This window comes from Rhinolophus sinicus, chromosome 17 (assembly GCF_057876585.1).
Source record: "Rhinolophus sinicus isolate RSI-liver-muscle chromosome 17, RSI-T2T, whole genome shotgun sequence".
NCBI lineage: Eukaryota > Metazoa > Chordata > Mammalia > Chiroptera > Rhinolophidae > Rhinolophus > Rhinolophus sinicus.
The window spans coordinates 86,257,302-86,329,390 of NC_142517.1; the positions used below are offsets into that span (position 1 = coordinate 86,257,302).

Sequence of the window (72,089 nt, forward strand, 5' to 3'; positions counted from 1 at the left end):
ATAGACTGTAGTAAAAGATATAGAAGGATATTAATAAAGATAAAGGAGTCGATCAGTGAAAAGATATAACATTTATAAGTATGTATGCACCCAAAACATGAGCACCAAAATATATAGAGCAAATATTAACAGACCTGAAAAGAGAAATTGAAAGCAACACAATAATAGTAGGGAATTTTAACACCCCACTTACATCAATGGATAGATTATCCCGACAGAAAATCAATAAGGAAACATCAGCCTTACAGGATATATTGGATCAGAAAGACTTAATAGATATATACAGAACATTCCATCCAAAAGCATCAGAAAATGCATTCTTCTCAAGTGTACATTAAACAATATCCAAGATAGATCACATCTTAGGCAGCAAAACAAGTTTCAATAAATTCAAGAAGACTGAAATCAAATTCAGCATCTTTTCAGACCACAATGTTATGAAAATAGAAAATAATAGTAATAATTAAACTGGGAAAAACACAAAAACATGGAGATTAAACAGCATGCAAATGAACAACCAGTGGGTCATTGAAGAAATAAAAAATAAAATAAAATAAAATAAAAGTACCCCAAGAAAAATAAAAACAGAAATACAGCATACCAAAACCTATGGCATACCTTAAAAATGGTTCTAAAAGGGAACTTCATAGCAATTTAGGCCTACCCTAAGGAACAAGAAAAATCCCAAATATGTACCTAATCTTACTTTACACCTAAAAGAACTAGAAAAAGATGTTAACCCACACTTTAATAGAAGGAAGTAAATAATAAAGATCAGAGCAGAAATAATTGAAAAAATAGAGACTAAAAAGACAATAGAAAAGAAATGAAACAAACAGCTGGTTCTTTGAAAAGATAAACAAAATCTACAAACCTTTAGACTAACCAAGAAATAAAGAGAAAGGACACAAATAAATAAAGTCAAAATAAAAGAGAAGAAGTTACAACTGATACCACAGAAATACAAAGGAAAATAGGAGACTACTACAAACAATTATAGATCAGCAAATTGGATGATCTAGAAGTGATGAATATTTTTCTAGAAACATACAGACAACGGCTGACACTCAATTAAAAATTTCCAGGAATCACTAAAGACAGAAATAAATTATTGATAACCACCAGAAAAAAATAAGCAATAGAAATAAGCCACTAGTGATCAAGATTTTGAAGGTATCAGAAACAAACTTTAATATAATTTTGATTAAAATGCTTAAAATCATGAAAAAAATAGATGAAATGATCAAAATATTTACTAGAGATATGACATCTAAAAATGAAGCAGGTGAATATTTTTGTATCAAAAAGCACAATTTCTGAAATTAATAATAATAGATATGTTTCACAGAAGAAAGAAAGAGTGACTAGAATATTGCTCATTAGAAAGAACACCATCTATTTCTCTTTTTAAGATCATTGCACTTGGTATTACTTTTCTTGTGAAAAAAACTTGAGTTTCTTATGACTAACTACTTACATTAAATCTCAATATATGCAAATGTCACAATTCTGAGAGGCTTTCTTCAACCACCCTATTTAGTAGATCTTCTCCCACTCTACCTACCTGTCCATCACACTTTCCTCTTTGTTTCCTTCAAAACACTTGTCAGTGCAAAAGACTATAGCTAATAAAAATTATAAGTATGAGGTCCTTTTTTTATGTGTGTAAGCTTAGGTAAGTTACTTACCTTCTTTGAGTCCATTATTTTCTTCAGATAATAATAATACTAACACACAAATTAAATATTGTTTAAAAAGTAACTGGGATAATATATGTAAACCACCGAGCTATGTATGAAGGCAGAGTTTTCATTTTATCAAAGAGTAAAGCAACAACATATTGAAGAGTATAGGCTATTTGGGAAATTAACTAAAAACCCATGGACTAGTTAATATGACTATAGCTGCATCACAGTGGAAATCATAATGGATATCTGATGTCAGATGCCTTGGTCCCAGCTCTCATTCAACAGCTTACCTGCGCAGCAGCATTGGTCTATCAATTTTCAGAATTATAAATTGGGGGTAAGTGTACACATCATGATCCTAACAATTACAGAAAAAAAGTTTCAGTATATAACTGGTCTTACTATTAAATCTGCCTACAACATAAACTTGTAATTCACTGACCATTCCCTGACATAGAAAACATTCCAGAGTTTCCATTGTCCAAAAACTGATCACAATTTTTCTTTTGAGATTTGGTAATGCATATTTTGATAATATTTCTCTGTTTTATAACATCTTGATCAAATGGAGAAAGATATAGAAATGAAGTTTCTGCCTGAGTGTTTGCCAAAATTATATCGATTTTATAATTAAATGCTAGTTCCTACATGAAACATTTAATTTTCCAATGTTCAAGTATTGAAAATGATGTTGTCAAGTTAAAAAGAAAGTAAATTATCATTTGCTTCCTGAAATAAAATATTATTGAGCGTGGCTTGCGATCAATGAAGAGATCATTTATGGAGAAAACAACATGTTTCATTCATTGTTCTAAGCAGATATATGCAAAGCTGATTTTGGATTCTCTAAATCAGGGTTCATTGTGCTTTTCTTAAAGTAAATATGTTAGGCTTCCAGGCAATAAGTCTCTGTTAGAACTGCTCAACACTGCTATTGTAGTTTGAAAGCCATCATAGACAATACGTAAACAAATGGGAATAGCTATGACCCAATAAAACTTTATTTATAAAAACAGGCAGTCTACCCATGGGATGTAATTTGCTGACCTCTGTCTTAAGTGATTAAGAAATTTCTGTGATGAAACATGAATGTATAGACAAGACAATACTTTGTCTTTTGAAGAAAAATAATTTATCACAAATCTATGACTTAAAATTTGTTTTTTCCAATAATCCAAACCTTAATAAGGAAAAATAAAGGTTGATTCTTACTTGCAACAGAGACTTACTAACTGTATGTGTAACGCATCCTTCATTCCCTGGACACATACCTTCCAGTGAGGTATGGCCTATATTTTAGCCAACAGAAGTGGACAAAAGTTGTAAAATATGTCATTTCTAGTCTTGAGTCATAAAAATCCCCTATGTATCATCTTTACCTACTTTCCCATCTGTCAGACTTATGAGAAGTACCCAGCAAAAGACTGAAACTTCAGGAGATGATGGAAGAGCCTGAGTCACTAAGTGACAAAGGGAAACAAAGCCCCTAACCTCTTCCTGCCATCAACTGAACTCCATACGCATCACATTTAACTTCTATTTTACCAATTCACTGAAATATCAGAGCTGACATTTTACCAGCTAGCATGAACTACCATAAAACATAAATTGGTATGAGGAAACCTAAATGTGTAGAATTGACTTAGTGGGTTGACTGCAGGGGGTGAAAACACAGATACAGTAGGCCTCATGACTGGACACCTTGTTCTGCCAGGTTAACCACCCATAAAATGGCGTCCCGAGATACCTTAAAAGTAAGACCATGTGACAACCGGACTCATGATTTTAGAGGAAATGGCTAGAGTCAGAATGTGTGTTGGTTACTCTTAACCCCCTCTGAGGTCATGTAGAGATGACCTCAACAGAGAGATGACCTCAGACATTAATTAGCTGGATTTTATGGGACGATCAAGGTCTTTTCAGTTTGGTAGAGATAATTGTTGGAAGTCAAGTAATAGATAAAACTGAAAAAAATAATTTGAGTGCCAAAAGCACAGTGAGATTTGTCAGTTGATCCAAGTACTGAATCTTGTGGCTAAAATCAGATGATCAGATTAAGGGTGTTACCTTCCCACCCAAGAGTACTTTATTCTAATAGCCTTAAATTGTCTGCTATTAAAAAGGAGGTATAAAAGGAATAGGGGAAGGGGATAAGGAGAGAAAGAGAGAAATGGAGATGAGAACAAAAGAAAGAAATCATGTTTGAAAATTATGTCTAGAAAAACCTTGGATGTGGTTACTGGCACATGAAACTGAATGGCAGGAAATAACTTCAAAGTCTCCTACTTTTGAGGAGGTTTTATTTCCAAAAAAACCATAAACCTGGACTAAAAAATATTTTAGTGTCCAAGCCTTAAAACAACCTTTGTGCCCAAACACAGGAAGGAGACTGCGAAAACTCTAAATCCCCAAAGAAGATAGTGATGGATAAAAGAAAACAACACAGAGGATGGAGCTAAAAGTCTTGGAGAACATCTCTCAGAAAGCAGAAACTAGGTTTGGACTTGAATCTCATTCCTTGCTTTTCCAAATGGAAAACCACCACATATTTATGAAACGAAATAGAAATGTTTCAAATAGATCCAATTTAAGCAAATAAAAAAACGTTTGATCATTACTACATATAACAACGATACAACTCACAAAATTGCATATCTATATATGTGGGCAGGCACAGATATGTGTACACAAGTATATACATATAACTTTTTTGTTTTTGAAACCACTATTTGATTATACTTTTTGTAGTCCAAGACTCTAATCTCAGTAAGTGTAACTAATATACTGGATGTATGACCTTGCCTTTGGCACATAACCAGGTGAAACCCCTTGGCCCATGCACCTTCCCTAAAAGTCCTCTCCAAAGGATCTTGTACACGTCTCCTGCTTCCACCAGTGTTCTGTAAGGTGAGCAAATGCTCAAAATTTATTAATCAAAATCGAGTAAACGTTGGTATCAGTTCTGCTTGGTCACTCCTACAAAAGTTTGTAGTTCCTACAAAACCACCTTCTGAGTGACCACTGAGTTATTTCAGTAATAGATTGCAATACTCAAAATCTATTCTTCATAAAAATAAAGTATTATCAATTTAATGTGACTGTAAACAGAAGCATAGCAATAATTTCAATATTTTCTTTCATTATGCATAACAGAAAATAATGTCCTTCCCTAGTGTATGAGAATATACCTCATCTGACCTTACTGTTAATGCAAAAGAGTGCTTTTTATATTTCCAGTTACTCAGATATAAAATATATTTTTAATTTCATTATAGAGACTGAACATCTTGGATAATTAAAAGTTAATGACCTGAAAAAATAGCAGAAACTGAAGTGTATTACTTTTTACCACTGTTTGATTGTTTAATCTAAGTGACATACAGCTCATTACCATTTATTGTAAAAAAATGTCCCTTCAGAATTCTCATGTTTGAATCCCAAAATACTGGAAAGCTAAGGATGCCATGTCATATATCATACTTTATAATGATGTGGATACAGAAAATAATTGCATAAAGCTGATGTAGTTCTACAACATTTTAGTATAAAATATACTTATATCTTGCATTACATTTGCAAATAGATATGCAAATAAAGCCTCTTTAAATCTGACGGTAAGACAGAAAAGCATAACTGATTCTGAGGTTTTTATAGCAGTGCTGTGTTTTATTTAGGTGTTTTCCCGAACAAATAAGCCAATCCAAAAGATTATTAAGTAGTATTGGAACAAGAGGTAAGATTAAATTCACAAAAGCATATACTTAATATTTACCAGTTGCATTGAGTCAGACTACTTCCAGGATGTGAGTCACAGCAGTGTCCCACATTGTCTCCTGGAGTTTTGGGCAGAAAACACTCTGGAACTAGTCCAGGATTCACTCTTTTTCTCATGTTTACTCTTTGTTTTGGTTGTGGTTTGATGTTCTTGAAAAGCAATACATGGCTAAGTGGCAGTGAAAATAAAGTAGACTCATTGTGTGGTTTCAAATTTTTAGGTGGCTTTTAGAAGGCATCATGTTTAGAAAAACAAATGAGGGGAAAAAAAGAACCATCACATGGACTTAAAGCTCATCTCATACAAGAGATGACAAAGGACAATAAAAAAAAAAAAAAAAAGCATTATGTATAGAGTGCGGTGAGAAAAGTAAAGGCAAGGATAAATGCACACTTACCTTAGATGCCACACGACAATGCACTGAGATCCTTGACAGGTGATAAAGACACAACTTGGCACAATCAGCAATTATTTTTGGCACCTACAAAAGAAGTAGTGAAGCAGAAAAATCTGTTCAAGAATTAATCTGCAGCTGCATCACACAGGGCTTCATCATCTCCAGGCTGTGATATGAAGCTCAGTCAGGTAAATGAAATCCTTAAAAATCAGACCATCAAAAAACGTTCTTTGTAACAATTGAGCAAAGAACAAATATTAATAATTAGATGTTGTATATAAACAGAGATACACATTTTTTTCATCTATTTTACTTTTACCTTTAATAGCCTCAAGAATAAAATTAAATTTACTAACGAAATATCATCAAAAAATCCTATTGCATGCACCACAGAATCATTTTATAGTTTTCAGCAGTACAGCTTTGGTTCCAACAGGATTCACTGTCAAATAAGAAATTCCATGCACCCGATTCAGGTGTTTGTGAAGTTTCTGCTTGAAACACAGGCATGGATGCCACGCCATGTCTATCAGTCACTATCAGTCACTCTTGTCATGACTAGATATTGCCTCCATTTTCCAGCTTTCACAAAAGCAAATATGTATATATTCGTACACATATGGGAGATCCTGCCCATAGTGCTGCCCTGCTTCCATTAAAATCTGCCATTATTTCAGGAGGAATAATCAAATTACTTCCTATTGACCATAACCCTTGGCCCAGTTTTAATCTAGCAGTTTGATACTTCAGCTTGATATCCTGTAGCACTTTTAAAGAAAATAAGAAGAAGGAGAATTACTTTTAGTAAGAATTTATAGAACCACAAATACACAGTAAATTGAGTTTTTTAAGTAAGTGAATAGGACATAGCATTGGTGTGGTATTTTTGTATTATAATTTAATCATGCTTCACTAAAAGTAATTTCCTTTTGCAAAAACTAATCAAATGTTATATCCTTTCTTTTTCCTCTCTTTTTCTCTTAGTGAATCATTATTTTTTAGGTGACCTGACAATATCCATTTCTCAGGATAAAATCCAATAACCAATTCATACAAAGTTGTCAACTCGTGCATTTAAATATACTGATGAATCCTGGGAGTTTTTTGTTTTTCTTAAAATCATGTAAAACAAATTGTTCAACAACTGATAGTCAAGAGATTAAATATTTAAACCTATTTCTTCATCTACATTTTTTTTTTGTTAGCACACTTCTATTATATTTTCTAATTCAGTTTTATTCGCTTTTTTCAACAAACCATCATTTAGAATTCATTAGAAATATAAAAAAACAACTCAAAAATATTTTATGAAATGTTATCTAATTCCTTGGACTTGTACTTTAATGGTTGTGTAAGGACAATAAATTGAGCCAAAAATGCAGAATAAAATCTCATATTTCCTCATATGTGAGCCTTACCCAAATCAATTGAAACTGCTCAAGGGTAATCAAGTGTACAACTGGAGTTAATAATTTCATTTAGCTATACTATCATTTTTTTGAATGCTGGCTTCTTGCCTTGTGCATTATGTATTTTTGTTATGCTTAGCTTGCTTAAAATCATAAATTTGAATTATTTGTAACTGAATATCATAACTAGAAAATATTCACTCTCATCTTGACCCCAATCTCTGACTTCTTATATTCAGGCTACATTTGTCTTTAAGTAACTAGGACCATATTTTAAGTAAAACTCACAACCATCCTAAAATACCTCATCTCTAAATTGACCATTTCTTCACCATATCCGTAAAAAGCACCTTCCCCAAAGTGAGCTGTTGAACATTGTTGAAGCAAATTTTTTCCATTTGGAACTTCCAGAAAGTCAATGCTGTATAACCAATGCTACTCTTTGACAATCTTAATGATGCTCTACAAAGGCAGAGTTCAAAGTTGACTTATCTGGTCTCTTCACTGTTGTAGCCCCATAGCCTGAAACAGAAAGTACTACTTGGTACATGCTCAGTTAATATTTGATAAATGAACACATTGCAGCTATTCAAGTCATCTCCAATTTTTTTCTACCTCCATACACTTCACTCTCAAGACCATTCAATACGTACTCTAATTTCTTTCTCTTTTTAAAAAATATTGCAAATATTTTGCTATAAGATAATTAATATTATTACTGTTGGATAGATTCCAATATCTCAGCAACTTTTTTCAACACAGCCTCACTACCTGTTCATATCTTTACGTTTCCTCTTCTCCCCCTCTCTTCTCTTAAGAAAGGCCAAAGTCTAAGACTGTTTTTCTATTTCATTCCTTGTTATCTTCACATTTATTTATTTTTTCCTCACTCCTAACTCATAGAAGTAGACAGCCATTAGAATTAGAATGTAATTTACAGGTCATCTGATCCATCTTTTTATTAATGATGTAACCAAGACAGAAAAGACGGGGTTGTATCTTGAAAATCCCCCAAACTTGTGACAGAATAGTCACAAAAACATTTGCCCTATGTTCTTTTTACTATGCCACTACAATTATCCCTTTTTATTCCTCTATTTTTAAATTTCTTTTTTGAAGGAGCATCTCATAACATTTATAACAGGCCAGAGAAGGATCTCTTAAAGAGGTATCGTGAGCACAGCCTCAAACAATAAAGAAATATTTATTTAGTTGGAGAAGGCACAAAACAGGTTATATGAAAATATGTAGTCCAGAAAGCCTGTAAACTACAAAGAAGTGGATCATGAAGGAAATAGTGGAAAATGAAACAGCCAAATTTTAAAGTCTTTTATGTCATGCTGAACAATTAATATTTTTGAGGACATTAGAAAGCTATTGAAGTATTTATAATAAGGTAGGAACAAGATAATATTTTCATTTAAATAGATGTTCCTGGAAATCCAAAACTCTAATTGAAAAAAAATTATGCATCCTTATGTTTATTGCAGCACTATACACAATAGCCAAGACATGGAAACAACCGAAATGCCCATCGGTAGACGACTGGATTAAGAAACTGTGGTACATTTATACAATGGAGTATTACACAGCCATAAAGAAGAATGAAATCTTACAATCTGCAACAATATGGGCGGACCTAGAGTACATTATGTTAAGTGAAATAAGTCCGACAAAGACAAATACCATATGATCTCACTTATATGTGGAATCTAAAGAAAAGAATAATTGAATTAACTAATCAGAAACAGTCTCTGAGACATAAAGGAAAAACTGAGGGTTGATAGATGGGATGGGGGGTGGGGATAAAGGGGTAGGTGAGGGGATTAGAAAGCACAGTTGGTAACCACAAGATTGCCATGGGGATACAAAAGTCAATTTGGGGAATGTAATCAATAATGTTGTAAAGATTTTGTAGGGTATCCGATAGACACTTGTCTCATTAGGGAGACCACCTCAGGGATGATGTAGATGCCTGATCATTGCACTGTCACCTGAAGCTGAAGCTGAACAATAATGAATGGCAACCACAATTTTATGTGTGTGTGTGTGTATGGTTACAAGAAGAGGAGTACAGCATTAGGAATAGAGACAGTGGAAATGTAATGGTTGTGTACGATGTCAGAGGGGTAGTGGATGGGGGGAGGGGGGTTCACACAGTGTGAGGGATATAAATGATAAATGTCTAACTATTACATTGTTTTGTGCACCTAAAACTAATAAAAAAAAAGTTTTTAAAAAATAGATGTTGCTGAGAGCTGTATGAAAGAATAACTGGAGTAGAGATTGGTAAATTTATATATTATATATATGTGTGTATATACATATATGTGTACAAGCATGTGAACAAGTCACTTGACATTATTTTAACAGGTTTATCACAATTTAAACCATTTTCAAATAAGTTTAAAACCTTAACAAATTGTTTTTTTTCTGTCAAAACATTCGAATATTTTAAATTATTTTTTTTTAATTACAAGATTATTTATCTACAGACAATGATGCTGAAATAATTAGAACAAAAGCGTGTGAAAAATTTCAATGTTTTGCTTCTTTGGTTACTTTGGAAATAATCTGGTTTCATACACATGTAATAATATGTAAATTTATCTTTGAACAGTTCAAATAAACAGACCCATCTGCCTCTTCCATGCTCTAGAGTAAAAGTTTCCTAACACTGCTCTCTTCTTGGCTATCTGCTGTTGTAAGGATGATATGGACTGCAATGTTCTTTTTAGCTTTCTCACTCCTCTGAAGAATCCAGGCCTCCTGATAGAGTTTTATAACAGAGACATACAGCCAGCAGTATTCTGTATTTTCTTAATATTTTCACAACTGAAATAATTATGAGAGACTAGTGTGCTGAAGGATATATATAGTATCATTCTAGTAGAGAAAAATACTTTAGTGGCAGCTAATCCTATAATGATTTATGTAAATTTTGTATTAAGGTAAAAAATAAAGTTTTTTTTTTTTTTTTTTTAATTCTATCTAGAATTTTTCAATATCGCCAAAGGGAAGGAGGGAATAAGTTTGTAGGAGAGAGTAATCTAATAATGGTACCATATTTGGTAAAGAGATAGCTTCCTGCTTGCTCTTACCTCTTGATAAGCTATGACCAGGCCACCTGCACTGACACCTGAAGTAGGAGAGCTTTCGACATGAGAAGTGAAAGGTAGCTGTTGTAATTTTGGCACAGCAAGAATTTCCCCTTGTTCTGGTAGAATGAACTTCTGGTTTGGGATTTCTCAGTCCTGATGGATTCCTTACAACAGGCAGAGCGCTGAGCCCCCAGGACTACTGGTGCATCTCTCCAGGATGAATAAGGGAGGCATGGGTGATTTTGCTCACTGTATTCTTGACCTTGTATTTGTCCTCTGCACAGCTTGTTTCAGGTTTGATGGTAAACTAAGGTGATGGCTACCTAAACCCAATCACTTACACTTGTTTTCAACATTGAAACAACCCAGCTCATGTGCATAACATATTTTGAAATATTTTTGTCACTGAATTTTAGTAGACTTTTGGGTACAATATCAATAAAAATGAAATACTGAGAGTTGCTTGATAAAATATTTTAAAATTCTAAATATATTTCCTTGCAATATTTGACTATCATAGCAATTTGATTTCCATTTTCTTTCTTTTCTACCTTTCTCAATACCTTAGCATAAATAAAATTCTTTCAAACTCCCTGTCTTCTATAATACCTGACAGGAACCAAAAAGAAAACAAAACTGAAAAATAAAAACATATATTAGCTATATTAAAATATATACACATGTAAACATATAATTAAATATATATAAACATTTATGTTTGATATAAGTATATTCATTTATCAAATGTGTTAGTTAATATATAATTAAAATATTTATATATTTAATACAATACATATATAATGTAAATATATAAAATATTAATGTATAAAGAAAGAACAAACACAGAGTTATATATTGACAAGTGCTTTGTGTAATTCCTGTATCTTTGTTTCTTTGGAAACAAGTCTACCTGTACTGAAAACACTCTTGATTATTCCACCCTACAGCACGTAAAGTGACCCAGAATCATATTCCAGCAAAGCTTTAAGAGCAGAAGTCTTTGTTGGGGGGTGAGGAGTTTGTGGTTTAGTTCTGCTTGTTGTCATCATCCAGAGCAATATTTGGGTACAATGAAGGAAGAGAAATGGCTACTTTCAAGACAAGTTCACATACTTTATTAAAATATTTATCATTTTGAGTGGTTTGCCAACATCATTTCTCTTTGTATACATTTATCTTTTCTCTCTGAGCCTTCAGATTTTAAAGAAATGATTACTCTGCACTCATTGTGAGCTTTTTCTTGCAGCTCAGATGGAAACACTAAATCCCTAGGTGGCATTCTGGGTTTTAATAGTGAAACTGAGTCATATGCACAACTCCAAGTTCCATATAAATAACAGAAACTTCTCTCCAAATTTGTTGAGTAGAAGCAGTTCTACTTATAACTCTGTTTCAGCACCCAATATAGTACACTGTAGTTTGTTTTGGCTTTCCAAATTAATATACTAACTTCTGAGCAGAGATTTTCAGGCAATTGTTTCTTGCTGTAATAAAGCCACAAATGGCTTTCCTCAGCTGGTATTCAAAGAAATTGTTTCTGTTGATTATGCCTTCAGCACAAGACTATGGAATGATCATTCATTCATCAAAGAATCATTCAAGTAGATATAAATTGCTACAATAAGTGCTAGGAAGAAAGTTGTGAAAGATAGCATTCAAAACAGAATGTCATCTACAAATGCATCTCCAACTTACTATTGAGTTACATCTCGATAAACCCACCATGAATAGAAAATATCATAAATTAAAAATGCATTTAATACTGCATTCACAGTATCAGTTGTTTACCATTGTGGTCACGTGGCTGACTGGGAGCTCGCTGCCCCTGCCCATCATGACAAGAGATATCGTAACTCATATCACTGACTGAGGAAAAGATTAAAAAATCAAAATTTGAAATAAGATTTCTACTGAATGCATATTGTTTTCCCACCATTCTAAAGTCGAAAAATCATAAGTCAAACCACCGTGAGTTCAGAACCATCTGTACTACATATGATATTTCATATATAGCTGTTTGAGTAGTTGATATGTGCTAGGCATTGATCTAGATGTAACAGTATCCATCGTGTACTTTTATCCTCACAAAATTCCTTCAAATAACTATTGGTTCCATTTTATGGCTGAGACATGTGAAACTTGGAGAGAGAAAACTGCTGAAGTCCACACAACTATTAATTGACATTACTGTAAGTTTATTCAGCTTCTCTAAGTCTGAGCCACAATCCTACGTGAGGTAATTTAAGGAAAGCTAGCACACCAGACAGAAAAATAAATGTGTCTTTAAGTCAAATTACACATGAAGTCTTATTTCTCTAGCTTTATTTTCATATATATTTTCATATAACCAAAATATTAATCGTGATATCTGCCCCATCCAGATAGCTATATAGAACAACAGAGAAAGGGTTTTCAACTATTATGAATACAACAGAAACTTTGTGAAACTGTTCAGGATTAATGTTCTGTAATATGTCTACAAATGACACATAGTTATTTGTACAAAACAAATTGTAGAAGATATGTAATAGATTTTGTCATTTGTCTTTGGATCCTCATCACAAAAGCATGATGATAACCCTTACCCAATGTGAATCAAAAAGTCATTTATTTCTGGTTGTATCCCCTTCTTACTGGTTTGTGCAATGATCTCCTGTTTTTGCTTCAAGGTCTATAGAATTTATCACCAGTAGTGCTTACTCTTTGCTTATAAATCTTAACTTTGATCCTCTGAACCTGTAAGTGGAGCCTAGTGGTATATTATTCTTCTGGGGTAGTAAGTCTCCTCCCCTTTTTGACTTCTAGATCTGAATCTCATTCAAAGACTCTCTGTGGGCTGCTACATAGATGAGAGAGGTTTTACTTCTCTGGGGAAATGGGGTCTCTTCCTTTGTGAAAGTGAATTTCCAATTGCTGAACACCATATCACACCATAAAACAACCTTATGTACACCCTGGAAATCATTGCTAAGCAAGTTATTACTCTAAAAAGTTATTACTCTAAAGTTATTACTCTATGTGCATTGCGGGCCGGCCTGGTGGCTCAGGTGGTTGGATCTCCGTGTTCCTAACACCGAAGGCTGCTGGTTCGATTCCCACATGGGCCAGTGGGCGGGCTGTCAACCACAAGGTTGCCGGTTCAATTCCTCGACTCCCACTACTAACAATGGCAACTGGACCTGGAGCTGAGCTGTGCCCTCCACAACTAAGATTGAAAGGACAATAACTTGACTTGGAAAAAGTCCTGGAAATACACACTGTTCCCCAATAAAGTCTGTTCCCCTTCCCAAATAAAATCTTAAAAATAAAAAAAAAATAAAAAAGAATATGTGCATTGCAAATTTTATGTAGCTTTGTCTATTAAGACTAACATTGAGGGAACAATCTCGATCCCAATATATTTTCACATTGAACAATTGCTTTCTTTCTATAATCTTATAAGATGAAAAGACCACAGGCCTCAATTACAGAAAATGTATAATATTTCTACTATTAACTCACATATCATACAACATTATAAGATTGTGTCTTTTTACAGGTAGTATCTAGCAGATTTGAGTCTTGTTTGTTTTGCATATATTCTGAATTTTTGTTAATATCTCAAGTTAACTATGTAATCCCGGAGCTAGAACTTGGGCTTTTAGATTTTATGTCTAAAGTGTGAAGTGAATTTTTTTTAGTTCTATAAATGAAGTGAATATATTAATTTAAAAAAGACTGATATTGTTATTCATGGACGCTGTCTTGTGAAAGAACTTCCTAATGGTAAAGATGATAACGCTACTAAGGGAGATCACGTGTCTCTAATTAAAAACAGGTAATGCATCTGTCTTCTGGTGTTCTTTGCTTGTAAGCAAGTTGATGGCTTGATTATGCAATTGCTTTATGTCCTTAAAAGTATACGCTTTATGATTTAGTTTACATCACAGCCTGTGATTTTAAGCTTTTTGAAAAAAATGTTCTACTAAATCTGCTTTTTTCCATTTGCCTTAATTTTCATATTGGTTTTACAGAATTACCAATGGTCTAATCTTTAATAATGCACAGAGGTACATGAGCAATATATTATGTCAAATTAACACACAAAGCTAACACTATTTATTCCTCCCCATAGTTCATTTTAATTAAAAATGTATTCCTAAATACCTCCTTGATTAGGGACTAATGCTCTATTAATTTGAAACACATCTACTGAGACAGAGTAAATTCAGAGAGAGGAACTGACATTACATGAAACATAACTTATCACCCTGAAGAATGCATTATGCCACTGTTCACAGTGCGTGCAGGTTTTCCATTATGCATTAAAATTTACAGTGCAAGCATAATGACAGATTCTGGGGAAAGGCTGTATAGCAAAGGAAACTCATGAGGTATACTGTGCAGAAATCTATACTAATAGTGGAATAATCTTTACAGAGAAAAATAAACATAATGGATAAATAGATGTTCCACAGAAATATTTTCTAAAATGTAGTCATTGATTTTCAAGTGACTGAAAGCTTACACCAATTTATCAGTGTTTATTGAACATCAATTGTGTATTAAAACCTTAAAACTTTGGAAAAGTAAAAACAAAACAAAACAAAACAAAAACTAGAAAACTCAATTTTATCCATCAGCCTGTTTACAATCAAATCAAAAAGGAAAATGACAACATTCAACAACCTTAAAACATTTACAAATAACCATTTTTAAACAGGAAACAAAAAATGTATTTACTGAGAATTCAGAGTAAAGAGGTAGGTTTTAAGCTACAATATGAAATTTAAGGAGAGCTTTCTATTAAGTGAGAAGAACAAAGCTGTTCCACTTAAAGCATAATGTCCAAATCAGATTAAGAATTCAACAAATTTATGACTAAATGAGTAAAGGAGTGAAAAGACATGTCATGGAAAATATGTTTTATAAAGTGGAATAAAGTGTTTATGTATTAGTGGAAATAGGCTAGATGATGTGGGGAATGAGTAACTAAAGAATCAGAGTGACAACTGGTGATATTTGGACTTTAATATCAAACTAAATATCATAATAGCCGATGAAAACTGCTACACTACCATCATACTAAGGAATTTGTATAAGAGAAAAGTACGGCTCATGTGAACACAACCAATGAATAATTTTAGAACCACTAGCAAAGGAATATTTGAGGAACATCCTGAAATATGCAAATATAGTTAAAAAATATGTCATTACGTTCAGGGCTACGCTATGCTATGCTAAGGAATTATAGCTTCATTCAACACCACTAGGGATGGGGTGGGGGTAAATCATTGACAGGATAGGATGGACAGAGTAAGCTATTTTCTGACCTTGAATTAGAGATTCCAGTTGTTTATATTTACTATGCAAGTAGCCGCCATCTTACTTGAGTTTTTATTTTGTTTTATTTTGGCTTTGACTGTAAATTGAAGAGTATGAATGAACATATTTTATAATGATGATCAAAACAATTTAATTTTCATTATTTTAATAAAACAAAAATCCTAATTCCTTCTTTTTTATGTATATGCATATACAAAACTCATAAGGTAAATATTGGTACCTCTAATTGAGAATTGAGAAAAATGAAGCTTGAAAGGTTTAAGTAATCTGCTAAGAAAAACAGCCAGGGTGTAGAAATCACATCTATCCCATGTCTTTCTAATTCCAAACCATGGTGTGGACTAATTATAAAACTTAATTTGTGTTTAAACTTAAATTACACATTTTTAAAATGTGGAGGAAAGAAAGAAAGGAAGAAAGGAGGGAGGAAGGGAGGGAAGAAGATTGAAAGGAAGGAAGGGAGGAAAAAAGGAAGGAAGGCTGAAGGAAGGAAGGAAGGAAGGAAGGAAGGAAGGAAGGAAGGAAGGAAGGAAGGAAGGAAGGAAGGAAATTATACTCCTTAATTGTTGGTTGGAACCTTAATTGTTGGTAAGAATTTTTTCAACAAATTGTGTTATAGAATATATTCTTCGTGTCTTGTTACAACATTGTCTTGACTATAGCAGTTTTATAGTAATTCTTGAAAACAGGTGTTGAGAATCCTCTATTTTTTAAAATATTTGATTATACAAATTCTTTTCTTTTTCAGAAAATTTTAGAATCAGCTTGTCAAATTACAACCTCTACAAATTATACATACATATATATGTGTGTGTGTGTGTATTTACATATATATAATATATTATATAATATATAATAATATATATGCGATACATATATTATGCATATAATATATGATATGTATCTACAGGTTGGGCACATATTTCTTTAGATTTATGCTTTAGTATTTTTTTTGGTCCTACTTTCAATTGTGCTTTAAAAAATTTCACTTTCCGGGTTGGTAGATGAGGGTAAAGGGGATCAAATATATGGGGGTGGAAGGAGAACTGACTCTGGGTAGTGAACACACAATATGATTTATAAATGATGTAAAACAGAATTGTACACCTGAAATCTATGTAACTTTACTAACAGTTGTCACCCCAATAAACTTTAATTTAAATATTTTTTTCACTTTCCAATTATTCATTCCAAAATAATCCAAATTTATTTATTTTTTTATATTGAGCTTTCTGTAAAAATGTTGTAATTCTCTTTGTGGACAATCGTGCTATCTGTGAAGGGACAGTTTTCTCTTTCTCCAATCTGTATGCCTTTTCTTTCTTTTTCTTAACATACTGTGAATTGTAGGATCCCTATTATGATATTGGCAAAAGAGTGTAAGATCAGTGTAGGTTTTCTTTCCAGTTTTTGGTAGAAGCATTCAGTGTATCACAATTACATTCGTATATGAGATTAGTTGTAGTTTTTTTGTTTGTTTGTTTGTTTTTTGTTGTTTTGTTTTGGAAGATGCCTTTCATCAGATTGAAAAAACTCTACTATTCCTAATTTCCTAAGAATTGTTGTAGTGAATGGGTGTTGAATTTTGCCATTGTTTTCTTGCATCTGTTGAGATGATCCTGTATTTTTTTCTCATTCAGTTGTTAAAATGTTGAATTATATCACATGATTATATTAATATCTGTTTGGTTTTTGAATGTGGAATTAAACTTGCATTCCTGAGATGATCACCACTTAGTACAGATGTATTATCCTTTTTATATGTTGTTGATTTAAATTTGCTAATATTTGCTGATATTATTTATATCTATGTTCACAAGATATATTTGTAGATTTATTTCCTTGTTATGACTTTGTACTTTTTTGATATACTGAATATTTGAATGTCAACTATAATTTAATATATATAGTCACAGGATGTTTGATATTTTTAAAATCAACTTTGATTTCTTTGTTTTGCTCTATTTTTTCCACATTCACTTCCATTGATCTCTGCTCTTATCTCTTATTATTATTATTACTTTATTTATGCTTTATTTGTATTTAACTTCCTTTTCTTTTGTTTCTTACAACTGTAGATTAGATCATCGATTCAAGATTTGTTTAAATCTTAAAAGGTGCTTTTCTCACCTAAGCATTTAAGAATCTAAGTTTCCTCTAAATATTGCTTTATTTTCATGCCATATATTATGATATGTTGAATCTTAATTTAATTCAAAATATTTTTTGTTTGTTTGTTTTTAATTTCTAGTACAACTTATGCTTTGATCCATGGGTTATTTACAAGAGTAATATATATTTTCAAAATATTTAATATTTTCTAGTGGTCTGTTATTGATGTCTAGTCAAATTTTGATGTGGTCATAACACCTACTCTATGATTTCAATTCTTTTGAATATGTTAAGTTTTGGTGTCTCTAGGTGAGAGTTCCATGTGTACTTTAAAAAGGTATATTCTGTTGCTATTGGTTGGATAGTTTTATAAATTGCAGTCAGGTCGATTTGACTGATTGTTGTATTTTGTTTTCATAGAACTTCTTGTTGAGTTTCTGTCTTCTTGTTCTACAATTACTAAAAAAAAAACAAAAAAAACAAAAAACAAAACAAAAAAAAAAACCTGTGTTGAAATGTCCAATAAAAATTGTACATCTGTCTATTTCTTGTTTAGTTCCACCAGCTTTTGTTTAAGACATCTTGAAACTGTTGCTATGCTAGGGACACACACATTCAATATTGTGTGTCTTCTTGAAGAATTTATCTTTTTATTCTATACAATATATTTTTATTCTAACTTTTTTATTCTACTAATTTTCCTTCTTCCAAAGTCTATTTTGTCTGATATTAATATAGCTATTCTACTTTTTGTTAGTTTTTATAAGGCATACTTTTCCAACTTCTTACTGTTAACCTATCTAGACATTATATTGTGTGGACAGCATATAGTTAAGTCTTGCTTTTTTAAATCCAATTTGTAAATCTTCAGATTTCTGGTCAAGATAGTGCAGAGTAAGTAAATAATGTGTTTGCATCCACTCATGAACACATCAAAATTACAACATAACTCCAGAACAACCATCACTGAGAATCGCCTGAAGACTAGCTGAACTGAAGTCCTACCTCTAAGGACATACAGAAAAGGCCACCTCAAGACTGGTAGGAGGGACAGCGACACAGAAAGGGCTACTCCCTTACCCAAATATGACCATGAAAAGTCAAGAGGAATATCTTGACTATGGAGGTATCCCCTGAAAAAGTAGGGGATCCCAGTGCCACTCCAGACTCCACAGCCCAGGGCTCCAGTGCCAAAGAGAGAAGGCTCCATAACTCTGACTGTGAAAACCAGCACAGATTGTTCCTAAGTGAGACTTACAGTGGCTGGAGTTCCAGGTAATCCCCTTAAAGGGCTTGCAAACAGACTTACTCACTGATGGACTCACCTGCTCTGAGCTCCAGCATTGGGACAGCAGCTCAAATATTGTCAGGGATGTACAGTGAGGAACTAAGTTGTCTGGCTTCAGAGAAAGGACTGGAGGGGAAGCTTTATCTCATAAAGAAGTGCTGGTAGAATCCATTGTTTCTTTGTTGATCCCTCCACTCTCCCAGGGTGTAGAGGCAGGCAGCCAACATATCTTAGTCTCCATCAATCTAGCTATTGCCATTTGCCCATCCCTGGTGATTCCCTTAGACCTGGCCCCACCCAACTTGTGGGCTCACCTAAATGGTTTCTAGTGACTTTTCCATATAGATAGCCTGTCTTTGCTCATGTTGTGGATTTTCCTAAAATCTCTCAAAGATTCACAAAACCCAAACAAGCAGCATTTTGGCTTCAGCATGTTCCATGCATCTTGCTGAGCAGTCCACAGCCTGGCATTACTGGCAGCCAGCCTTGGTTTATGACTTGGCATCTTAAGGCAACTCCAAGTTCAGTGTGGATGGCACCATCTAGGGATTGCTCTGTGGCACATGCCAGGTAGCCCTGGGCAGGACACAGTCTCCAGCTGAAGTTAGCCAGTAGTGGGACCTCCCAGGAGGTCTCAGGGCTGGCACACCCGGTGGCCAGCTTCAACTGAGCCAGAGTATCACCTTGCCACCTACAAGGATGACACATACAACGGACAGACTAGGAAGGCACCAGAACCCTGCTAAAGTGAATCCTGCTCTGTAGCGTCATCACCTGCACCACAGCTCCTCTACTATAGCCAGGGCTAGCCCTCACAACCAATCAGTCTGAGGGTCAACCCTTCCCAATTGATATGGAAATAGCAACCAAGGCTCAACTAGAAGAGGAGGGCACACACAACACTCACAAGGAACACACCTAGAGCAACTGGCTCAGGTGAATGTGCCACTGAGCCCCACAGCACACCTACTACATAAGGTCACTCTACTAAGACCAAGAGACATAGCAGTCCTACCTCCTACATAGAAACAAACAAAGAGAGGCAGCCAAAATAGGGAAACATAGAAACATGTCCGAACTGAAAGAACAGAACAAAGCTCCAGACAATGAACTTGATAAAAGGGAGATAAGCAATCTATCAGACGTGTAGAATTCAAAATACTGGTTATAAGGATGCTCAGTGATCTTAGTGAGAAATTCAACAAAGATATAATAAACATAAAAATGGAGGTAGAAAACATACAAAAGAACCAGTCGGAAATGAAGAATATAATATCAGAAATAAAGAATACATTAGAGAAAATCAACAGTAGATTAGATAGAGGATCGAATCAGCAATTTGGAAGACAAAATAGCAGAAAGCACCCAATCAGAAGAACAAAAAGCAAAAAGAATCCAAAAAAATAAGGATAGTTTAAAGGGCCTCTGGAACAACATCAAGTGTACCAATATTTGCATCATAGGGGTACAAGAAGGAGAAAAGAGAGAGCAAGGAATTGAAAACCTACTTGAAGACATGATGGGAAACTTCCCTAAGTTGGCAAAAGAAATAGACATACAAGTCTAGGAAGCACAGAGAGTCCCAAACAAGATAAACCCAAACGGGCCCATATCAAAACACATCATAATCAAAATACTAAAGGTGAAACACAAAAAAAGAATCTCAAAAGCAACAAGAGAAAAATAGTTACCTATGAGGGAGCTCTCATAAGAAAGTTAGCAGATTTCTCAATAGGAACTTTGCAGACTAGAAGGGATTGGCACAAAATATTCAAAGTGATGGAAAGTAAGAACCTACAACCAAGATTACTCTACCAAGCAAAGCTATCATTTAGAATAGAAGGACGGATAAAGAGCTTCCTAGACAACACAAAGCTAAAACAGTTTATCACTACCAAACCAGTATTACAAGGAATGTTACAAGGATTTTTTCAGTATGAAAAATGTCAAATATATGAATAAAAAATGGCAATAACTTCATATCTATCAACAATTACTTTCAATGTAAATGTATTAAATGCTCCAATAAAAAGGCATAAGGTGGCTGAATGGATAAGAAGATAAAATCCTTACATATGCAGCCTATGAGAGACTCACTTCAGATCAAAAGACTCACCCAGACTAAAGTTAAAGGGATGGAAAAAAGATATTTCATGGAAATGGAAGAAAAAAAAAAAAAAAAAAAAAGCTGGTAGCTGGTAGCAATGCTTATACCAGATAAAATAAACCTTAAAACAAAGGCTATAATAAAAGACAAAGAAGGACCTAGTACTCTCACTTCTGGGTCTTTATCTGAAGAAAGACAAAAAATGATACTTTGAGAGGTTGTATACATCCATATGTTTATTGGTGCATTGTTTACAATGCCCAATCTGTGGAGGCAGCTTGAATGTCCATCAATGGATGACTGGATAAAGAGGAAGTGATACATATATACAATGGAATATTGTTTGGCTATGGAACAAAATGGGTTCTTGCCATCTGTGGTGGCCTGGATGGACCTGGAGGGTGATGTTATCAGTGGAGTATGTCAAACAGAGTAAGACAGATGCAAGGTGGTTTTGCTTATATGTGGAATCTAAAGAATAAAATAAACAAACAAACAAAACAGAAACCAAATCATAGATAACATTTTGATGGCTGACAAATGGGAGGGGGGTTGCGGGTGTATGAAACAGGGGAAGGGATTAAGAAGTACAAATTGGTTGTTACAAAGTAGTCATGGGAATGTAGGGTATAGCATAAGGAATATAGTCAGTAGTATTGTAATAACTATGTATAGGGTCAAGTGGGTACTAGACTAGTCAGAGGGATTGCTTTTTAAATGTCTAACCACTATGCTGTTCACCTGAAATTAATGTAAAATAATACTGAATGTCAACTATAATTGAAAAATGTTGAAAGAGGAGGGAAAAGTTAAAAATAAATAAATAAATACAATTATCTATAATTCTACCACCAGGAGATAAACATATGAATATGTCATTATATATTTTTCAAGACATTTTTTTTCTATGCATACATACATACATACATACATACATACATACATAAATACATACATACAGATACACACATTTTTTGACAAAAATGGAATCAAGTATTTAATACAGAAAAAAATCTTTTGTTTTGTTAATGACATTTACATTTAATGAAATTTTTTGATACAAATGGATTTACTAAATCTATAATCCTAATACTTATTTTCTACTTGGTCAATTTTTCTTTGTTCCTTTCATTCATTTAAATTAAAATCAATTTAATTTATTTTATAATTTCATACTATCTTGAGTAATGGCCAAACTATTATTTCTATTTTCAACTGCCCTTGTGTTTACTGTATTTATCTTTAATTTTGGTCTTCTTCAAATAATATCATACCAAATCAACTATAGACTGAATAAAAGTTTATAACAGTGTACTCCTTTGTAATTTTTTTTCTTATTTTATGCTATTTTATCCACATTCTATAAACGCACATGACACCCATTTTTGCTTTAGACACTCAATTATTTTTAGAGTTATTTAAAATTCCCTGTGTCTATTGATCCCAGTGATTCTGTACTCTAGCAATCACTTCCATTCAACCTTGAACACAACACTAAAAATTTATCTGTATTCTTATATGCCTGTATGACACCTAGTAGCTATTCCTAAATTCTATCAAAGATGAGCCAAAGCTCACTTCCCATCTTCTCTTGGAGAAATTTGTCTTTCCTTAGATTTCAGATTGCTTGTTTACTCTGCATCCTGTCTCTGATGGGTTTACAAAAAGTTACAGTTTTATATTTTCTCCATTTCTTTCTTGTTGTTAGAGGTAGCAATACTTTTTTTTTTCCTTTTTTTCTACATTGTACCTGGAAGAGCTCACCTACAATTGAAATTTAAGAAATAACAGTTGCCAAGGTAAAAAGTATTAATTTTGAGCTTGTTGTTTAGTACATTATGTATACAGTATAGAGAAAATTAGTTAATGTGTTACTCTAAGTTATATTTCAGAGAATATTCCATTTTAAACTGAATGTTTTATGGTTTTGTCATTTAATATCTGTGCTCTATAACTTGGATAGGTCATTCAATTGATGGAGTTATTGAAGTGAACTGTCAGTATGGTATAACTATGTAGAGAGTAAATCCATTTCAAATGTTTACTCAGCAAATAATTATTCAAACCCAATATTGAAAGTCAGGGTGGTCATACGATAAAGACTGTTCAGAGCCCTTCTCTGGATGTACCCGTAATTTTTGCTTGGAGGTTATATTAATAGAAAAGCAATTAGTAAACAGAGGTTTGTTTTTTCAAGTGGTGTGTACAAAATACAGAATTGAAGATTTGCTGATATGTGCAACATGCTGTGAAGAAAACCAATTAAGAAACTTGAAAATTTCACTTATAAAATGACAATAAACTAAACCATATATCTTCAAAAGTAAATGCTAGAGACAGAACAATAATGTATAATAAATATAATAAATATTTTCAAAGAAATGAGGATTAATATTAGTATCCAAGAGCAAACAGGAGAGCCTGATGTGTCAAGTTTAGAACAACAGTTGAAAATGAAGGGAACTTTGAGCAATTACTTAGCAGTTGTATGCAAGGTTCAGGTTAAGTGTAAAGAGGATGGAGCAGTCTATTAACTAACAACTTTTGAAACAGACCAACAAAAATTACCTTCCAGGACATGACTCTCTACTGAGAAGAAATTTATGAAAATAAAATAAAACAGAAATAGAACAGAGAAAATAAGGGGGAAAGAAAGAGACTTTCAAGAGGAAAGACAAGGAGCAGACCAGAGCTCAGAAATCAAATCATATTTTTGAAAACTACATAAAAACAACAGAAGACAAAGATCTATTATGTTAAAAAAAAAAGCTATCCTGAACTAGCTTCCTTTAAAACACCCAGAAAAATTATTTCACCTAACAATGAGCAACAGAAAAGATTACAGCTCAAACCCCATAAAAATGTCTTAGAAGGAAAAAGACAACGAGTAGCAAATTAGATTACCTACAAAAAACAAAAGCATAACAGAAAGATATGAATACAAAAGCTGATCAAAACTATGTTTGAATCAATGACTTCATCATGATACTATAGGAATAAAAGTCTAATTATTCACTCTTGAGGTGAATTATTTTATTATCTTGAGAACTTATAAGTAAAGGGAAAATATTTGCATTGTCTTTATCAGATGAACTGTACCACCAGGTAACAAACTATGGGAAGGAGAAAAAAACATAACGTTTTAGAAGTACTCCACATAATAATTGAAAATAAATTATAAACTTAAAACATTGCCATTTTCTAGCTCACTCTAAATACATGGATCTAGGCATTAAGCAAAAACAGATGGTAACATCATAGAAAGTGAGACAACCAGCTATGATATGCCTCCTGATGGAACAACACAACATCATGTAGAGTTGTCAAAATGATCAAATCCAAGTGACTTTAATTTTGGATCCATCTTACTATTTGCAGGGAATACAGAAGAGAAAAAAAACATTCAATCATCAAAATCTAGACTTTGGAAAACTCTACAAGTCAGATAGCCTGGGTTCTTCAGCAAATTAATTGTAAGGAAAAGAAATAAATAGAGGATTTGTAGCATAATGGAGATTCAACTAAAGTAAATAATAAAAAGGGGTGGACTAAAGGAGAAGACTGAATAATTTGAAGGGAAAGGTCCCTGTGATTAGGAAGGTGCACATGGAAGACTTTCGGATCTATACTAAGCAAATAACCACACTGCAAACGCACCATTAACCATTTTTTATGGGGGTGGTTAAGAGAAGACGTTCCAATGTATTACAAATAATTCAAGTCTATTGCATGGTACAAATAATTCAAGTCTATCTTTATAACATGGTAGTTTAGTTTGAACTGTGGAGCCAGACTGGTGCATGGGTTCAAATCCCATCTATATTCTGGCTTCAGGATTTTGGACAAGTTTCTCCATTTGTAAATCAAAGATATCTTCCCTCACAGGTTTGTCATGAGGATTAAAAGAAATACAGTGAAAAAAAAAACACATTAGTTTTATATTTTGTAAATGAGACATTCATAGAATCTTTGCAGTATTATTCAGAAGTGAACATGTATTTTCTTTTTTAAATTGCAATTCCAGTAAGAGTCTCTATTTCACCTAGGTAAAACTTCAGAAGTAAGCTATCAGCCGTATGACTTGACATTTGAAATGTAAAATGTAAAAGTTCAACTGAAGTGTGAATACCCATTCATTGAACTAAAGTTATATAGCATATTGTATCTTTCAGGTTAACTGACAAATATTTCTCAAATACTGAGTTCTTTATGCTCCATCAGTTACATCACTAACTTTTGTTCAATATCCTTATTGCCAGGCCCCTTTATTTATTTCTGTCCATATGATACTTGAAAAGCTTTTGAGAAACCTTTTAGTAAAGGCAAGCGTTTGTATTGACTGCTATGATTAGTTGGGTCAAATAAATACACAATATTTTGGAATTTCAAGGAACATTACTGTGAAAGCCATGTTAAATAAACAAAGAGCCAAGCTGGACTAAACTGATTCTCTTATAGATGAAATTAAACTTCACGTATTTCTTTTCAGATTAAATGTAGGGATAATTTTTGTACGAAGTATGTAAAAAAAATTGGCACATTTGGCTATAGTTATGCATTTAATGGATCATTCTTTTCAAACAGTAGTTCTACAATAGGCTTCCTATTTATAGTAGTTATTCTTTGAGATTCAAACATTTAAAGTCAATAATATGTTTTACCTTCTATTTTTGCAAATATTTGGAACTACATCTCAGTCTCCTGAAACATAAGGGCTTAGCAACTATTTTCAAATTTTTAAAAATATGTTTTAAAGGTAAATATTCAACGTCAAAATCTTTAGGGATTTTTGTGTTTTGGCATAATTCCTTGCTCTGTCACAAATTGTTAAAATATGCGTCATCATAAAGAACTTTTTAAAACTCATACATTACAGAAATCAGAAATCTATTTTATTCAGAGGCACAGGGCCCTGTAAGTCCAAACACCAGAAATAATTAATGGCTCAAAAATGTCTTTTGTATACCAAATCATATGTATGTGTGTATATATAAGTTAAGTGTAAGCATCATTTTCTTAATTCATCTACCTTTATAGACCAAAGAAATATTGTCTCATGTAGAAGTTTATATATACATATATATATATATATATATATATATATATATAAAACCTATATATAAATATATGTTATATAAATATATATGCATATTTAACGTAGTGTTTAACACTTGACAAAGAAGTTTGAAACAAAAGTTAAGTAAACATTGATTTAAATTTATTGGGGTGACAATGGTTAGTAAAATTACATAAGTTTCAAGTGTACACGTGTAGCTTTGCGCAACGGCAGTATCGTAGCCAAAGAGCTTTATCCGAGGCACGATTATTGCTAATTCAAGTGTACAAGTCTATAATAAAGTAAACATTTTGAGAGAGGCCAATACCTGTAAAGTAGTTAGTCACCCTGGCCAATAGCATATTTCAAGGACAGTTTGATGGGATATCTAATGCTTCATAATTTTAAAAGTTTATCAATTGGAGCTATTAATAAGATCCAGTTCCTAGTGACTGTAGAGAAGAGCAAACCCAGTCACCCCAGAACACTCATATCCATAGTGATGGGTGAAAGAGAAATAAACACCTCAGTCACTATTTTCAGATCTCTTTTCTATAGCACCTTAGCATGCAGTCTAATACCAGAACCACTAAATGCTAAAAGCTGGTCTATAAATATATTGAGATACTTTTATGCCATTTATTTATTGACAGACAGTTATGAAAAAAGGAGATATTGGAATATATTTATTTGTTCAAAGTAGTCATTTATTTAATAAATATTTAATACCTACTCTTTCCAAGCACTATGCTAGGCACAAGAGAAAACTCTGAACTAAATTCTGCTCTCAAATACGTTATTTTTGAGAGAAACAAACACTTCAAAAATTACAAATAAAAGTCTATAAACTACCGATGTATTATTTGTTTCAATGTTTGGTATCTGGTAATACAGACAAAATAAAAGATTAGCTTCAATCACAAACATGTTTTACCTAATAGTTGCATAACAGGAATAGTGATAATGCAAAGACACCTGCCCTCCATTACCCCAGAATCTGTGAGGAGAAATATAATCATTAAAGAGTAAAAATATAATCACTAAGCAAGTAAACAAGGCAGTATGTTGGTACCCCATAAGCACTAAGAGATGAACGAGTGTATCACAGACATGACTAAACCTGTCAAATGGTTTTCTAATGTAATGACAGATACTATGCAAAATAATACACAGCTTCACAATGTGTGTACTTCCTAATATAAAACATTTACATCTGAGTTATGAGAAAAATAAATTGATGTTGTATCAAGCTACACACATTCATTTTTTTCACATAAGCATTGATTATGAGTCTTCCTGACTAATGGTTTCAATCATGATTTGAAAAAAAATTGATTTAAATTATATCTTTTTTACAGGAGATTTTTTTATTCACATAGAACAAATCTTCACTTCAAATTTCCAGGTTTTAAATCAATCCATAAGTGGAATTTTAACAAAGGTAACCATATAACTTACTGTTCCAAGTTACAACTTATTTTTGTGAGGAAATTGCTGAATACTCAGAATGAGTTCAACCAAAGCTTGTCTAAGTTCAATCTCAGGTTTGTTAATCTTTGAGAGAAAAAATTCTCACTGTGAATATAGAATGCACCGGAAAGCAAAGATAGACTTGTCCTAGCCTCACTAGGAATGACGGTCTAGACTCTAGAGGCTATTCTGATTTTTGATCCAGTGGTCAGGGTTTGAACTTCATGATGCAGTAAATTCACATTAGTGGTGTTTAAAACCACTTGTCCTAAACTCCAGAGAACTGGAGAGCTGGACTCCAACCAAATTCTGGAAAATAAATAAGATATAGATGATATATAGATGTAGATATAGATATATAGCGATGGAGATATAGATATAGATTTAGATATATAGATCGACTATAGATAATTTAGTGATTTCACGAGCGGTTTTGCAGATATATAATCTTGAAAAGTTGGTTAAATTAAGATTTCTCAATTTCCGGGGTTCATGATATTAAACCGTGATGCCATAGACCAGGGGTGTCCAAACTGCGGCCTGCGGGCCAACTGCAGCCCGTGATCCATTTTTAATTGGCCCGCAGCAAATTCCAAAAATATACTTAGTTTACTTAAATAAACCAGGTGAGGCAATACATACGTCACCTCAAGTGAGTGGCCCAGCTGTTTGTGCATTTTACCGCATATGGCCCTTGGTGAAAAACGTTGAAAAAAGTTTGTACACCTCTGCTATAGACTGAACGTTTTTGTCCCTCAAAAATTCATATGTTGAAACCTAATCCCTATTGTGATGGGGCCCTTGGGGGGTGATTAAGTCATGAGGGTGGACCCTTCATGAATAAGATTAGTGCTTTTATAGACGAGACCTCAGAGAGCTTCCTTATCCCTTCCACCATGTGAATACACAGCGAGAAGACAGCCACCTATGAACCAAGAAGCAGGCCCTCACCAGACACTGAATCTGATGGCACCTTGATTTTGGATTTCCCAGAATCCACAACTGTGAGAAATAAATATTGTTCAAGCCACCCCGTCTATAATACTTTTATTACAGCAGCCCTATCAGATTAAAGTGAATGAAAAAAAGGGGGAAAAGACTATTTTTCTCCCAGTCATCCTCTGAATCTCAAAGTAGTCTTTGTGACATACCTATTTATGCAAACTTTCATTCATCCACATAAAATAAAATTGAAGAATGAACATTTTCCAAGCACTCTAGCGAATTTCTGAAATACAGCAGGCATATTTACCACAAAGTTATATTAAGTTTAATTGAAAAAAGAAAAGAAAATATTACATATCAGATATGCCAAGATTGTGCCTAAATTATAGATACTGTTAAATCTTACACAGCTTTAAATTGGATTTTATTCCCTTTCTTAGGTGCACCTATAAGAATTTGGTGTACATATCTAGCAGCTCATATTTTCTATTATTGAAAATGGCCATAAATTCCCCACCAGGTCTGACTTGGTCAGTTCACCATAACTTATTGCCACCAGGGCTAATCTCTTCTAGTCTTTCACTTAAATTACCAAACCCTCACTTTCATATGAAAAACAAGAGAAACTTAATTTTGCTACTAGTTGCTATACCTTAATTCCTCTCTTTTTCAGTTTTTGAAGAGTAACTTCCTTAGGGGCACCGATAACCACTAAAACACTCCCCCATAGAAAATCCCTTTATCACTGCCTAACTATATATTATTGACTCACTTAATTCTATCATTAGATTTGTTCATTTTGTTGGATGAAACTTAATTCCTGCTTATTTACTTATCTTTGGAAATGCTAAATCTCTCTATGATTAAAAAGAAAGAAAAAAGTGGGTTATCTGATTTCTAATTTGGAACAGATAAACAATTCTTCTGGATTGCTATATGAAATAAAACAAAACACCACCACTGAAACATCTATGTGTTGTGGTTTATTCCCAAAAGACATAGGAATGAATGCTATTCTTAGTCAATTAAAATTTAGTGCTTGAATATGCCACGATTTGTTCTTTAACCTTGATGGATTAACTTGAAGGATGTCAAAAGTAACTGCCAAGTTTAGGGAGGAAAACAAGAAAAGATTTATCCATACCAATAGATCTCTAACTATGTCTGGGTTTTATCACTTGCTTTGCCAAACAACTGTATATTCTAAAATGATCTCAGTGAATAAAGGAATGAAAAGATACACTTTCTTTTTGCCAACACTGGTATATATTGGATTATCTGAACTTTAAAATTATGACAGGACATGAATAATGACAAGTATAACTACAATGTCAGAACCCTGTATTATAAAGTCCAGGTGCATTATCACAGAACTATGAAATTTTAATGCTTCAAAGAACTTTAAAGACAATATAACTGCTCACATTTCTACATTTTTTTTCCGAATTTATTTTAGCCTACCAATCAATTGAAATACATCTCTTACATAGACAATGTTAAGTGTAAAACATTTCTTACATATAACTGCTTTAAGGTTAACACTTGCTAGTTATCACCTCAAGACAATGTTTGAAATGCCTCAAGTAGACTGTATGTTCTATAGATATATGCCCATTCACTCAGATATGACACTGCTTCCAGAACATTCTATGTTCCCATTAGAGTACACGACTTTTAGGAAACAAGACCCTTCTGTCCCTGAACATAATTTCAAAATTTATCTTAGTGCTAAACATTCTAACTATAATGGTAATTTAATAAAAAAAAAAAAAATACCTCAGTGGAGGTTTAAATACGAGGTTAAATATCAACATTTCATCAACCTAACAAGTTGGGTTCCAGCACATTTTTCTGGTCTGATTATTCAGTTTCTCCTCTTTAGACTTTTTTTGATTCAATAGATTTCCACTCCATTAACACCACCATATTTTTATCTATTTGTTCTCTTCCATTTTATCAATAAAAAAGTACATTGCAAGGAACACTGATATGTAATAGACTTTTTGAGCATAATTAACTAGTGAGCACAAATTAACAATTTAAATGTTGCCCAGTTTCATATAATTTTAATGAAAATTATTTTGCAAGGTGTTCTTTATCAACTTCATAAGCAACGTTCATGAAATCCCACAGCCTTTGTTTTGCCAAAAAAAATTTACCTAATTGAATTAGCTACTGGAAGTCTAGCTACCTTCGCTGTAAGGTGTCACAGGCACAGCTATGTTTAAAAAGGATTGTAGCAGTGATGAAGCAGAAAATGGCACCTGCAAATGAGCAAAGCTTGTGACATGGCAAGGTTTTTGCCCCTGGATGAGGCTTCTTCCCAGGTCAGGAGAAAGTGTAGGTTACTTGTGGAGCAGCACTGGTACAGACAGTGGGAAGTGTCCGTGCAAGGAGGAAACCAGGACTCTAGTACCTTCCCCAGCTGTATCAACAATGCTAAGCTCTTTGAAGACCAGGTAACCTGGAGCCCCAAGAAGGGCCTGGTGGAAGGTGAGGACTATGTGCTACTAACCGTGGCTGCTTGGCATTGCCTGGTCAGCTGGTATGGTCTCGAGCATGGCCAGACGCCCATTGTATGCAAGGTTGTGGAGCTGTGCAGAATTCAGAAGGTTGAAATGTATCCAGTAGAACTGCTGCTTGTTGGACCCAGTGATAGGGGCACACCCCCACTGCTCAATTTCAGCCAAATAAATTCTATTGACCTAGTTTTGGACCACTGGAGAGCAGTTTCTGTTCCACCCCGAGGGAACTCTAGGTCAAGAAGGCACAGGGCTCTTTTGAGAGATTGTGCAACACATGTGTCACGGTGCTTGACGCCCCTCTCACGTTTGGGCAGTTGGAAGTCATGGAGACCCGAAGCAAGGATGGCACTTGGCCCAGCATGCAGCTGAATACTGGGAACAGAACATGGAAGGAGGATGAGGACTTCCAGGACCAGCCAGACATCTGTGGTCTCACCTGGGCAATAGGTGCTTCATGAACTCGGCCCCGCAGTGCCTCAGTAACGTGCCACAACTCACTGAGTACTTCCTCAAAAACGGCTACCTGGAGGAGTTCAACTTCTGCAACGCACTGGGCATGGAGGGTGAGATCGCAGAGGTTATGCAGACCTGGTGAAGCAGGCCCGGTCTGGCCACCACCGCTTCATCGTGCTCCAAGTGTTCAAGACCAAGCTCAGCTACTTTGCGTCCCAGTTTCTGGGCTACCAGCAGCATGATTCACAGTAGCTGCTGTCATTCCTCCTGAGTGGGCTGCATGATGACCTCAATCGTGTCAAGAAGAAGGAATTTCTCGAGTTGTGTGATTCCGGCGGGTGGCCAGATCATGAGGTTACTCAGGAGGCCTGGCAGAACCACAAACAGCAAAACAACCCAGTGATTGTGGACACTCTACGGCCTCTTCAGGTCCATGCTGGTGTGTCCCGATTGTGGCAATGTGTCTGTGATCTTCGATCCTTTCTGCTACTTCAGTGTCCCACTGCCTGTCAGCCACAAAAGGGTCATGGAGGTCTTCTTTGTCTCCGTGGACCACTGCCACAAACCAGAGCAGCACCGGCTCCTTGTCTCCAAGAAAGCCAAGATCTCATATCTGTGCATGGCCCTGGCCAAACACACTGTTGTCTCACCAGAAAGAATGGTGGCGGCCGATGTCGTTACTCACTGATTCTATAAGATCTACCAGCTGGAGGAGTCTCAGAGCATCATCTTGGACTGAGATGAGATCTTCATATATGAAGTGTCACGCAGGTTTGTCATCTGCGAGAACTCCAGGTAGGACATAGTGCTTCCTATCTACCTGTGGGAGCTAACGGAGCCTGCAACTGCAACTCCTACTGTGGTCTGATGCTCTATGAGCACCCACTCCTGGTGTCAGAGCCCCAGGACTGGCTCTCCTGGGACTCCCTATACCACATCCTGCTGTACCACCTCTCGTGCTACGTGACCAGACCCAGCTTGGATGACGAGGATGATGGCGATGAGAAAGACATGGAGGATAAAGACAGCATCCCCAAACCTGGACACGTAGCTGGGGACAGCTCCTGGGACCCTGGGCCAGAGCAGGCTGGGCCCAGCTCTGGAGTCACAGGTGCTAACAGGACCCCTGTGGACAATTCTCCTGGACCATCTCACTGGCCCCAGAGAGCACGGCACAAGCACCTGTTTCACCCTGCAGACAGTGAACTCGAATTTAAGTGGACAGGGGTCCAGCCACTGCTCGAACTTTAACGAGGATACTCATGCCCAGCGAACACTGCCATCGACTGGGAGCCAGAGGTGAAGAAGCGTTACTACCGGTGTAACAAGGTGGAGGCTGAGGGCTACGTGAAGCACATCTGCGTTGGGTATGTGCTGAAGAAGGCTCTTGTGCGGCTGTGGGAGTGCATTGAGCTCTTCACTATTATGGAGACCCTGGAGAATAAAAACCCCAGGTTCTGCCCCTCCTGCAAGCAGCACCAGCTGGCCACCAAGAAGCTAGACCTGTGGAAGCTGACGGAGATACTCATTACCCACCTGAAGTGCTTTTTTCTACACCAAGGTCTCCCGCGAGAAGCTGGACACCCTTATGGAGTTTCCTATGTGGGGTCTGGACTTCTCTGACTTTGTCATCAAGCCGCAGAACGAGTCGGTCCCACAGCTGTACAAATACGATCTCACCGCGGTGTTCAACCATTGTGGGGGCCTGCGTGATGGACACTACACATCATTTGCTTGCAACAAGTACAGTGGCCAGTGGCACTATTTTGATGACAGAGCATCTCGCCTGTGACTGAGAAGCAGATTGAGTCCAAGGCAGCCTACATCCTCTTCCACCAACGCCAGGACGTGTCTCGTCGCCTGCAACCCCAGTCCGGCTTGTCTGACTCCCCAGTGCCTCCTGCCTGCTCATCCACCCCCCCCCCCCCAACTCGGTGTTCATGGATGTAACTGAGCAGGCCCTGGCCCTGCCCCAAGGACAGAAGCTATCTCCGCTCTCTTCCTCCCCCTCTTCATAACGGTGGTAGGTGTTAGGTGCCCTGGGGCCCCGTGCCAGGTATTGCAGGCTTAGTTGTGGCTACTGTTCTCCTATGCTGCTATATTGCTCTTTCCTGGAGAACGAGAGGTGTGTCTCCTCCCAGGAGCATGTGCCTGCCTGTGTTTGTTTCTTAGAGCAGTAACCTTCCCTTCTAGTCTCTGTTTATGGTTGTTCGCTTCCCTCTGTCCTCAACTTGGGGTATTCTGATGAGGTGGGGTACATCTAAACACAAGAGCGTATTTTCTTATCAAGATCCTGTACCTTCTTGTATGTATACATAGAGTGTCAGTGTGTTTCTTGGCAAAAAAAAAAAAAAGAAAAAAAGTAATAATGACAATAATAGTAATGATATTAATAATAAACAAAAATAATAAATAAATAAATACAAAGGAGTGCCGCTTCACAACTACAGACCTTAGCAGAATAATACACGTATGTTTTTCATGGAGACTAACACTTTCCCTCTGAATGACCAACGTAAATTTAAATTAAAAATATGTCCAAAATCTGAAAAAATAGTTTATATTTAAAATACATTACATTGATCTTACATTTTCCAGAAAATAAAAATTAATACAAATCTAAGCACTCTATAATCTTTTTTAGCTAAGTATATTTTAGTTTTAAAGTTGACAAATTTATTGTCTAATTATAAATGTAATGTTTGAAAATTTTTACTGTTTCGCGAAATACTGTTCTTGTACATAAAAGTTAAAAGTTTAAGAAGCATATTTGATGTATTGTTACTATTATTATTTGTTGTGAATAATGACAACTATAACTACATTGCCAGAAACTTTGATTATGTAGTTCACAATTTGGCAGAAGTAAAATTTGAGAAATCACAAATTAAAGCAAGAAAGTAAGCTTTTATATTCACTTCCAAATTTCCATGATTTGGTATCAAATGACTTCTTAAAATGAGATTACGTTAATGTGAAATAACTAGGGTTCTCTTTATTCCAGTTAAATGAATAAACTAACATATTGTGAGCACATACATATAGTATGAATGATATTTCCAGACCATCTCTACCACTCCATTCTCCCACTTCTTCCCTTAAATTAAAAGGACAGAAGAAAAGACCAAAAAAAAAAAAAAAAAAAAAAAAAAAAAAAAAAATTACAGTAACCACTAAGTAAACTATGTCAAATGTGACTACTTATATATGACAAACATACTATCCGAGGAGCTGTGGTTTATTAAATTATCATGCTGTAGTGAACACCCCATACCATCTCACTTTCAGACTCTGTTTACCAAGTCTGCTCCCAGCTCTGGTTTTTTTCCTCCCTTTATGTATAAAATGTATCTCTTTAACCAGGATGTGATCACAGTTTTCAGCAACCTGTCTTCCCTCGATAGGCCTCTTTATGCAAGAACCATTATTGTGGTTGTGGTTTAAGTCATCCCACCTCCTGAGTGTCTCAGACCCTGCAGAAATCAATGGTTTCAACTAATCAACTGGGGAAAAGGATATTACCAATTTCTATACTAACCTCAATAGATATTGTACCCCGCCTAGTTAGGATCCCTGCTGTAATTATACTTATTTTTAATATTCAAATACATTCATTTGTAAATAAATGGAATATACGCACTACAAATGCAAAAATAAATATGAAAATATTGATTTTATAAATATATGTAAAATTTATAAAATAATTTCAGGGCAATTTCATTTTCACCAAATTATATATTATGAAGATCAAATATTCACTATTCTTTTAAGAGTTTAAGTTTATATCATTGTTTTTTTCCCCTATCTCTTTCATGAAATAATTTTTAGATAAAATGGCACTTGATGAATGTTTTAGTATTTTGTTCCATTACTCTTTGAGGAAAAGTCAAAGAAATTTAGCTCATGTTGTTTCTTCCTTTGCTGTTAACAGAAGTTTTGAGAGTTTCAAATGTATTTATATTCCACTCATTGAACAAAAGTGTTTTAAAAACGGACTTTCATGGATATCAAGCATTTCTTTGTCTCTGGATATATGTGTTTATGTAAAAAACAATATTTTTGGCAATCTGGACATATTTAGTATTTTTTTCCTCTTTAAGTTGAAAAACACATGATAAACATTTGTCATAAATCATAAGCTTACTTTTTGTTCTTGGTTTTGATCCAGCAAGCGTTCTCCATCACAAACTCTTCATCTGGCATATTTAACTGATGACTCTGCAGATAAAGTTGAAAGAAGATGATTTAATAATTCCCTTCATGTTCAAGTCTCAGGTTAGGTTGCCCGTATTTTACATTTAATTCAAATCTTCTTTTTTTTTTTTTTTTCATTGTAAGAGCCTCAAAGTTTTCCTTCCTTTCTAATGGAAAAAAAATCCTTTTCTACAAAGAATTATATCTTATTTGAATGCTTTTTTTTAATTTTTATTTTTCAATTACAGTTGACATTCAGTATTACATTTGTCTAACCACTATGCCATACACCTTTGTTTTTAATTTTCAGTGTACTCTTTAATCTCTTGAAGTTTTGTTTTCTTTAAAAATAAATTTAAAAGAGGCTTCAATTAGCACTTATTATTAAATATTTAATGTGTTAAGAAATAAGGATAAAAATATAATGGAAATTGAACCTCATGTAAAGAACATGATATATCAGTAATGAAACGCAAGCAGTAATTCCATTCAAGGAACATCACTCAGGACAGAAAATAAAATAAAATAAAATAAAACTGGTTTGGAATCTCACAGGCCTGGTTATAAATCAAGTCTCAGTGACTCTCAAGGTGTATGACATTGATCAAGGTCCTTATTCTCTCTGAATGATTACAGTATAATGTTTAAAATAGCTCCCTAAAGGGAAAAGAGAGTAAGTATCCTTAGCTATAAGTAGTACTGTCTTTATTATCTATAATTCTCAGGTGCATATTCAGAAGATGTTGCCACAAAAAACAGAAAATGAGTTTAGAAATCTGCATTTCTAAAGGAAATTGTGAGAGGAATGGAAAATACCTGCAATGTGACAAATGTAACATAACAATATGGACTTCTACTTTCAGCCCCAAAAGAGTAGCCTCATTTCTCCAAGGTTATCACTGTTAAAACTAACAAACAAAACACAAAACATGAAAACAAACCCTGGACATAACACAACAAAGTTTAAGACGCTGAAAGGTGGAAACAAGAAAACAAGAATGTGGACGTCTATGAAATTTGAAACTTGTGGAATAAAAAAACCCACAGAACAGTGGTGGGCCCCCTGTGTTTCTTTATTGTTTCCCATATATTCTGGGGAAACCACTACAGAATATTCCAACTCAGAACCTCCAACAGGCAAAGACATACATACATGCATACACACATACATACGTACATACATAAAGGAACATCCCAGCAAAGCCTGTTCCCTCAACCGAAGAGAACAGAAAACTGTTTTGGGAAATACCTTCCCTACCATAGTCACATACCAATGGAATCCCTCTCCTGCATGGTGTCAGTGAGGCTAAGCAGAAAGTGAGTCTTCCATCCACCCTTCTCCACCAAAACGGGGGGCAGCACTCTGCCTCCCTGGGGCCAGTGGTGTTAGCGCGGACAAATAGGGAGCTAACATTCTACCCCCACCTGATGGAAGAAGGTACTTCTCTAATTCTCCTGCTAAGTGATGTTGAAAACCCAGGAAGATCTTCCTTTCCCACCCATTCATTATTTTTCGTTGTGAAACTAAAATACTAGTCCAGAGGCTGAATAGTTTTTCCATACACTGCTTTTACCACCAGTTTATTTAATGTTTTTCCATCCATTTCTTTTAGTTTGGTCACTTGGGACTCAAGTTTTCATACTATGCCCTGCAATGAGCAACAATCTTGTTGTATTTTCTAAAATGACACTATTTCCTTCTGTAGGATAGCTTAATTCTTTATATTAAAAAATAAATCTTCCCTAAGTGAAAGTGAAGTGCTGTGATTATTTCCACGTAAACACCCTTTCAAAATACTGATTATAAGTTATTTGCATATTTATACTATTTGATTCAAGTTTACTCTATTTTAGAAATGCATGTATATTTGTATTTGTTTTTATAAATATTATCAGAATTGCCCTATAAATGTTATTAGTATCAGAATTCATTTTATAAGCATAAATAATATATCAGAGCAACATTGGGAATTTAGACATTAATATTTGGTGCTATTAAGAATGAACAAGTAACAGACGTCATCAAAATGGGGGTGTGAGGTGAGTCTCTGTAAAGCTCCCCTGGAATTTACAACTAACTGAACAACAATAACTCCACAAAGGACTCCCTGCACAGCAGACAGGCAAGACAAAGAGGCCCACTACTGAATTCACCTACAGGTGGGCGATCACACAAGCAGGAGAGAAGGGAAGGGAGAAGTGCAGAGATGGAGCCGGGCGGGCGCAGGACGCAGACCTAGCTCAGTGCGCCGAGCTCGCTGCTTCCCGGAACTACCGCAGCTGCGGGAGAGGGAAAAACTCAGACTGCTAGGGCTCCGCTTATGGCCTACAGGGCTGAGGGGGCAGCATATAACACGACTGAAACCAACGCTCATGGCAGAGACCTCAGAGAAAAGACTGAGGGAAAAAGGCTGAAAACGGTGGTTTAAGCCCTCACTGCCGAGCAGAGAACAAAAGCCTTAGGCACTGACATTAGCTGCCCCCATCGTACCCTCCCAAAGCTCGCCCCGCCCCCACCTGCGGTGCTAGAAACGGAACAGTAGTGGTATCAGATCAAAAGAACAGAATATTTGCTGTTCTGAGAACTGTGGACCGCAGACATAGATTCGCAGCCCAACTAGTCCTGGCAAAGGGGAGGGAGCTGTGGAAGCAGGACCAGTTGTGGTGGTGGTCACCGCCATTGCTCTGGGCCACCTCTCACAACTCACCCAGCTCCTGGCCCACCTATATGGGCGGATCCCTACAGGAGTAAACACAACTGCTGAAACATATGGGCTCGGAATCTGGTGCAGGAAGAGCTTTGGAACTTCCAAAGCTCTCCACATACCAACATGGACACTGCGCCCTGTGACCTAGGCGAACTATTAACAGAGGAGAAGCCCGTCTCCCAGGGAATCCCCTCATTGTGTGAGAAGCTGGAATAGTGCAGAGAAAACATAGCACTACCGTTTGTGAGAGAGAGAAAAAAAAAGGCTGTAGTTGGAGAAAAAATGAAACATTCTACCAACAAGTACTGGAAAACACAAGAAAGACCTCTTCCTATCAACCTGTTGCAGAAGCCACACCTGTAGATGTCTAGGAAGAGAAATAGTAAATCAGTAATTGCCAAGAATAACCAAGGCAACAAAACAGCTCAGAAAGAAAGTGAAAAGTCTCCAGAAAAGGCACTTAAAGATATGGAAATATATGACTTAAATGACAGAGAATTCAAGATTGCAGTTCTGAAAAAACTCAACGACATGCAAGAAAACACAGAAAGGCAGTTTAATGAACTAAGAAACACAATCAAAGAACACCACGGACATTTTACAAAAGAGATTGAAATCTTAAAAAAGAACCAAATAGAATTTCTGGAGATTAAGAACTCAATAGAAGAAATTAAGAATGAAATAACCAGCTTAGATAGTAGAGTTGACCAGATGGAGGAAAGAATCAGTGACATCGAAGATAGAAACCTGGAAATTACACAGATGGAAGAAAGAGACTTGAAACTTAAAAGAAATTACAGACTCTACAAGAACTTTCTGATTCCATCAGAAAGACCAATATAAGAATAATGGGCATACCAGAAGGAGAAGAAACAGAGACGGGAACAGAGAATATATTCAAACAAATTGTAGATGAGAACTTCCCAAATTTGTGGACAGAATTAGATCCTCGAATCCAAGAAGCAAATAGAACACCTAATTACCTCAATCCCAACTGGCCTTCTCCAAAGCACATTGTATTGAAGCTGTCTAAGATCAACAACAAAGAAAGAATCACCAAGGGAGCCAGGGAAAAGAAGACGGTAACCTACAAAAGAACGCCCATTAGATTATCATCAGATTTTTCAGCAGAAACTCTACAAGCCAGGAAAGAGTGGAACCAAATCTTCAAACTATTGAAAGAGAGAAATTATGAGCCAAGAATAATATATCCAGCAAAGATATCCTTTAGATATGAAGGAGGAATAAAGACCTTTCCAGACATACAGAAGCTGAGGGAATTTTCTAATACACGACCTGCACTACAAGAAATACTAAAGAAGGTTATTCGACCACCATCAACAGGGACAATTTGTGGCAACCAAAACATAAAAAGGGGGAGAGTAAGGGCCTGAACCGGAATATGGGAATGGAGAAAGTAAGCGTGCTGAAGAAAATGGAATACTCTAAATATCAAACTTTCTTTTACAAAAACTTAAGGGTATCACTCAAAAAACAATCCAGAACTGAAATATATACTGTAATAAAAGAAGAACCAGAGGGAAACATCATAGAATACCACCACACAGAAATAATATACAACAACAAAAAAGCAAAGAAACAATGGAGACACAGCCTTACCAGAAAACTAAAGATAGAATGACAGGAAATCCTCACATATCAATAATCACCCTAAATGTAAATGGACTGAACTCACCAATAAAAAGGCACAGAGTAGCAGACTGGATCAAAAAATTAAATCCAACCATATGCTATCTCCAAGAGACACATCTCAGCTGCAAGGGTAGAAATTGACACTCCAAGCAAATTGTACCCAGAGAAAATCAGGTGTAGCTATAATGATATCAGATGAAACAGACTTCAGGGTGAAAAAAATACCAAGAGACAAAGATGGACATTTCATAATGGTAAAGGGGATTATACAACAAGAAGACATAACAGTCATCAATATTTATGCCCCCAATCAGGGAGCACCGAAATATACCAAGTAACTACTAACAGAACTAAAGGGAGAAATTGACCAAAACACAATTATACTAAGGGACTTAAATACATCATTGACAGCTATGGATAGATCATCCAAACAGAAAATAAATAACAAAATAGCAGCCCTAAATGACACATTAGATGAAATGGACATAATTGACATATATAGAGCACTTCATCCTAAAATGTCAGACTATACATTCTTTTCTGTGTACATGGAACATTCTCAAGGATAGACCATATACTGGGACATAAAATCAGCCTCAGCAAATTTAAGAAGATTGAAATCATACCAGGCATATTCTCTGGTCACAAGGCTTTGAAATTGGATATCAACTGCAAAAAGAAAGCAGGAAAAAACACAAATACATGGAGATTAAGCAACATACTTTTAAAGAACGACTGGGTCAAAGAAGAAATTAGAGGAGAGATCAAAAGATACATAGAAACAAATGACAATGAAAATACATCCTACCAAAATTTTTGGGACGCAACGAAAGCAGTTTTAAGAGGGAAATTTATATCATTACAGGCCTATCTCAAGAAACAAGAAAAATCCCAAATAAATATCCTCATGTTACACCTTAAAGAACTAGAAAAAGAAGAAAAAATGAAACCCAAGGTAAGCAGAAGAAAGGAAATAACAATAATCAGAGCAGAACTAAATGAAATAGAGAACCAAAAGACAGTAGAAAAAATTAATTGTGACAAAGAGCTGGTTCTTTGAAAAGATTAACAAAATTGACAAACCCTTGGCTAGACTCACTAAGATAAAAAGAGAGAAGACACTAATTAACAAAATCAGAAATGAAATAGGGGAAGATATCACGGACACCACAGAAATACAAAGGATCTTCCAAGAATACTATGAAGAACTATATGCTACTAAATTCAATAACCTAGAAGAAATGGAAAAGTTCTTAGAAACATATAGCCTTCCAAGGCTGGGCCATGAAGAACTGGAAGGTCTGAACAGACCGATCACCAGTAACGAAATTGAATCAGTCATCCAAAACCTTCCCCAAAGAAAAAGTCCAGGACTAGATGGCTTCACTAGTGAATTCTACCAAACCTTCAAAGAGGATATAATTCCAGTCCTGCTCAAACTCTTCCAAAAAATTGAAGAAGAGACAGTACTCCCTAACTCATTTTATGAGGCCAACATTACCCTGATCCCAAAACCTCGTAAGGACAACACAAAAAAAGAAAACTGCAGAGCAATATCTCTGATGAATACAGATGCAAAAATTCTAAACAAAATTCTAGCAAATCGAATACAACAATGCATCAGAAAGATTATTCATCACGACCAAGTGGGGTTCATCCCCGGGGCACAAGGATGGTTTAACATCCGCAAATCTATCAATGTGATACATCACATAAACAAAATAAAGGACAAAAATCGTGTGATTATAACAATTGATGCAGAAAAAGCATTTGAGAAGATACAACATCCATTTATGATTAAAACACTTAATAAAATAGATATAGAAGGAAAATACCTTAACATAATAAAGGCCATATATGACAAGCCCTCAGCTAATCTCATAATTAATGGTGAAAAACTGAAGCCCTTTGCTCTATGTTCAGGAACACGACAGAGCTGTCCCCTATCACCTCTGCTTTTCAACATAGTGTTGCAAGTCCTTGAAAGAGCAATCAGGCAAGAGAAAGAAATAAAAGGCATCCAAATTGGAAGTGAATAAGTTAAATTGTCACTCTTTGCAGATGACATGATGCTATATATCAAAAACCCTAAAGACTCCACCAAAAAGCTATTAGAAACAATCAACGAATACAGTAAAGTTGCTGGCTACAAAATCAATGTACAAAAGTCCATTGCTTTCCTATATACTAACAATGAAATCTCAGACAAAGAAATACAAAAACAATTCCTTCTGCAACTGCAGCAAAAAGAATAAAATACCTAGGAATAAACTTAACCAAGGATGTGAAGGACCTATATGCTAAAAACTATAAGACATTTTTGAAAGAAATTGAAGAAGACACAAAGAAATGGAGACATTCCGTGCTCATGGATTGGAAGAATCAACATAGTTAAAATGGCCGTATTACCCAAAGCAATATACAGATTTAATGCAATCCCCATCAAAATCCCAATGGCATTTTTTAAAGAAACAGAACAAAAAATCATCAGATTTGTTTGGCACCACTAAAGAACCTGAATAGCCAAAGCAATCTTAAGAAAGAAGAACAATACTGGAGGTATCACACTCCCTGACTTTAGCTTGTACTACAGGGCTCCAATAATCAAAACAGCATGGTTTTGGCAGAAAAAAACAGACACACAGACCAATGGAATAGAATTGAGAACCCAGAAATAAAACCATAAATATTGACAGATAATTTTTGACAAAGAAACTAAAAACATACAATGGAGGAAAGACAGCCTCTTCAATATATGGTTCTGGGAGAATTGGATAGCCACGTGCAAAAGAATGAAACTGCACTGCTATCTGTCACCATGTACCAAAATTAATTCAAAATGGATCAAAAACTTAAGCATAAGACCTGACACAATAAACTGCATAGAAAAAAACATAGGTACTAAACTTATGGACCTTGGGTTCAAAGAGCATTTTATGAATTTGACTCCAAAGGCAATGGAAGTAAAAGTTAAAATAAACGAATGGGACTATATGAAACTTAAAAGCTTCTGCACAGCAAAAGAAATCATCGACAAAATAAAGAGGCAACTAACTGAATGGGAGAAGATTTTTGCAAACAGTGCCTCCGATAAGGGGCTAATATCCAAAATATACAAGGAACTCATGAAACTCAACAGCGAAGAAACAAACACCCTAATTGAAAAATGGCAGAGGACCTGAAGAGACATTTCTCCAAAGAGGGCATACAAATGGCAAATAGACATATGAAAAAATGCTCAACATCACTAATCATCAGAGAAATGCAAATGAAAACCACAATGAGATATCACGTCACCCCAGTCAGAATGGCTATCATCAACAAGACAAATAGTAACAAGTGTTGGAGAGGCTGTGGAGAAAAAGAAACCCTCATACACTGTTGGTGGTAATGCAAACTGGTGCAGCCGTTATGGAAGGCAGTGTGGAGGTTCCTCAAAAAATTATGAATAGAATTACTATATGACCCAGCAATCCCTCTCCTGGGTATCTACCCAAAAAATCTGAAAACATTTATACGTAAAGATACGTGGGCTCCAATGTTCATTGCAGCTTTATTTACGGTGGCCAAGACATGGAAACAACTAAAATGTTCTTCAATAGATGAATGGATAAAGAAGTTGTGGTATATATTCACAATGGAATTCTATTCGGCAGTAAGAGAGATGATATAGGAACATTTGTGACAACATGGATGGATCTTGAGAGTATGATGCTAAGTGAAATAAGTCAGACAGAAAAAGCAGAGAACCATTATGATTTCACTGACATGTGGTATATAAAGCAAAAACAACAAAAGAACAAGACAAACAAACGAGAAACAAAAACTCATAGACACAAACAATAGTTTAGTGGTTACCAGAGGGTAAGGGGGTGGGGGGTGGGAGATGAGGGTAAAGGGGATCAAATATGTGTTGATGGAAGGAGAACTGACTCTGGATGGTGAAAACACAATGGGATTTAGAGATGATGTAATACAGAATTGTACACCTGAAATCTATGTAATTTTACTAACAATTGTCACCCCAATAAATTAAAAAAAAAAAAAATGAACAAGTAGACTTGTTTTGAAAGTTTTTGAGGAAACTCCAAAATGTGTTTCATAGCAGCTACGCAATTTTACATTCCCACCAACAATATATGAGAGTTCCCTTTTCTGCACATCCTCACCAACTAGTTGAGATATAAAGATAGATGATAGATATATAGATATTGCTATAGACATAGACATAGACATAGACATAGACATAGACATAGACATAGACATAGATATAATAGGCATCCTAACAGGTCTGAGATGGTATCACATTAGGGCTATAATTTTCATTTCTCTGGTAATTAGTAACTTTGAGCACCTTTTCATCTATTTCCTATATTTCATTCTGTTTGTTTATGCCAGTACTGCACTGTTTTAACAATTAAAAATAGAATTACCAGATGATCAAGCATCTCATTTCTGATACAGATCCAAAAGTACTAAAATCAGGATTTTGAAGAGATGTCTGCATTCCCATCTTCATTGTAACATCATTCACAATAGCTAACCTATAACAAAACAAACAAAATGTTCACCAGTGAATAAATGGATTTAAAAATATGATATATACACACAAGACAATATTTTCCAGCCGTAAAAAAGGAAATCCTGTGATATGCAACAATATGAATAAGCCTGGAGTACATTATGCTAAGTGAAATAAACCAGTCAAGAAAGGTGCCAGGTATGCAGTATCTAAAAATAATCAAACTCATAGAAACAGTAGAATGGTGGTTGCAAGGGCTCAGGGGAGGGGGAAATGAAGAGTTGCTATTGGACAGGTATAAATTTTCAGTTATGCAAGCTGAACAAGTTTTAGAGATTTGCTGTATGTCATTGTGCCTATCGCTAACAATACTACATTGAGCACTTAAAAATGTATTAAAAAGATAGATCTAATGTTCAGTGTTCTTACCACAATCAATCAATCACCCAGTAAGTGAAAACATTTTTTTTTAAAAGAATAAGTACAATATAGTTTGTGGGGGTTTTTTAAATGTCTTAAACTGTAATTTTAGTGTTGTGGCTGTGCCATTTTGTTAATATCGTTTTATCTTAAACTCAGAAATGTATGAGAAAGATGGTGCTAATAATTTTTGGTTTTGTATATTTTTTCATCTTACTTTTTTAGCTTCATAGCATAGTTAATAAACACTGAGAAAGTAGTAGCTACTTAAATTTCATCTCATAAAGAGGTCTTTTTCTACAAAATACTATTTTAGAATATTTTTATTTTTAAAAAAGTCATGAGTTTTGTACAAAGTGTATTTTGTTTGTACGTTTGAAATTTCACTGAAGATTGAAAAATATTGTGCTCAGCTTATAACCGATTTTCATGTAAATATATTACTGTGAAAATCTAAACATGTAAATAATTTATAATGTGATTACTTGTTTGCAAGCTGGTAAGTTTGCAAGTACCCAAAATTGTATTTCCTTGGCTTCCCTCAGTTGACTTCACTGTGTCTCATATCAAAGCACATAGCTTTTTATCTCACCCCTATTTCACAGGGTCAAGAATTGATATTAACCCTTTTCCAGAAGAACAACTACGACTGAAAATCACATAGCACAAATATGGCCACAGGATATGAAGAAAGGCACAAAGGTAAAAGGGCAGAAGGGTGGCTTTTTTGAAAAATAACCAAGCGCAAAAAAATTATATTTTCAGATTCCTAAGCATCTTGAAAGAGAGGGAAAAAAAGAGAGAGAAAGAACAAGTGACACATGTACCAAAAAGAAAACGCAACAAAGAAAATGAAAGCTACTCAATGACCTTTCCTTTAGTGAACTGAGGATAAGGTTTGCTTGTTCTTTCTAACAATGTGGCTGGTAAAATAAGAATTCTTTTACTTCACACTCTTTAGTTTTTACTGTTGTACAGAGAATCACACATCTCCCTGTAGTCTTTCAAACATAAAATACAAAACATTACTAAGGCTTCATGATTTTAGCTACTGAAACTCCATTTTCTTATAAATCTTATGACATACAAGCTGTTTTCAAACTAGAGTGAACTGAGTATGAGCTCCCTGGGAAAAACACATGGGTCAGTGTGGGAGTCCTCAGAGATCCAAGTGTAGCGCAGAATGTGGCACAAAAGGAATGGGATTCAGAAAGGATCGCGAGAGAGAACTTTTCTTAATTACACTTAATGTAAGATTTCACCAATGCTCCAGGGAAGAGAGAATAAATACACTGTAATAATAATAATAATAATAATAAAAGTAATAACTATCATACAATAACACAACTGCTAATAAATATTAAGCACTCATTTCCTGCAAAGCACTGTGCCCTAAACAATTGTAGTATTTCGTTTAGTTATTTCAACAACTCCAGTCCTAGGGTTTCAAATAGTAAAATTAAAGCATAGAAAGTTTAAAAAACATCTAAGATCACCCAATTATCAAGTGGAAGCAATAGGCTGAAACTAAGGCAATCTGGTTTTTTAATCCACATTTGTTACCACTATACTGGTATATCATATGTACTTAGATCTAAGTATCAATATGTTTACTTATTTATTTTTAGTTCAGTACATACTACGTAGTTAAATCCATAGGATGGATACATTTTTTATTTGCTGTAAATATTTATATGTAAATTATTAATACAAATAAAATAATCCTTCAGTTTATGCAGGGGATATTTATCTGGAGTTGGAGACGTAAAGTCAACTGCAATCAAGATACTCTGATCCTCATATAAAACACCAAGGTGATTAAATGGTCTTGCATGGAATGCCTGAATGAGATACCCTCTTTCAGTACAATGCTACATGCATACATTTGCTCTCCTTGGAAACCATAATCTAGCCAGTGAAAATTTCTGAATTTTATAGTGAATTTTATAGTGAATGTTCCTTCATATAGTCAACCTCCAAGTACTTGCAACGAGTTTATCAGTAGTAGATTATGTAAACTTGATATTTTTGTACTCAGAGGAATGCATTTTTAAACACATCATTTAAAACATAAAACCAATAATGCGTTGCTGAGACACTCTGATACATATTCCCTATAGTGTTTTATTAATGTTTCTTTCATGCATCTTATGCAAAATAAAAGTGATTGTTTATTATACAAAGTTATTCTGTGCTGTTTGTCATACTTCTTGAAAGCTTATTCATGCTGTGCAACTGAATAAAAAAATACTGTTTATCACAAATGACACATTAAAATAATTGCTGATTTTTTATAGAACAAAAAAATTAATGATCTGAAATAGTTATATTTTAGTTCCTTCATATTCATCTTTCCCCTCTTCAAAAGAAAAAATAAAAGACAATCAAAGGCTTATTGTCCAGGACTCAGGGACTCTGCAGGCTCTCACGTTTCATTTATGTTAATTATACTGATCTTTTCAAATATATTTACACCATGACATGTTTTTCAGCAATAATTGTTCACCTTAATAGATTAAAATTATCAATATCACCACATTCCATATATTTTCTACACTCAATGTGCCTGATAACAGTAATGTAAATTTGTATGACATTTTTCATTTTACACAGAATTTTTACAACATTTCACAACACTTCCAGATAGATAAAGGTGTGATTTTCAGCCTTCCACAATTGTGCCCTCATTTGTGTTCTCAAACTGGCCTCTCTCTCTTCTTATTCCAGTTAAATGGGCCTACAGAATATATTTTCTATAAGGCTACAAACTTTCCGTTGCATATGCCACATTCTGGACTTACATTTTTTTACCTTCTCATATCCAAATATCTCCTGTCACTTCCGACCCAGTTCAAATTATCTCTCCTCTATAAGAATTGGCCTATTTCCTTCATTTGATGGTGATATATTCCCCTCTTAGAACACATTATTACCTCTTATGGTGTGTTTTCTTCTCTCTTATTTATAAGTAATTAGACATATGTGCCATCTCTCCCTGTATATGTTAGGCACACTGAGTGAAGCATTCTGTTTCTTTTACCTCCTGGCAGCATCTAGCATAGTATCATACACTTTCTAGGAACTCCATACAGCTTGTGTAGAAAGAATGACTCAACTTTCAGAAGAGAATGCATGGACAATTTAAGTGTCTTGTGTCAGAATTCAAACTAAAAATTCTGACTCAAGCCATTTTCCAAAGATGCTGGTGAACGCTCCCTAAAAGCCAGTTGAAGTATTGCCATATTCTAAAATCAAGCTACTCTACCCTCAAGCATAGTTCATTCATTTTATCTGGGATTTGATTCTCATGATTTATAACTGTGATCTCATATTTTGATTTTCCTCCTTTGTCATGCTCTTATCATTTGTCATGTATTTTCTTATATTTCTGTGGACAAAGATATTTTTCAATATTATTTTACCTTAAAATCTGCACCTTAATTCATAACTTTCTTTGAATGCTGAATTAAAAGCAAGCAAACAAAAACAAAAAACTATATCTGAAAATTTAGTAAGTCACTAGAGATATTTTAATAGCAAATAGAGGAAAGCATCACATTATTTTGTCATTAATATTGATTTTCAAGTTATTATATATGAGTGTAGCATGTATTTCTTACAAATTTGTACAGGAATTTGAAACACCATAAAATCTGTAGGCTGTGACGAAACTCTAAAGAAATTATATTACAATTAGAAGAAAAAAATATTTTCAACTGGGGCCCCTACTTGGCTTTTATGCTTGATTTGGAAGTCAATATTTTCTGTTTTATACAATTATCAGGAACATATATTAGCTTACCCTTTTTCTATCTTGGCTTTTTTTATAGCTACCACTGGCTCTTTTAACTCATTCTCTTCAGAGAACTCATGCGTTTGCCACACTTTGTAGACAACAACTGTAATTCCAAAATGTGTCAAAATCTGTCACAGATCTGCTTCATTATTTAGTTAAACTTGAAACAAAAAAAGATATTTTGTCTCTATCCAAAAGCATTTTGTAGAAATTACGTACAAACACACAATACAAAAGAAACTGAACGAGAAAAGAAAACTGACATTTTGATTTGTGGAGTCTCCAGTAGGTCTATCATTCATCCAGAAAAATATCACTATTGTCACTTTTCTCAGGCAGGGAGACTAATTGGTGCAGCTGTGGCAGAGCACAGTCATTCTGTGGGGAAAGCCGCCCTGCAAAGAAATAGAACACGCTAAAGGACTTGCAGGTGTTACAAATTGAGTCTAAAAGATGAGACCATTTCTGATTAGAAAGAGCTAAAGATGTATAGATAGTTCTGTCTAAACACTGAGTTACTAATAGGGTTTTTTGTGGGGATGACAGTTCATTCATTGAGCAAATATTTTGAATGTAGGCTCTGTACAAAGCAGTGTGCTAGTCACTTCCTTAACTTAAAAAGCAAACAAAAATTGACATAATGGAAAAGATGGTGAAGAACCCACATGAAGGTGAACTCACTCTCTGAGGTCACGCAGTGCCTTGTTTTGGGTTTCTTTTACAGAATGTGACTTCCATCCAAGTAATTCTAGAGACCATAAACGTGGTGAGGATAACTAACCTTCACCAAGGTGCAGAGAGGTGAAATCCTCGGCCCAAGGTCATATCCAGTTTTCTTGATTCCCAGTTTAGTGAAACATTGACTTAATTCTATACTCCTGTGAACCAGTCAGATAAGAGCTCATGACCACAGCATCCATTTCTACAATGTTGGTGCTTTAATAAGCAACATTATCTATGCTTTTGGGATAATGGGATCTTGCTGACCAAGTGAGGGAAGGAGGAATAAGTTCAGTTCTTTGCTGCAAGGAGAACCTGGGAAGTTTCCCAGAAGCTAGAAAAAAACCTCAGACCCCACACCTCCCACCTCATAAATCTACTTTATCCACCATTCCTCCTGGTGTTTAAGAGCAAAACACAGGATATACAGTGAGAGGCTGATCATTTGGGCAATCTTGGACAGATTGTTTTAACCTCTGTAGGTTGCAGTTTCCTCAGCATCCTTGGGGTACTTTTATCAAAGCATGTTGTTGTGCGGGGCAGCCTGCGGGGTCTCAGCTCCCGCTCCCCGCACAAGAATGCAGGATATCGTGAGGCCAAAACGGAACACCCACGGAGCCATAGATAGGGGGTTCATACCACTATATTCTCGCTGGCAGCTGGGTTGGAGACACAGGAAGCAGGAGCCACATGATCCGCAGCCTGATGTCTGCTTCTCTGCCAACCAACCAACCCCACTTGCTAACTGCAATCCGCGGTTGCTAGCCCAGGCACGGCAGTTATATTAGTGTCTAATGGCTAACTGGTTACAACTGATGGCCAACTAGTCACAGCTGATGGCCATCTACTACTTGGGCCAGCACCTTTCCACATGAGGCCGAGGGCCTGGAAACTGCTCTCTGGGACTCTGTCCCCACAACACCAAATAGGATGTAAGTAATATATATTTTTTATTATTGTCATTATTACTTTTTTCTTGTTTCTATCTTTTTTTTATTTTCTTTCACTCTTTATGTATTAATCATTTCAACAATTATGGATTGAGTACCTACTATATGTCAGGAACTGTTCTAAGTGCTGAGGATATATAAGAAATAAAACAAATATAGCTGTATACATAAAGCTTAACTTCTAGTAGAAAGAGAAAAAGGTAATACACAGATTAAATATATAAAGGAAATTATATATTAGAAGATGATAATGGCTGTGGAGAAAAAGCAAAGCAGGCAAGTTGTATAGGGTGTCCCGGGGGAGAGGGAGGATTTATCATTTTAATGAGGTAGTGAGAGAAGACCACACTAAAAGGTGACATTTCAAACAACACTCGGAAAAGAGAAGAGAGGCAAACGTGACTATCCTGAGGAACAGCAGTTTGGGCAGAGGATACAGCTATTTTAAGAGGCTAGGGTTGGGATTGTACTTGGCTTATTTGAGGAAGAGCAAGAAAGCCACTGTGGATGGAGTGGACTAAGGGCGAGAGAGAGAAATAAGATTGAGATCAGAGAAAAATGGGTAGGGTGCAAGGTCCTCAAAAGACAGGCACTTTCTAGAGTTCACTGTAAGCATTTTGAGTTTTATTCTGAATGACACAGGAACCCATTGAAATATTTGACAAGAGCAGAGTCATGAGTGAAAGCTCTGGGTGGTGTGGTAAGCAGAGATGGTACAAAGGGAAGGATGACAGCCAGGAGCCAGTCTAGAAGCTTTTAAACAACCTTGCTATGAAATAATGATGTCTTAGGCCAGAATATGTGGCTATGGTAGAGTTGAAGACAGCCATTTTGGATCACGCTGTAATTACACCCAATTTTATTGGCCAAAAACTTTGAGAGAAGGGGGAGGCAGATTTTGAGGGAGAGGCAGAGTTTAAGGAGGGCAAGACGCACTTTCCCTCACCTCAGATGCAGTCTCTGCATGGTCTGCTGGCAAGGAGAGGGGTTATTCTTTTTCTTTTTTTTTTTTTTTTTTAATTAAAGTTTATTGGGGCGACAATTGTTAGTAAAGTTACATAGATTTCAGATGTACAATTTTGTATTACATCATCTATAAATCCACCCAGAGTCAGTTCTCCTTCCATCATCATATATTTGATCCCTTTACCCTCATCTACCACCCGTCTCCCCCCTTACCTCTGGTAACCACTAAACTATTGTCTGTGTCTATGAGTTTTTGTTTCTCATTTGTTTGTCTTGTTCTTTTGTTGTTTTTGGTTTACATACCACAAATCAGTGAAATCATATGGTTCTCTGGTTTTTCTGTCTGACTTATTTCACTTAGCATTATATTGTCAAGATCCATCCATGTTGTCACAAATGTTCCTATATCATCTTTTCTTACCGCCGAATAGTATTCCATTGTGTATATATACCACAACTTCTTTATCCATTCATCTATTGAAGGACATTTTGGTTGTTTCCATGTCTTGGCCACCGTAAATAAAGCTGCAATGAACATTGGAGCACACGTGTCTTTATGAATAAATGTTTTCAGATTTTTTGGGTAGATACCTAGGAGTGGGATTGCTGGGTCATACGGTAACTCTATTTGTAATTTTTTGAGGAACCTCCACACTGCCTTCCCCATAGAGGTTGCACCAGTCTGCATTCCCACCAACAGTGTATAAGGGTTCCTTTTTCTCCACAGCCTCTTCAACATTTGTTACTATTTGTCTTGTTGATGATAGCCATTCTGACTGGGGTGAGGTGATATCTCATTGTGGTTTTTATTTGCATTTCTCTGATGATTAGTGATGTTGAGCATTTTTTCATGTGTTTATTTGCCATTTGTATGTCCTCTTTGGAGAAATGCCTCTTCAGGTGGAGAGGGGTTATTTTTAGCTCAGAGGAATGGATCGTTTCTGGTGCTCAGGAGTTTCAGAGAAATTTGGAGATTCTAGTTTCTCACGCACATCAAACTAGATGTCTAAAGTTGGGTCTCAGTGACATACTCTTTCTCTCTCATGGGCCTGAATTCAGCATAGGAGACTTGCCAGGATTATAGATTCAGACTACTTCAACACTCTGTTCTCAAAATTTGGTCCTCATTTTCAGCATAACCTGCTATGTGGCTGCAGGAGATGAGGGTCCTTTACATACTAGCATCAAGGCCGACTGGTTTTCACACTGTGCCCTGAGTTGACAGTTGGCTAATTTGGTCCTATTAGGTCCTTCCTTCCGTGCATCAGTGGCACTTAAAAGCAACCAATCACCTCCACATTCCCTGTAATTACCACTACTCTTGCAAAGGTAGCTTATATAGGAGCAATGATAATTAGAAGGATGGGGGTCGTAGTGGGAGACTCTAATAGGAAAGTAAGGAATTGGAGTGGAGAGAAAATTGTTATCAAACAAGTTACAACTGCAGGTAACTGGAACTTAATCCCACTGGGGAACTCTGGAAGCTATTGTAGAAGTCATCCCTCAGAGTTACCCCAGCAGCAGAATAAGCCGAAGTGTTATAGATACACTCCCAATAGTCACTGGTCCTGGGAGCTTCCAGCATTATTTCTGGCACTTCCTCCCTGTGGTGGAATGAAGTCCAGCCACTAGAAAAAGGCCTCATGCCATGGGTTACAGATGTTAGCAGCTACAAGTCTGTCTGGAGTGCACTACAAATGCAAGGCCCAAGGTGTGTGGTCATGTGGTCAGGCCACTGACAGTGTCTAGCATAGCATTCTACTCTTGATGAACATCTGGGAAACTTCTAGGTTTGGGCTTTTACGATCAGTGTTGATAGGAACATTCTTGTCCATGCCTTTTGGTGAACACATGTATGTGTTTATATTGGGTATATACACAGAACAGGAATTACTGGGTCATGGAGTACACATGTGTTCAGCATATTAGATACTGTCAAACATTTCTCTAAAAGTGTTACATACCAATTCACACTCTGAAGACAGTTTAGGAGAACTGCAGTTATTCCATGTTGTTAGTAATAACTGATATTTTCTGTCTTTTCTCATTTTAACTATTGTGTGGAATGTGTTATTGCACATGTGTGTTTCAAATTTACTTTTCCCTGATGATTAATAAAATCGTGTTATCTTTTCATTGGAAAATTACACATCCTCTCTTGTAAAGTGCCTGCTCAACTGTTTCTGTTTTATTTATTTAAATAATATTGTGCTATAAATTGATTTTCTTTCTCCTGTTTTCATTCATATTTTTGATGTTTTTGGAATCTATCAACATTTTATATACAGGCTTAATTTATTCATTTTATCTAGTCAATATCACATAATATTTATCCATTCCCTTAGAGAAGAATACCAATTTATCTTCCAGTTTTTTTTCCTCGTGAAAATCATCCTCACTCATGTTTTGTTTTGACAAGTTTGAGGGTTCCTTTGGGTTACATACCAAGAATAAAACCCTTTGTATTGTGGGCTATATAATAACTAAATTTTAAAACATATTGCAAGGTTGAGAGTAACAATTTGCATACCTCATGATGTACCTTAGTGTTAATCTTTTTGTCGAATCCTGGCCAAGTCTTGCTATTTTCCAATTTTGTCATTGTTGTTTCCTTTTCTCTTTTCCCCGATTACTAGCAAACTTGATCATCTCTCCCTATATTTATTAATGGGTAACCCTCATAGCAGGGATAATGTACATATAATACAAGTTTATTGGGGAAGCCTATAGGCAGACACTGATTACATGCATTGTCCTGAGTTCTCACTATCCCACTGGCCTGGCACAGCTGGGCCTAATGTACTTGGACACATGGTAGATTGTGCTCCAGGAAAAGTACTTTATTAACATTTTATTTTATATGTTTACTGGGAAATTGGAAGGACACAGGGAACACTTGATTAATTTTGTAATACTGGGAATCAGAAGATCTTGATCTTTCTATCTTTTTTTTTTTTTTTTTTTGGCAGGGAGGTTCTTGATAAGAGGAATGTCTGAATATCTTGCCTTCCTGAGCTTTCTGCAGGAATTTGCTTCCCAAGGCCAATATCAAATGGAGACCTTGTAGACCCTCATACTGAACCAGTTCATTACTAAGCTACCTGAACGTAGCAATGTCTGAGTCATCCATCCATCCATCCATCCAACAAAATGTTCTGGATCTTCTCAGTAACCTACCTGATGCTAAGAGGAAAACTGATTAAACATATATCTTCCCATCAGGAAATTAATTGAAATTTCAGTGAAGCTTCCAGCTTCTCTTGAAAATGTTGAAGATATTCCATAAGTATGGAGACAGTAAACAGTAAAATTCTCATTAAAAGCATTTATGAAAATCATCTAAGCCTCTTGCCAATGAAGCTCAAGGTGAGAAAACAGGAAAAAATATTCTGGGATCAAATTAAAAGATGGCTTAGTATCATTTTAAAATTTTTATTAAGTGAAAGGTCATATGTTCATTTGTAGCCTAGGAATGCCTCTGACAGTGCAACAAAGCTATGTGGATAATATGCTCTGTTCCTCCCCACCTTTGGTTCTTGGATCATCATAAAAGATCATATGGATCCCTCCAAAATTGCAAATAATATTATATAGAAGTGGAAGACAAGAGAGAGTCCGCTTACTTCAGAGAAAAACAAGTCCTATGGGACACAAAATGTGGTGCTAACAGTTTATTTTAGGGTGAAACCATGTATTCAACTACCATTGATTATCTCCTGCTGCAGGCATATAGCTTTTCTGCTGTTTAAGATGGCGGTTTAGTTTGGTTGCATTAAGGAAGTGGAGAAAATTGCAACCAAGGCTCTTTATATGAGCCCTGCTATGTAGAGTAGCTGCAGAGTTTCTTAAGAGCCAAGATATTAGAAGTATATAATTTTATGCTGAAGGGAACAAGCAAAAGTTGATGGAAACATCTATGTGGAAAACAGGCTCAAAGAGGTTATAATAGTCCTCAGGATGGAATGACCATGTAAGAATCACTAGTTGTGATCCCAATCACTAGAAAAGGCAACGGAATCTGACAAGGTCACCCACATCTTGGTCAATTTGCAAGAACTATTTACAATATCACTCTGAGCCACAGACTGAGACAATTACATATAGGTGATTGTTGGGACTGGTCATATTTGTAATAAGAAGAAAAAAATCATTTATCCACACTCTGACCACCTCTGCCCAACATCCCAAGGTCAGATGTGTTCATGCATAAATTATTGCTTTGGGAAAATAGCTAGAATGCTTGTTCTTCTTCCTCTGCAAACATAAACTCTACAAAACTCCACCAGCCACCATTCTGCCAACAGTGATGACCTCTGAAGAAAAATGAAGACAACTGCAATGGAAAGGGAATCTGTAGCAAAAGCATGAAACCATAGCAAAGTTTTTTCAAGAGAAATGAAATCATAAAACTCCCAGGAAATAACATGGTGCTATCCTAGGAACAAGAAGATCCAAAACTAATTTATGTTATGTCCATCCAGCCATCCTCAATCTATTCAATGCAAGACCCCATCTATTCACCAGGGTTTGAGGTGCATGTAAATAAATAAGAAGGAAGAGTGAATATTGAGGTACAGAATCATTAGAGTCTCTGCATATCAAATAGAAATGTAGTACTCTGTAATATTTTTTTTTTTAAAGGCAATCTCATTATGTGAAAAGAGTAAGGTGCACAAGGTTTAGTAGGTTCTGTAAAACTCCTCATATTGTGGTATGAAATATGAGAGTCCTGATTTGTCACTTGGACTTTCTTTCTTCATTTTCCGTGCCTGACATCTGCGGGCCTCAGAACTTTACCCTGGCAGAAAATTCTTGCAGAATATGATAGTGTTCAATTGTTTAAGAGTTCAATCACCAAGGATAGCTTAAACAGATATCCCTGTAGAAGTCATTGTAGGAGAGGCTATTGCAGATAGTCTTCGGTAGGGTCATTCCATTGCTCAACGGTATATGCTGTCCATATATGATAGTGACAGCAACCACCAAATGCCATGCTGGGAAGCTTCAGGCAGTGACAGACATAAATTGCATCCCTTTGCTGAATTTTATTATGTTAGGAAATATCAATGCCTGGCAAATATTGTTGATCAGATCCTTGCTAGTATGTGTTCTATCTGCTTCAGGGAGAACACAGAAGCTCCATAATCCATGAATGTGTCTATGGCAATCAGGTACAATTTATGTTCTCTTAATGGAGTCACACACACCTTCCAACTTCCAGTTGGTGCAAATGCATATGGTACTTGCCTGGTTTGTTTTAAGTTACTGCCTCTTGTTGCTGCTAAATGGGAGCAGGATCACCAGTGAGTGGGATTTAGTAGGTCTTGCCTCCCAGTTCAAGGCATGGCTTTGTCTCCTTTAATGAGAGTCCTGAGCTCAGAAGTCAGATAACTTGTGGAGTTTGGGTACCAGAGACCTTATCATTAGGAAAACTTACAATCCTTTCTGTGAAGCTAGCTCATTGCTAGGATACTTGGACAAGCTATGGAGATTCAGGTTAGTACATGGGTTTGTTTCCCTTTGATTATTATCATTTGCTCATTCCCCTTCGTTTTCCTATTGATAAGTAGTGTACCAATTCTAGAGACTGAATATTTGGGTTCAAATCCGAGCTCCCGCAGTTAACAAACTATGGAAGTTTGGACAACTTAATTAAATTCTTTGTGTCTTGTTTTCACCTGTATTTAATTTAAATAGAGTCAAATAATATCATCTATCTCATAGGTTTCTTACAGTTAAATTAATTAATATTCTTAGCACTTTCAAATATTATGGAACAAAGCACATTTGTTGAGTAAATTAATGAATTGCCCTTTATTTTCTATTTCTTGCTGATTCATAGAAATGTATTCTACATACCAGGTAACAATCCTTAATAGATAATAGATGTACATATATTGTGTTTACCCAAAAATAAGACCTAGCCAGACAATCACTTCTAATGCGTCTCTTTGAGCAAAAATTAATATAAGACCCAGTCTTATATTATATTGTATAAGACCCAGTCTTACATTATATTAAACTAAGACCAGGTCTTATATTAATTTTTGCTCCAAAAGATGTATTCGAGTTGATGGTCCAGACAGGTCTTATTTTCAGGAAAACACAGTATCTTCCATTCTCTCACCTATTTGTTAATGTACCTTATTATAGAGAAATTTTACATGTTATGTAACCAAATCTCATCATTTTTATGGTTTTGGGGGTCTATCTTAGGACATTTTCACAAACCCAAGTTCAAAAAGGTATTCTTCTACAATCTTGTCTATTCACCTTATAATTTCATCTTTAATGTTTAAGCATTCAATACCCTTATTCCAGTACAGTGTTTCCCCCAAAATAAGACCTAGCTGGATCATCAGCTCTAATGCATCTGTTGGATCAAAAATTAATATTATATTAATTTTTATATTATATTATATTAAAATAAGACCAGGTCTTATATTAATTTTTGCTCCAAAAGACACATTAGAGCTGATGGTCCAGCTAGGTCTTGTTTTCAGGGAAACACGGTATCACATCTCAACTTCACATTTAGAGTAGGATCTATTTCTGAACTATTCCATTACATTGGTCAATTTACCTTTATCTGTACCAACACCATCATGTTAGTTATTGTAGGTTTGTAATATACACTAATATATTGGGTAGGGAGATAAATCTTGCGACTCTGCTCCAATTTTTCAAAAATCATTTTAGCTATGTGTGATTGTTTTCCTTTAAATTATAGTTTAAATATATCAAGAAGTTCCCAAAATTCTGCTGGTATTTTGTACTAAGTTTGCTGTTCATTTTTATCTATATATTCATAGAATTGGCATCTTTATAACATTAAGTTTGTTCCATCCATAAATATATGGTTAACATCTAAGACATCATGATTTGCAAACTTAATTTTCACTTAGGCTCAGGTTCAAGTGTGCTTTGTTAATAGAAAAGTTCTTCATTAATTTAGATGTTCACATTGTATCCCACATTCTGTATCCCACATTCAACTTTAAAAATAAAGGAAAGATGTTGTGATATGGATCAATGTCATTGCAAGACTTCACTAAGATGCAGAATATTTCACTTTTTCCTGTTTTTCTGCTCATGAGTAGTCAGATATATTTATTGTCATCACACACATTAAGTTATAACTGTTGTGCAACACTTACATAGAGCTGACTTAGAAGTTTAGTTATCCAAGTTTCTAGTCAAAATTGCAGGGTAGGTAAATGCTGTGCTTTCTTCCTCTCATCAAAATTACAGCTAAACTACAGAATAACCATGACTGAGAGTTACCTTAAGTCTAGCTGAATAAAAGTTCTATAACTAAGGACATGCAGAAGAAGCCATGTTGAGACTGATAGGAGGGGTAGAGACATGGAATATGTTGGTGTCACACCCACATAAGGCAGATAAAAATCAGGAGGGATCTCTCAGCTGTCAATATGGCTTATGAGGAGTGAGGTGTCCCAGCTCCACTCCAGGATCCCCAGCCCAGTACTCCATTGCTGGGCAGAGAAATCCTAGCTAGTGTAGATTGTGGCTGAGTAAGATAGATGGATGGCAGCTTGAGTCCCAGGCACTCCTCTTAAAGGGATGGGCACAGACTTACTCATGAATGTTCTAACTCCCTCTAAGATCCAAAGCTGGGGCAGCAGCGTGAAATGTGCCAGGGATATATGGAGATGAACTGAAATGTGTGGCTGTAGGGTGAGGGCTGGAGGGGCAGACAGAAGTGCTAGCAGAAACCCTTGAATATGAAGTTGTTCATTGCTTGAGTCCTCCTTCCACCCAGCATGTCGGAACCATAACTAACATACATAAATGTAGCTAACACTGTTTGCCCTGCCCAGTGATTCCCTGAGACCCCCAACTTGCAGGCCGACCCAAGCCACTTACAGTGGCTTTTCCATACAAATGGCCTGCCTTGGTTCCTGCTGAGGAATATCCTAAAATCTCTCAAAGCTTCACAAAACTCAAACAAGCAACATCTGGCCTCGGTGTGCCCCGTACCTCTTGTTAAGCAGCCCCAGGCACAGCACTAGTGGCTGCTGGCCTCAGTTCACAGTTTAGCCTCTTTCAGGACCTCCTAGCTCAACACAAGTGACAACAATCTGCAGATCACTTTGTAGCTCACACTAAGTGGCTCCAGGCAGGGCACAGGCAGCGGCTGATCTTGGCTGGCAACAGAGAAGTTAATTTCCTATAAGGGAGCTCCCATAAAACTGTCACCTGAGTTCTCAACAGAAACATTACAGGCCAGAATGGATTGGCATAAAATATTCAAAGTGATAAAAAGCAAGGACCTAGAACAAAGATTATTCCACCCAGCAAATGTATCATTTAGAATCAAAGGACAAATAAAGATCTTCCCAGGTAAGAAAAGTTAAAGGAGTTCATCACCACCAAACTGGAATTACAAGAAATAAAGGGACTTCTTTAAGAAGAATAAAAAAAACAAATTTAAATATGAATAATAAGGCAATAACTACATATCTATTAACAATTACTTTAAATGCAAATAGGTTAAATGCTCCAATCAAAAGACATAGAGTGGATAAGAACACAATATCCTTATATACACTGTCTACATGAGATTCACTTCAGATCAAAAGACACACAGAGACTGAAAGTAAAGAGATGGAAAAAGATATTTCATGAAAATGGAAATAAACAAAGCTGGGGTAGCCATAATTAGACCAGACAAAATAGACTTTAAACTGAAATGCTCATCAATAGATGATTGGATAAAAAAAGCTGTGGTACATATATGCCATGGAATATTACTCTGCCAAAAAAAAAAGGATGAAATCTTCCCATTTGCAACAACATAGATGGGCCTAGAGGGTATTATGCTAAGTGAAATAAGTCAGACAGAGAAAGACAAATGCCATATGACCTCACTTACGTGTGAAAGCCAAAGAACAGAATAAACAAATAAAACAGAAACAGACTTATAGTTACAGAGAATACATTGATAGTTACCAGATGGGAGGGGAGTTGGGGGACTGGGTGAAAAAAGTGAAGGGATTAAGAAGTACAAATTCGTAGTTACAAAATTGCCATAAGGATATAAAGTATAGCATAAGGAATACAGTCAATAATATTGTAATAACTATGTACAGTATCAGGTAGGTACTAGACTTACTGGGAGAATCACTTCATGAATTATATAAACATCTAACCACTGTTCTGTACACCTGAAACTAATTAAAATAATATTGAATGTCAACTATAACTGAAAAAAGAAGGCTATAACAAGAGACAAAGAAGGACCCAGTAATCCCACTTCTGGGTATTTATCTGAAGAAACTCAAAACACTACTTCAGGGGGATGAGGGCATCCATATATTCATTGCAGGATTGTTTATAATGGCCAAAATATGGAGAGAACCTGAGTGACCAACAATGGATGAATGGATAAAGAAGAGGTGGTACATATATACCATGGAATATTACTCAGCCATATAAAGATTGAAATCTTGCCATCTGCAACATGGATGGATGTAGATGGTATTGTACTGAGTGGAGTAAGTCAGACAAAGAAAGACAAATGTCATATAATTTCACTTTTATGTGGAATCTAGTGAACAGGATCAATGAATAGACAAAACAGAAATAAACTCATAGTTATGGAGAGCATTTTGATGGTTGCAAGATGAGGGGTTAAGGAAACCAATGAAGGAGGAGGGGATTAAGAGGTACAAATTGGTAGTTACAAAATAGTCATGGGGTATATTATATGGAGAATATAGTCAGTTGTATTGTAATACTATGTATGTTGTCAGGTGGGTACTGGATTTATTGAGGTGATCACTTCATAAGTTATATAAACATCTAATCACTGTGATGTACACCTAAAACCAATATATTGTATGTCAACTGTAATTGGAAAATTAAAAAAATATGTATTAATATTTTTTAAAAATTAGTCATCCAAGATTTTCTTGGGATTCTATTTCCAGATGCAATGATATATTCAATAAAACTTTTAATGGAAAAAAATTCTCTTTGGCCTTGTGGATAAATGTAGTTGAAACCAAATGCACCCTATTTTGAACTAATAGATATTGGCTTTATATAGTCTTGCTATGAATAGTCATTTATAACATTTAACTCGTTCTAGTATATACAATGTGCTAAACAGAGACAAAATACTTTCAAAGGTGCCTTATAAAGTGAGCAGTGGCATAGTCGCTGCAGTGCTTTTATTAGGAAAGTCTATTATTAAAGGTTGCATTGATTGGGTTTTGAGAAAAGTTAATTATGGGAAATACTCAAAGAACATTTGAGACATTTGAAATTTAGGTTTGCAAAGTGTTTGGTGAAGATTCTGTCATTTAAGAAACCTAAACTTTTGTTCAAAATTTGGTGTCTCAGCATGAAAGATTGACTTACAACAATGGAAAAATCTCTATATGGAAGTTACATTGTTATATATGGTCATAACTATTTGACCTGCCACTAAAGGTTTTTCACATCCTGAAAAGTAATACAAATTATTTCCAGGTTAGAAAACACAGATTGGAATATCGACACAGTGTTATTAATTTTGCTGTATCATTACTCAGCTGACGATCTGCTTTATTCTGACAATAGCCTTGTTTTATTAGATTGGTGCAAAAGTAATTGCTGTTTTTGCAATTGTTTTTAACCTTTTAAACCACAATTACTTTTGCACTGCTTTAGTAATACTTACTACATGCAAAATGTCATACAAGGACGGGTGGAGAAAATAATCATGAATAGAACACATTCCATGGATTAATGGGGCTTGCAGCACAGAGGGTCAGGTATATAAACCTACTATATACTGGCTATTTATAAAATAGCCAGAATAAAGTATGTTAAGTTTACTTATCATATTAATTTAGTAAGAATCTGTGAGATTACAGAGGAAGAAACACCCAATTTAGTAAAAAAAAAAAAAATAATAATAACAACAATGGAGTGAGGAGTCTGGGAATAAATCCTTTTCAGAGTTGGCAACGTTAGAACTGATTCTTGAGAAAGGAATGAGAGTTCAGAAAGCATAAGAAAATGGGAAAATGTTTTATTTTATTAATTTTGTTTAAAATTACTTTTACATCATAAAGAAAAAAATAATATGCTATGGTAGAAAACCTAAGATACATTTGGGAAAATAATAAATAAAACAATGTATGTATTTTTTTTACTTCTAGTCATAGACTTATATATTCACTGTGTAGAGATGCAATTTGATGTAACAACATTGATTAGACTTTCTTCTATTTGCAAGCATTATTAAGTGCATAAAATATCAAGTGATCATAACATAGCCCAGATAATTCAGACACTATTTTTACCTCTGTCTATTTGTAGAAAGTCTTTCTACCATAGGGAGAACAAGAGGGCCTTTTGGAGCCTTTTGTGTGTCTCATTTTTGACAAAGTTTTTTCTCTCAGTTCTATGCCCCATTCAAAGGTTTTTCTCTAACTTCTATGCCATGTACAATATTGATTATAGAGCTCTTACGAGCTTCTCAGAATTGCTTTATTCCATTTTTAAAAATCTTTTAGTTTGTAAAATTAATATAGCACTGCAGGAGTCTTCATGGATGCAATTATACATGCATTGCTATAGGGCAAATGCCACAAGGAGGAAAATAACTACATGAAACAACTGAACCATATAGATATTTGAGAATGAAACACAAGAGATATATGTAGTTATTTGTGTGTGTGTGTGTGTGTGTGTGTTTTGTGTGTGTGTGGTTAACAACTAACTGTTCACTAGAAAAAAAGCACAATATAAATAAACTTCTGCAATTCTTATAGCCTAAGGTGGTTTTATTGGTGGTGGTGTTTTTAATTCTCATTTGCATTTCTTCAGTTACTTTCAAAGAAAGGAGCCAACAAATATTTTCCTGTTGCCTTAGTGGTTAGGGGAAAAATAGTTTATCATTTCCTAGGGCAATGCCAGATGACAGGATAAAGTCAATCCCCAGGAGTCTATGGGAAAATCACCAGTTATAGAAAAATAGTAAATGCCACATTAAAGACACTGTAACCTCTGAGGTCTAAAATTATTATAGAACTTAAAGTGGGCATGACCTTACAGGATATATTATTATCTTTGAAATAATAGGGAGAAAGAGCAAAGCAGACTCCAGATGGAGAGAGCAAGAACAAAGCTTCACTACCTCCAAACTAGAAGAAAGTTGATGTACAGGACCCCCAAAGACCAAGCAATATTCAGGTAATGGCAAGACTGCACCAACAGCAAAGATAATCTTCCCCTCCTATACCTTCCGCCACTGTTCAGTGTCTCAATAAACATGACCTCATTGATGGCAAATGAAAATGATTTGACATTGTTTCATACAATGTTGAATTTGTGTACGCTGTCCCTAGTAGTGGCATGGTGTGTTATGGTATTGTGTTATTGTTATTTGAAAAGACTGATCTAAGTGCAAATGTGGAGGTATGTGAGCTCTGGAGTCAGTTTTCCAACATTCACTTATTGTTCCTATCACTTGGTAATTACTTACTCTCGCTGTGTATCACTTTCCTTCACTATAAAGTGGAGGTAAAAATAGCACCTTGTTCAGAGTGAAGTGAAAGGGCACATAAAGGGATTAGTTCAGTGTCTGACCCATAGAAAGAATGTAACAATAGTAATGCTTATGAATATTAATACTATTTTGATCAATAAACCAAGGGGCTTTGCCAATTCTACATATTAAGGAATGAAGATATCAGGAAGAAATATTTTTAGCAATAGAAATCATCACTTTGACCATAAAATAATTCCTCTCATCGCTTTTGCAATATATACTGTTTCACGTTTGTACTTTTAATTATTCATATTTACATAACATGTAAGGACCAGGTTCTTTGTTTTTTTCATAGAGTAAGCTGGTTTTCCTAATTTCATGTAGTGATAATCCATTTTTATTCATAGATTTATGGTGTACCTCTATTGTATACCAACTTAACCTACACACATGGGTCTTTTCCTGAGCTCACTATTCTCTGTTACAGTTTACTTTATTATTCTTTCACTAATTGCTTTACTCTATTTTTTGTTCCTTCACTCTCGCTGTAATTGTTCTGGCTTTCCAGTATTCCTGCTATCTGTATAATGTGTTGGATAAATACCAAAAAAATTATATAGTTTTTTTAATTGGATATTAAAAATTAGGGGGGAAAGTCAGTTCAATGTATGATGAACTTCACTAATAAGCATTGAGTTAACAATCCTAAAATTTCAGCAATTTACAAAAGAACATTTCATGACCAAGTTGTGTTTATTTCAGAAATGCAAAGTTGTTTTTACATAAAATACACTACTAGAGTTCACTAGATGAATAGTTTAAGTAGAAACATACAGTGTAATCTCAAGAGTAGAAGACATCAAACATAGGGTTCCCCCACCCTTTCACACATGGGTTACTCTGCCTGTCTACTTTGTCATTGCTGCATTCTCCCCAATTGTTCCAGGTTCAATCCCTGGAATATTTGCCCTTTAATAATGGCATTGTCATCATTTTAAAAATAACTTACTAAGACTCCCAAATGTATATGTCCAACCTGAACTACTGCCCTGGTCTCTGTACTTATCTATCCAACTGCTGATAGAACATTTCTATTGAAATATAAAATGCCTATTTCAAAAATAATCTAAATCTCTGATACTCAGTCCACCAAAACCTGCACTTCTGGAGCTTCTCCCACCTCAGTAACAATCATCTTCCCCCCAGGTTTTATTTCTTTGGACTAAATGCACAATATTGCAATTGCTTGGTCACAGCGTTATTGCATGCTTTTTTGAATGGCATATTGAATTCCAAATTGTTTTTCAGAATGACTATGTCATTTTACATTCACACAAAGAACATATGTATAAGTGATCCAGTTTCTCCACATTCTCATCAGTATTTGGTATTGTAACTATATCTTTAAATTTTCACCATTCTGATAGTAATATCTCATTAGGGTTTTATATCTCTGATAGTAATATTATATGTAGTAATATCTCATTAGGGTTTTAAATTGCATTTCCATGATGAGTAATGATATTGAACATAATTTATGTGTTTGCCATCTTATGTCATCTTCTGTGAAATACCTATTCATCTATTCATGTATTTTGTTTATTTTCTAATTAGATTGTTTTTATTGTTGAATTTTGGGAGTTATTTATATAGTCTAGATTTTTGTCCTTTGTTGTATAACTGGTTTGCAAATATTTTCTCCCAGTTTTTAGCTTGTATTTTCATCCTCTTTACATGAGCTTTCACAGAGCAATTTTTTCCATTTTGAAGAGGTCCGATTTATCAATTTTTCCTTTTAATAGATCATCGTTTTGATGTCACATCTAAGAACTTTTTGCCTAGCCCTAGATCCTAAACATTTTCTCCTATATTTTTTCTAAAACTTTTATGGTTTTACTTTCATATTTAAGTTTGTGATCTATTTTAGTTAATTTTTGTATGAAGTGTGAAGTTTAGTTTGAAATTCTTTACTTTTTGCCTCTGGATATAGTTAATTCAGCACCATTTGTTGAAAAGGTTATCGTTCATTGAATTGCTTTTGCACCTTCATCAAAAATCAGTTGAAGATACTTTCATGAGTCTATTTCTGAACTTTTTGCTCTGTTTCATTGATCTATGTGTCTATCCCTCCATCAATACAACACTATCATGATTACTATAGCTATAGAGTAAGCCTTAATATCAGAGAATATCTCCTCATATTAATAGTTTTCCTTGTCAATATTGTTTGTGTGTTTGTTTTCTCTCTTCTAGGGCTGTGCCTTTCTTGATTCTTGGTCTGACGGGTGATTTTTTTTTTTTACGTTCTATCTTGAACGTTTTGTTCATTATGTTAGATGACTCTAGCTCCTATTTAAATATTTTATTTTAGGAGGCAGATGCCTTGCTTATTGTTTGTATTTTGATCTTGGCCTACTTCTGTGAGCTGTGGTTCTAATGAAAGTTTAATTTTCAGTACTTCATAGTGTGATTTTCTGCTTAGTTTATGTAATGCTACCTGGGGTACACACTGGTCTCTGCTGGTGCTGTGTGAGTGGCAAAAGTGTTTCCAAAGGCAGGATGTGGGGACGTGTCTCCGTGGTTAAGGGGTGTGGTGGGATCTCCCTACCAATGCGTCCGCTCTGCCCTAGTGTCTCGAGATTCCCAGACCAATGGGGACAACGAAGCTTTTGGACTAGCCAGCGTGTTGTGACCAGTTTCCGTTAGCTGGTAGAACACACAGGCCTGGTTGCTGTCTCTTGTTGGGAAAGAAGAGTCTCAGGGACAAAAAAGCTTCTTAAACTGGGTCACTTGCTGGAACTAGGTCACTTTTAATTGTTTTGCCTGCTCACTTAATTGTTTCTAGGCAGTAAAGAAGCCTCTCAGGCCTGTGAAAACTTAAAAAAAAAAAAAAAAAGAAGAAGAAGCCTTTCTGAATCAGACCACTGAGTGTGATTCATTCTTTCTCCTGCTCCTCTCACCTGGCCTGTTGTCTGCCCAGAGTAGGACAGCATCGGTCTATGGGAACAAAGGCTTCCCAGACCAGGTAGTATTCTGCAGCTGGGTCTGAGCACAGGTTCTGCCTGTCCCCATAGTATCTCTCCATGGAAAAAGGAAGTCTCAGACTTGGTGGGGAAGGAGAGTATTCTCTCAGTGGATTCTCCTTGCAGTGGGGTCCGGCTTACCTGATGTCCTTACAGACTCTTGTTCTATGCTTGAAGGAACAAGCTTAGCTAGGCTGTCTTCTCTCTTGCTAGGTCAGGGGTGAGGAAACACAGGGTCTGGCTCACTTTCTTCTGTTTGATGGGGTGGGGGAAACAAGACACAGGCTGCTATATTGTTTCTCCAGTCTTGGGATCCCTGACCAGTTCACCTTCTTCTTACAAACTTTCAGAGGTTTTATTTGGTTGTGTCTTTTCCCATGTCTTAGATTTATAGTTGTGCTTGGTGGGAGAAGCAGGAAAAAATTGGTCTACACCATTTTGTCTGGATCAGAAATCCTGAATCAAATATTTATTTTTAAATCTAATATTAACTATGTTACTCATCTGATCAAAACTTTTCAGTGGCTTTCCGTGTCATTCAGAGAAAAAGAGATAATATTCACAATGGCCTGTTAGGCTCTATATTATCATCTGGTTTCCCCCTTAATTCATTCCCTCCCATCTGTACCTGGTTCATTCCATTCCTGCCACAGTGACCTCCCTGCTATTATTTAAACATGCCAAAAATGATAGCAAGGCAGAGCTTTGGTACTTGCTGCTCCTGCTTCTGCCTCAAATCCTCTTTTCTCACTATCCACATGACCAACTCATTCATTCGTCTTTTTTCAGTTCTCGTTGCCAATGTCACCCTGTCAAAGGAACTCTCCTCCTAATCTTTATTTTCTTCATAATATTCATCACCACTTGACCTCTTATTATAAATTCATTCATTTCCTTTTTTTTTTTTACCTGTTTCTTCACTGCATAAATCAGAGATTATTTTGTGCACTGTTTCATATCCAGCTCTTCAACTAGTGCCCAACACATACTAGGTGTACACAATAACAGTTATTAAATGTGTGATTGAGCTTATTAAATGCTTACCTCCCTACAGTCTTAACTTTTCAGCTATTTGTCTTGTCTCCATCACTTACCCTCCTTACTCCATCTTCTTAGTGATATTCGGTTAGAATTTTAATTGTTATGAAAAAGAAAAGATATAAAAAATACATTTGCACAGGTGCATGTGAGTATATAGATACAATTTCTAAAATTTTTATGTATTCTTGCTTTCCTCATGTGTTAGCACTTTTCTGATTTTTGAACTGATATACTTCCTGTAATAGTGATGTCCAAAAGGATATTTATATGGTTAAACTTCTAAGACCTTGCAAGACTGAGAATTACGCTTACTTTACCTTCACATTTAAATGAAGAATATAAATACTGAGGTGTGAAGGTGTCCTCCCCTCATAATTTTTAAAATATTACTCCATTATCTTCCTTCATGAAGTTTTAACATTGAAAAGTCCGATGGCTCTTGTGTTGTTAATTTTCCAAAATATATTACATTGTCATCAGAGAATGTAGCCTGTAAAATTACAGGCATTTTCTAATTTATTGGCTTTTCCTTTTGGTCAAAGTTGCTGTACAAAATTTCAAATGTTGCATGGGCTTTTAAAGATAAAGTGTATTTCCTAGCTATTGGTTATAAAGTTCTCACAAATCAATTGTGGCATTTAAATGTTATGTTATGCCTGTTTAAACTATAGATTTCACTTTAAAAATGTGCTCAATCTGTGATTATGAAATATCCCATTACTCCTTGAAGTTCTATCAGTTTTTTTGTGTTTTTTTTTGTCTGTGTAAATTTACATTTACTGTGGTTTATTCATATAGATTCATGAATGACAGGTATTTTATGGATTTTTATTCTTACCAAGATGAATGATACCTTGTTGTACAATTAAGGCCTTCTGGGTTGAACTCTCTAATATCTGATCATGAAATTGCTATACCTCTATACTTTTTATTAGAATCTCTTCCCTCCCCATATCATTTTAACTCTTGATTTTCAACCTTATTTTACCATTTTGTTTTAGGTAGGACTATTAGCATATAGCAAGATATTTTGTCCAATCAAAAACTATGTTTTTTAATAGAGAAATGTATACCATTAAAATTAATTGAGAATTTTGATCTGTTTGCATTTGTTTCTACCTTTGTTTCATGAATGTATTATCTTTCTTTATACCTTTGCATACATGTATCATATTTCCTTCAAAATCTTGTCCATTTTGTGCTATAGTAACTGAAACCTTAGAGATTTAATGTTCTGATTCTTGTATTTTCATACCTCTCATTCATTGTGCTGGCTTTCTTCAAATATTGGAAATAATATTTGTTTTTGCCATACATTCCTCCTATACCCTGTAGATAAGGTGACCTGAGAGAGTGTGCCACTATATCACGTTCTAGGTATTGGAGTGTTCATTCCTTCTATAGGTCGCCACCGTGGATGGCTGAAGGACACTCCCTTTCTTCATCCCAAGTTCCATTTACACCCTCTGTCTAAAAACAATGCCTGGTGCTGGGCTCACAGGGATTTAAGAGAAGAACGTAAAGGGAAAAGACCTCCCAGACTATTCCGCATTTAGTGTCCAAACAATCCCCCTATAACATTGCGTCTGACCAGTAATCACTCACAAAATTGCTCCTGCCTTTCATAAAAATCTTCTGTATTATATATTTTAGATTGCCTTTTCCTATTTCAACGTAATCACACCTGTTTTCAGTTTTTTAAATGTTGCTTGAAATTTCTGGTTCATTAATTGATCTCATTCTAATTTTCCAGTATTTTTAAGGATTTAAAAATATTTTTGTTCTATCATACAATAGATAACAAAATAATTTTGGAAGAAGAGAGAGGTTGACAACTGTCTATTGTCCTTTGTCTGATCCAATCTTAGATGCTGAATTGTGTAAAAATAGATTATTTACATGTGGCTGCTCAGTGTCTCTATCAGGAAGCTGGAAACCTGCAGAGGCAAGAAGCCAAAGAGATTGTGTCTGTGTGTGTGTGTGCCCCACCAGAGCTGACTACTTGGTTCTCTTCTAATGTGTGGACTAGAAGTCCTGTTTAATTATACTTTGGATCAGTAAATCTGTCACTACAAGAAGTGCTGAGGAGTCTATTGCTCTTTCTGAAGCTATACATGTCCATAGAGGAATATATCAGTTTTTGTTTACATTTAGAATTGTTGCATATTCAATCTAGAAGGAAATGTTAATAATTATATAGTCTATTGTTTACTTTTCTAATGAGGAAAATGACTTTCAGCTACAATACGTGCTTTACTTATATTTATGGTCAAATGGATGAGGCAGAGACAAAGTTTCTTATCCTTCAGGTGGTTTCTTTTTCTATTATACCAAGCCTGTTCCTAGTGGTTGCCACTTTTTATTTTCATAAATAAAGGAATCCAAGACTATAATTGAGTGATGATATATCCATGGATTAATAAATATTTCTGCTTATTTCTCAAACTATAATTCCTAAATTAGGCTCCTCTTTCTTCCTTCTATCTTTCCTTCTTTCCTTCTTTCCTTCTTTCTTTCCTTCCTTCCTTCCTCCCTCACTCCCTCCCTCCCTTCCTTTCTTCTTTCTTTCCTTCCTTTTTTTCCTCACTTTCTCTATAGAATTTTAAGTCAGTTGCTTGTTTCACTTTGAATTTATTTATGCATTTATTTATTTACCAAATAGATATTCACTTCTTGTTATATGTCAAATGTCTTGATAGGAATTGAGAAATTAAACGTGTAGAGATGGCTACAATGATGAATATGACCTAGTCATTTCCCAGGTTTGCTCATATATTTTTATATAAGCAAATACAACATAAACTTTATCATTTCATAATGAAAAATATGAAATCTTTCTTTCCCCTGAAAAGGCTTCTCTAATCCGGAATTCTACTCAAAGTCAGTGAAGGAACTAATAAGCTTTCATTTTACTCAGTCTGAGAGCTCTCCTCGAGATTAGAACAAATTTCTCTCAATTTTACATCTATTTGAAATATGTTTTGTTTTATTGTTTATATTTTCAATTAAGATAGATAGAAATATCCTCAAATTAATTTTATAGTTATCATGGATTTTTTTTTTTTAAAGAACAAAGACAACTATTCAATGTTTACGTAATTTGAAATATGAAAAAGAAAGTTAGCTAAATCTCTTTTTTCTGGGAAAAAAAGGGGGGGGGGGAATGGCTAACCAGGTAAGAATAAGTGAGAAGATTAATGAATAGCACTAGAGTAAAAATCATTCTGAACCAAAGTAAAATTATTTTTTTTGGTCCCATCAATATTTAAAGTCCCATTTTTTTCAACTCTCCTATGAGACTTCAAGGACACTGACACTTTAAAAATTTACTGAAAAAAATGTGTATATAAAAATTTTGTCTGAAAAATTCTTCTTCATTTATTTTGCTTCAGTTCCTTTCATTCCCTGACTCTTTTATCCTTCTCTACTTAACACTGTGGATCTTTATTTAAAGCACTGGTGATGTTAGAACAATACAATGAGGTCTTGGGAATGATATGCATAAAAATTATTTCTAAAGAAACCCTGGAAAAGAATAGAACACATAGGTATAAATGGATGCAATGTACTCCAAGCTGCAGTTCTGCCTATCCGTAGAGAACATAGTATTGTTACACCATTATCTGAAAAGGGTTTAATTATATTCACATTATATCCATCTGCCTTAAAACCCTTATCATGCCAGAACATGCTGAGAAATCTACTTTCTAAACACTCTCACTGCAGAATCCCTTGTGTAAATCTGCAACTTTCAATGGCTTTATAGAACCCAACAGTGCCTCTAGAGGTTTTTCTTTGATTTTCCTCTGCTCTGCTTACATTGAATAAACAGAAAGGCCATTAACTCTCAGTTATCTGGAAACCCATTTTACACCTTATGACTTTTTTTTTTTTTTTTTTTTCAGAAAGGTTTCTAAATCCCTAGTGACCTTATGTCTGC

At 35.2% G+C, this 72,089-nt stretch overlaps 2 pseudogenes; both read left to right on the plus strand.

Annotated features, from left to right (window-relative positions):
- The first annotated feature begins 26,474 nt into the window (after nt 1–26,474).
- Nucleotides 26,475–26,605, plus strand: LOC141568158 (U4 spliceosomal RNA; annotated as a pseudogene).
- A 4,356-nt stretch (nt 26,606–30,961) lies between these two features.
- LOC109454633 (ubiquitin carboxyl-terminal hydrolase 11 pseudogene) lies at nt 30,962–33,669 on the plus strand (annotated as a pseudogene).
- The last annotated feature ends 38,420 nt before the right edge of the window (nt 33,670–72,089 follow it).